Consider the following 71,676-nt stretch of genomic DNA (forward strand, 5'->3'; position numbering starts at 1 on the left):
TTGCCTAAAGTCACACAGCTGGCAATTGGCACAGTCGGGATTTGAACCCATGACCTCTGACTCCAAAGCCCGTGCTCTTTCCACTGAGCCACGCTGCTCTTCTCTTAAAACTGTGAGCCCCCCCCCGTGGGACAACCTGATGACCTTGTATGCCCCCCAAGCGCTTAGAACAGTGCTTTGCACATAGTAAGTGCTTAACAAGGTAGGTATTTATAGAGCATTTATTGAAAGCTCACCTCCTCCGGGAGGCCTTCCCAGACTGAGCCCCCTCCTTCCTCTCCCCCTCCTCCCCATCCCTCCCGCCTTACCTCCTTCCCCTCCCCACAGCACCTGGATATATGTTTGTCCGTATTCATTATTCTATTTATTTATTTATTTTACTTGTACATATTTATTCTGTGTATTTTATTTTGTTAATATGTTTTGTTTTGTTGTCTGTCTCCCCCTTCTAGACCGTGACCCCCTTTGCTGGGCAGGGACCGTCTCTATATGTTGCCAACTTGGACTTCCCAAGCGCTTAGTCCAGTGCCCTGCACACAGTAAGCGCTCAATAAATACGATTGAATGAATGAATGAATGAATGAATACTATTCTATTTATTTTATTTTGTTAATATGTTTTGTTTTGTTGTCTGTCTCCCCCTTCTAGACTGTGAGCCCGCTGTTGGGTAGGGACCGTCTCTGTATGTTGCCAACTTGTACTTCCCAAGCGCTTAGTCCAGTGCCCTGCGCACAGTAACCGCTCAATAAATACGAATGAATGAATACTATTCTATTTATTTTATTTTGTTAATATGTTTTGTTTCGTTGTCTGCCTCCCCCTTCTAGACTGTGAGCCCGCTACTGGGTAGGGACCGTCTCTATATGTGGCCAACTTGGACTTCCCAAGCGCTTAGTCCAGTGCCCTGCACACAGTAAGCGCTCAATAAGTACGATTGAATGAATGAATACTATTCCATTTATTTTATTTTGTTAATATGTTTTGTTTTGTTATCTGTCTCCCCCTTCTAGACCGTGAGCTCGCTGTTGGGTAGGAACCGTCTCTAGATGTTGCCAACTTGTCCTTCCCAAGCGCTTAGTACAGTGCCCTGCACACAGTAAGCTTTCAATAAGTACGATTGAATGAATGAATGAATACTATTCTATTTATTTTATTTCGTTAATATGTTTCGTTTTGTTGTCTGCCTCCCCCTTCTAGATTGTGAGCCTGCTGTTGGGTAGGGACCGTGTCTATATGTGGCCAACTTGCCCTTCCCAAGCGCTTAGTACAGTGCCCTGCACACAGTAATCGCTCAATAAATACGATTGAATGAATTATTATTATTATTATTGTTATTATAGGAAGGCCAGCGCGCGCTCCCGCGGGCTGCGGCAGTTGCAGGGGGCGTGGCCGCACGGAGCGCGCTGATTGGCTCCCGTCTCCCCCCAGCCTCGGTTTGAACCGCCAAGCCCCGCGCTGCGATTGGCTGGGCCGCCCCCCCTCGGGCTTGATTCAACCAATGAGGGGCGGGATCGCGCGGGCTGCCGGGAGGAGCGGGACGCTATATAAGCGGGCCGCAGGGGGCGGCCTCCGCGCGGAGGGCTGCTGGCCGGCGGAGTGGTACGCGGTGCTGCCGGGGAGCCGCAATGGCGGAGGGAGACAACCGCAGCACCAACCAGCTGGTGAGTGGCCTCGGCCGGAAGGGGGCGCCACCGGGGGCGGCTCTCCCGGCCCCGCGGCCGCCCTGGGTGCGCATGCGCGCGCGGGGCGGCTCGCCCTCCCCCGCGGCTGCCCTGCGTGCGCATGCGCGCGCCGTCCGAACGCCGCGACCGTTGTGGGGGGGGGGGGGCGGCTGCGACGCACCTGTCGCGCGCATGCGCGGCCCAGGGGTGTGGTCAATGGGGGGGGGCAGTGACTCTGCTCAATAATAATAAAATAAAATCAATAATGGCATTTATTAAGCGCTTACTACCGTTGTTGGTAGTGTAATATAGTCATGGTATAATAATATACCGTTATTTATTTTATTTGAACACATTTATTCTATTTATTGTCTTTTGTTAACGTCTTGTCTGTCTCCCCCTTCTAGACTGTGGGCCTGTTGTTGGTAGTGTAATATAATCATGGTATAATAGGATACCGTTATTTATTTTATTTGGGCACATTTATTCTATTTATTGTCTTTTGTTAACGTGTTTTGTCTGTCTCCGCCTTCTAGACTGTGGTATTTTATTTGTACACATTTATTCTATTTATTGTCTTTTGTTAACATGTTTTGTCCTGTCTGTCTCCCCCTTCTAGACTGTGAGCCCGTTGTTGGTAGTGTAATATAATCATGGTATAATAAGATACCGTTATTTATTTTATTTGGACACATTTATTCTATTGATTGTCTTTTGTTAACATGTTTTGTCTGTCTCCCTCTTCTAGACTGTGGGCCTGTTGTTGGTAGTGTAATATAATCATGGTATAATAAGATGCCGTTATTTATTTTATTTGGACACATTTATTCTATTGATTGTATTTTGTTAACATGTCTTGTCTGTCTCCCCCTTCTAGACTGTGAACCCGTTGTTGGTAGTGTAATATAATCATGGTTTAATAAGATACCGTTATTTATTTTATTTGTACACATTTGTTCTATTTATTTTCTTTTGTTAACATGTTTTGTCTCGTCTGTCTCCCCCTTCTAGACTGTGAACCCGTTGTTGGTAGTGTAATATTATCATGGTATAATAAGATACCGTTATTTATTTTATTTGGACACATTTATTCTATTTATTGTCTTTGTTAACATGGTTTGTCATGTCTGTCTCCCCCTTCTAGACTGTGAGCCCATTGTTGGTAGTGTAATATAATCATGGTATAATAAGATACCGTTATTTATTTTATTTGTACACATTTATTCTATTTATTTTCTTTTGTTAACATGTTTTGTCTCGTCTGTCTCCCCCTTCTAGACTTTGAGCCTGTTGTTGGTAGTGTAATATTATCATGGTATAATAAGATACCGTTATTTATTTTATTTGGACACATTTATTCTATTTATTGTCTTTTGTTAACATGTCTTGTCTGTCTCCCCCTTCTAGACTGTGAGCCCGTTGTTGGTAGTGTAATATAATCATGGTATAATAAGATACCGTTATTTATTTTATGTAGACGCATTTATTCTATTTTTTGTCTTTTGTTAACATGTCTTGTCTGTCTCCCCCTTCTAGACTGTGAGCCCGTTGTTGGTAGTGTAATATAATCATGGTATAATAAGGTACCGTTATTTATTTTATTTGGACACATTTATCCTATTTATTGTCTTTTGTTAACGTGTTTTGTCTTGTCTGTCTCCCCCTTCTAGACTGTGGGCCCGTTGTTGGTAGTGTAATATAATCATGGTATAGTAATATACCGTTATTTGATTTGGACACATTTATTCTATTTATTGTCTTTTGTTAACGTGTTTTGTCTTGTCTGTCTCCGCCTTCTAGACTGTGGGCCTGTTGTTGGTAGTGTAATATAATCATGGTATAATAAGATACCGTTATTTATTTTATTTGGACACATTTATTCTATTGATTGTCTTTTGTTAACATGTTTTGTCCTGTCTGTCTCCCCCTTCTAGACTGTGAGCCTGTTGTTGGGTAGGGACCATCTCTAGATGTTGCTAATTTGGACTTCCCAAGCGCTTAGTACAGTGCTCTGCACACAGGAAGCGCTCAATAAATACGATTGCATGAAGGAATGAACGAATGATCATTCATTCAATTGTATTTATTGAGCACTTCCCGTGTGCAGAGCACTGTACTCAATGAATGCCATGCCCTGTGCATTCATTCCTTCATTCAGTGCCATTTATTGAGCGCTTCCTTTTCCTTCCTTCCTTCCTTCAATCCTATTTATTGAGCGCTTCCTGTGTGCAGAGCACTGTACAAATGAATGCCACGCACTGTGCATTCATTCCTTCATTCAATCCTATTTATTGAGTGCTTCCTTTTCATTCATTCATTCCTTGTCAATCCTATTTACTGAGCGCTTCCTGTGTGTAGAGCACTGTACTCAATGAATGCCACACACTGTGCATTCATTCCTTCATGATCATTCCTTCATTCAATCCTGTTTATTGAGTGCTTTCTTTGTGCAGAGCACTGTACTAAATGAATGCCACACACCCTTCATTCAATCCTATTTATTGAGTGCTTCCTTTTCATTCACTCTAGTTATTTTATTTGTACAGATTTATTCTATTTATTGTATTCTGTTAACATGCTTTGTCTTGTCTGTCTCCCCCTTTTAGACTGTGAGCCTGTTGTTGGGTAGGGACCGTTTCTAGGTGTTGCCAATTTGGACTTCCCAAGCGCTTAGTACAGTGCTCTGCACACGGGAAGCGCTCAATAAATAGGATTGAATGAATGAATGAATCACAATCATTCGTTCTTATTGAACACTTACTGTGTGCAGAGCACTGTACTAAGAGCTTGGGTGAGTACACCACAAAAAAAGTGGGAAACGTTTCCTTCCCTTAACGAGTTTGTACCCGGGTTTGATCAATTAGTTGTATTTACTGAACACTGTGTGTAGAGTGCTTTACCCAGTGCTTAGAACAGTGCTGGGCACATCAATAAATCAATCGTATTTATTGAGCGCTTACTGGGTGCAGAGCACTGTACTGAGCGCCTGGGAAGTCCAAGTTGGCAACATATAGAGACGGTCCCTACCCAACAGTGGGCTCACAGTCTAGAAGGGGGAGACAGAACAAAACAAAACATACTAACAAAATAAAATGAACAGAATAGATATGTACAAGTAAAATAAATAAATAAATAGAGTAATAAATATGTACAAACATATATAATAGATATGTGCAAGTAAAATAAGTAAATAGAGTAATAAATCCATACAAACATATATACAGGTGCTGTGGGGAAGGGAAGGAGGTAAGGCGGGGGGGATGGAGAAGGGGAGAGGAAGAAGGGGGCTCAGTCTGGGAAGGGGGCACATAGGAAGTGCTTAACAAATACCATTATTATTATTATTAATCAATCAATCGTATTGAGCGCTTACTGTGTGCAGAGCACTGTACTAAGCGCTTGGGAAGTACAAGTCGGCAACACCTAGAGACAGTCCCTACCCGACAGCGGGCTCACAGTCTAGAGGGGGAAGACAGACAACAAAACCAAACATACTAACAAAATAAAATAAATAGAATAGATATGTACAAGTAAGATAAGTAAATAGAGTAATAAATATGTGTAGTAGTAGTATTATTATTATTACTAAAGCGCTTGGGCAAGTACAGTGAAGTGGACACGTTTCCAGCCCGTAACCTGGGTTTGATCCATCAGCCTGTCGTACTTATTGAACACTTACTGTGTACTTATTGAACACTTTCTTCTAGACTGTGAGCCCACTGTTGGGTAGGGACTGTCTCTATTTGTTGCCAACTTGTACTTCCCAAGCGCTTAGTCCAGTGCTCTGCACACAGTAAGCGCTCAATAAATACGATTGATTGCAGAGCACTGTACTGAGAGTTTGGGAGGGTACAATATAAGAGTTGGTAGGAAAAGAACTTGTCTGGAGTCCGATGAGCCCGTGAAATATAGGCCCCCGGGGACGATAAGGTGCTGATCATCTGACCTCTGGTTCCATGAAAGACTTCCAGGGTGTTTCCCAGATTCCGCATTTCCAGGAATGTCTTGTGTCCGGGGGTCGTCCGTAGTTTTCCTTGTTTAACTGTAGCACATGGAGGCACTTGCCGGAACATCAACCACCTTCTGCCCAGTGTCCAGACCGACTTTCGGGGGAGAAGTCAAAATAATTCGGCAGAACCCAGGGCGAGCGTGAGAAGTCAAAATAATTCGGCAGAACCCAGTGCGAGCGTGAGAAGTCAAAATAATTCGGCAGAACCCAGTGCGAGCGTGAGAAGTCAAAATAATTCGTGAGCAGCACCCAGTGCCGAGCGTGATGTCGTTAGGTAATAGCATGAGAATAAAACGACCCACCAGGCCATGTTCGTTTGTTGACGCTCCGAGCACTGTGCTGAGAAACCATGTAGGTTTAAGTGGTGAAAGCTAAATGGCTTCAAGTCGCAAATAGCTAGTCTGCAAACTCATCCGCTGGGTGAGAAGGGTAGGGTTATTTGGGGAGGAAGTGGCTTAGGTCTTCCGTTCCTTTTGGGCTTTTAAAAAAAAAAAATCAGCTGTCTTCCCCAAGTGAATATCAATCAATCGTATTTATTGAGCGCTTACTGTGTGCAGAGCGCTGTACTCAGCGCTTGGGAAGTCCAAGTTGGCAACATATAGAGACGGTCCCCACCCAACATCATCATCATCAATCGTATTTATTGAGCGCTTACTGTGTGCAGAGCGCTGTACTAAGCGCTTGGGATGTACAAGTTGGCAACATATAGAGACGGTCCCCACCCAACAGTGGGCTCACAGTCTAGAATATGAAAAGAGCTGAAGCTCTCCGATCGTCGTCGTCAATGGTATTTGAGCCCCGACTGAATGGCAGAGCTGTCTGTTAAGTACCTGGGTGCCGACTTGTACTTCCCAAGCGCTTAGTACAGTGCTCTGCACACAGTAAGCGCTCAATAAATACGATTGATTGATTGATGGGTGAGTGCGGGTGAGTGTGAGAAACGAACTCCGAGAAGCAGCGCGGTGGAGCGAGAAGCGATGTGGCCTCGTCGTGGAAAGAGCTCAGAGGATTTGGGGGTCTAGTCCCGGCTCTGCCACTCGTCTGCCGGGTGACCTTGGTCACCGGTCTTCTCTGTGCCTCAGTTACCTCGCCTGTCAAACGGAGACGGACTGAACCCCAGTGTGGGACATGGACTGTGACTAACCTGATCGTCTTGTACCTACCCCAGTGCGTGGCACATAGTAAACATTTTACAGACACCGTAAACAAAGAAACAAAATAACCCCTCTGCCCTCAAATTTGCAGTCTGATGAGAATCTCATAAACTGGAGTAATGCGCAAAGAGCATGTTTTTCCTAAATAATAATAATAATAATGATAGCATTTATTAAGCGCTTACTATGTGCAAAGCACTGTTCTAAGCGCTGGGAAGGTTCCAAGGTGATCAGGTTGTCCCTCGTGGGGCTCACAGTCTTCATCCCCATTTTACAGATGAGGTAACTGAGGCCCAGAGAAGTTAAGTGACTTGCCCAAAGTCACCCAGCTGACAATTGGCGGAGCCAGGATTTGAACCCAGGACCTCTGACTCCAAAGCCCATGCTCTTTCCTGCTGAGCCACACTGCTTCTAAATCAGACGTGCTTTAGAAACCACTTTGAACTGACACAGCAACTAGTGATTTCATTCATTCAGTGATATTTATTGAGCGCTTACTGTGTGCAGAGCACTGTACGAAGCGCTTGGAAAGTACAGTACAATAATAAAGACATTCCCTGCCCGCAGCGGGTTTACAGTCTTGGGGGTGGCGGGGTGGGGGGAGACACATCAGATCAAGGAAACGGGTATCAATATAAATAGAATTATAGATATGCACATAAGTGCTGTGGGGAGGGGAAAGAGCAAAACGAGTGAAGCAAGGTGAAGCAGATTTGTAGATGACACCATCTGAAGGAAAATTTTAACATCTGAGCCAAGAATTCGTATTTCACAGTACAGGGCAAGCACACCCAAGGTGATAGCCACCCCTAGATGCCTAGAGTGCCCAGTCATTGGTAACATCCCTAAATTCCTAAAGCCCCCAGCCATCGGTAACATCCGTGAAATTTATAACCTAAGGGTTCAGCCTTTATCGTTTTCACTTGAACATCGGATACACCGTTGCAGGATGTTAAAAGCCGATGAAAAAGTTATGGTCTCTACACCGTCAGCTAAAATTTGGGGATTAAGAAGTCTTATCTCATTTTTTTTTTTAAAAGACGGTAGATAAATTAGTAAAAATGATGTGGGCAGGAAGCATCTGCCAACTCTATTGTACTTTCCCAAGCTCTGCTTAGAGGACTCTGGACTTAATAAATACCATTGATTGATGGAAAGAAAAGTCAGTGATGGAGTGAAAAATGATGTGGGCAGGGAGCATCTGGCAAACGCTATTGTACTTTCCCAAGTGCTGCTTCGAGGACTCTGGACTTAATAAATACCATTGATTGATGGAAAGAAAAGTCAGTGATGGAGCGAGGCATTCATAGGTTTTGGAGGTGTTGAGGAAGAATTGGTCCACTACAAGGAGCATTACGAAGGCAACAAGAAGGCTGTTGTTCAATCTAAATAGGACAAATGCTTCCTTAAAGGTGAAAGCCAATACCGCAGTCAATAGAACAAGTTTTTCCCTTTGCAGCTTCCTGCAAAGATTCAATTCCGCCTTAAGTGCGACATTATGCTTTGAACTACTTGAACGATAGGTTAGTGACACTGACTGTAACAACACAGCACAGAAAGGAATTGCGTTATTTTTCCTGAGGCTTTGAAACAGATCCCAACTGATGTTATAAGTCCATCATCATCATCATCATCAATCGTATTTGTTGAGCGCTTACTGTGTGCAGAGCACTGGACTAAGCGCTTGGGAAGTACAAGTTGGCAACATATAGAGACAGTCCCTACCCAACAGTGGGCTCACAGTCTAAAAGGGGGAGACAGAGAACAAAACCAAACATACTAACAAAATAAAATAAATAGAATAGATATGTACAAGTAAAATAGAGTAACAAATATGTACAAACATATATACATATATACAGGTGCTGTGGGGAAGGGAAGGAGGTAAGATGGGGGGGAAGGAGAGGGGGACGAGGGGGAGAGGAAGGAAGGGGCTCAGTCTGGGAAGGCCTCCTGGAGGAGGTGAGCTCTCAGTAGGGCCTTGAAAGTCCATGAAAACGTACCCCGCGATCCAGCCTTATTTTCGGACCGTCCTCCCACTGCACCGTGAGATACGCCTTTGCCGGACCTAGGAGAGCCAGAAGCAGAAGAGCCCCTGGAAACAAGGGACAAGAAGAGATGAGGGGAGAGGGGTGGCCGGAGCAGATTTAAAGACTTATGGGAAACAGCACCTAATAAAATACATGTTAGTCTTTGGGAAAGCGTACCCCACAATACATCCCCACGCTTTTTCTTGTTATTAAGCGCTTACTGTCTGCCATTACTGGGGTAGATACAAGGCAGTCGGATTGGACACAGTCCATGTCCTACAGGGGATTCACAGTCTTAATCCCCATTTAACAGACGAGGGAACTGAGGCCCGGAGAAGTGAAGGGACTTCTTCAAGGTCACGCAGCAGGCAGGCGCCGGAGCCGGGATGAGAACCCAGGTCTTTCTCACTCCCAGGCCTCTCTCCACTAGCCACGCTGCTTTGGAGGGGCATAGCCTGGCTGGGTTGCCGGGTGTTCCCGTACCGTGTTTGGAATTCCCCGCGTGGTTTCAGGATGCTGATGAGCCACGAACGGGTTCCTTAAATAAAAAGTGTGCCTTGTCAGGTCTTGGCTTTCCATTAACCTCACTTCCCCTGGAGAGCGGTACGGCTGTTAATTGAGACTGTCCGTGTGATGTAGGCCGCCGAGACTGCCAGCCTGGAGGAACATTTGCAAGGATGGGGAGAAGTGATGCTGGTGGCCGATAAGATCCTTCGGTGGGAAAGAGCCTGGTTTCCACCCGCCCTCATGGGTGTGGTTTCTCTGGTGTTCCTGTAAGTGAACCGCAAAGTCGTTTTGATTTGTTAATAATAAAAATAAAACGGCATTTGGTTAAGCGCTTACTATGTGCAAAGCGCTGTCCTAAGCGCTGGGGAGGTTACAAGGTGATCAGGTTGTCCCGCGGGGGGCTCACAGTCTTCATCCCCATTTTCCAGATGAGGCCCAGAGACTTGCCCAAAGTCACACAGCTGACAAGTGGCGGAGCCGGGATTTGAACCCATGACCTCTGCCTCCCAAGCCCGGGCTCTTTCCACTGAGCCACGCTGATTTGTTAGTGTCAAAGGCGCAAGCAGTACCCCCAACCTCTTTGTTTTCTAAAATGCTTTTAAATCCCGTATATTTATGTAAGATCTAGAGAAGGCGCCTCCTTGAAGCAACTTCTTTTCTGCTGTTAGCATTCCGAATATTTGTGTGAATTTGATCACCTAATCTAAGCATGATTAAAATCCTCCATTGGAGATTATACGTTGAAACCGGTTCTTTCTTTTTCCGTACAGGTTGGTCTACTACCTGGATCCGTCAGTTCTTTCTGGTGTTTCTTGCTTTGTTATGTTTCTGTGCTTGGCCGATTACCTGGTTCCCATTCTTGCGCCGAGGATTTTTGGCTCCAACAAATGGTATGTGAATTGAGAACTAGACAAGCAGCTTTTTGGTCATTAACTTAGTACGTATGTGGAAAGAGAATTAGATTCGTCCCGTTGGCTTTCAAATGCATCAGATGAAGGTGTCGCAGATGGCAGCATGCAGCGCAGGTGAAAAGATTATTGTGGATTCATTGTCATTCATTCATTCAATCAATCGTATTGAGTGCTTACTGTGTGCAGAGCACTGTAATAAGCGCTTGGGAAGGGCAAGTTGGCAACATATAGAGACGGTCCCTACCCAACAATGGGCTCACAGTCTAGAAGGGGGAGTAGATTTCACTGTATCATAACATTTGGTTCAGAGAACAACCAGTTACAAAAAAATAGAACTCATCTAGTAATACTGTACTTTCCCAAGCACTAATCAATCATCATCATCATCAATTGTATTTATTGAGCGCTTACTGTGTGCAGAGCACTGTACTAAGCGCTTGGGAAGTACAAGTTGGCAACATATAGAGACAGTCCCTACCCAATAGTGGGCTCACAGTCTAAAAGGGGGAGACAGAGCACAAAACCAAACATACTAACAAAATAAAATAGAATAGATATGTACAAGTAAAATAAATAAATAAATAGAGTAATTAATATGTACAAACATATATACATATATACAGGTGCTGTGGGGAAGGGAAGGAGGTAAGATGAGGGGGATGGACAGGGGGACGAGGGGGAGAGGAAGGAAGGGGCTCAGTCTGGGAATCAATCAGTCAATCGTATTTATTGAGCACTTACTGTGTGCAGAGCACTGTACTAAGCGCTTGGGAAGTACAAGTTGGCAACATATACAGTCCCTACCCAACAGTGGGCTCACAGTACTCTTTACACAAATCATGTTAAGCGCTTACTGTGTATAGTGCACTATACTAAGCGCTTGAGAAAGTACAGTAGAACAGTAAACAGTGACATTCCCTGCCCACAACGAGCTCACCGTCCAGATCGGGGAGACGGGCATCAGTACGAATAAATAAAATACAGATATATACATAAGTGCTGTGGGGAAGCAGGTATGAGATTTGTCATTGCCTTTGAAAGATGATAGACAGCATGTTAAGGATTTTAAGAAATTGCTCCTCTGTGGAAGCCGGAAAAAGCTTCCTCTTCTGAAAAGTGACTATTTTATAAATATTCCAATTTGATTACTTTGTGTGCAGATTTCGCACAGTCAGTTCCGGTGTAATGCAACAGTTATATTCTTGATTATGAGAAAAGCTTACAACTTTCACATCTTGACATATTCTACACACACACACCAACTCCCCAAAAACATCACCACCATTTCCCTGATATTGCATTCTGTTCAGATAGACCCAAGATGTTGAACATTTCCTAAAAGCAGTTCTCTCCAAAACATATAAGCATGCGCTGGGGAACAACTTAGAGGGTTGTGTGTTAATCTGTGAGTAGTATGATCCTTCTGCCCTTTCAGTGAGCCGGAGGTAAAGCTTCCCGGCTTTTGATTTTTGGAAAAGGGGCCAACAACCTACTAGAAAGTAGTACAAGTAGAAACTACAATTTGATAATAGTGATAATAATTATGGTATTTTTTTTTAAGTGCTTATTATGTGCCAGGCATTGTTCTTCACGGGGGTGGATACAAGCAAGCAGATCGGGTTGGACACAGTCCCTGTCCCACATAGGGCTCACAGTCATAATCCTCATTTTACAGATGAGGGAACTGAGGCACAGAGAAGTTAAGCAACCTTAGTACAGTGCTGTGCACACAGTAAGTACTCAATAAATACCATTGTTTGGCAGGCAGCTCCCTCCCCCTTTTCTAAGAAATGGGATTAGTACTGTTAGTGGATGGCCGGCAGAGCTGAAAATGCCTTGTTTTTTGCCATTCTCAGCAGTTGTATAAATATGTCAAAGGGATCGTTGATTTAGCACATGCCGGGTTTGCTGAGAATAATTTTTCCCCCCCCTTAAGTTAGAATAGTATAATTTATTTTCGCTACCTTGAAATGCTTATCTCTTCCATTTATGCCAAGCGCCTGCTGGGCGTTGCCATTTTCTCTAGCTGTTGATACGGCTTTTAGTGAGTCCATTTTTCTCCAGTTGGAGTAATTAATCTCTTAAAAACTGCCCTGGCAGGCTTTTTCCGGGAGGGGAAAAAAAAAGAAAAGAAATCCTTGGATCATTCTTCTCTAAAACCTTAGTCTGATAAGGCTTGGCAACGGATTATCTGAGAAGAAAATAATCTACCTAAGTTTTAGCATATTCCTTCGTACTAAAACATAGTTAAAACTTGCTCAGAGAGTGTTCTCTTTCATGCTTGGGTAGGTCAAGGCAACACACTACCAGGCTCTCCTGCTTCAGAGGCATTTAAAGCCCTAAATGAAATTTTGCTCTGATCCTGCTGTACGACACTAAGGAAAATTGCACTTGGCATAAACAAATTAAAGGCAAGCCACAGCTTTTCGGTTGATTCTCAGAGCCCGTATAAATTGAAGTGGGGGTTTACTTCAAATGACGCCCACCACCACAATAAATTGAGTGATGCCATTTTCGCGTATTGAATGTAAAGTCTAGGGAAAACCATTTGCAGCTGTGTGGGTGTAAGAGGACGTCAGCTGACTCGGAGTCTAAAAGCTTGAGGTCAAAGAGTGAAGCAGCTGCACTAAAATATCCCTTGTGGTGAATGCTAATGGATACCAGGATAGACTTTTATATTATGCTATCGCTAGAATTTACGGTGTAGGCTAGTAAACATTAGTACACATTTAGTCCTCAGAAATCTCCAGTGGCTGCCTGTCAACCACGACGCATCAGGCAAAAACTCCTCCCTCTCGGCTTCAAAGCTCTCCATCACTTCACCCCTTCCTACCTCACCTCCCTTCTCTCCTTCTCCAGCCCAGCCCGCCCCCTCCGCTCCTCCGCCGCTAATCTCCTCACCGTACCTCGTTCTCGCCTTTCCCGCCGTCGACCCCCGGCCCACATCCTCCCCCTGGCCTGGAATGCCCTCCCTCCACCCGTAATAATAATGATGATGGCATTTATTAAGCACTTACTCTGTGCAAAGCACTGTTCTAAGCGCTGGGGAGGTTACAAGGTGATCAGGTTGTCCCACGGGGGGCTCACAGTCTTCAACCCGATTTTACAGGTGAGGTAACTGAGGCACAGAGAAGTGAAGTGACTTGCCCAAAGTCACACAGCTGACAATTGGCGGAGCCAGGATTTGAACCCATGACCTCTGACTCCAAAGGCCATGCTCTTTTCCACTGATCAGCCGAGCTAGCTCTCTTCCTCCCTTCAAAGCCCTACTGAGAGCTCACCTCCTCCAAGAGGCCTTCCTAGACTGAGCCCCCTTTTTCCTCTCCTCCTTCCCCTCCCCACAGCACCTGTATATACATTTGTACAGCTCTATTACTCTATTTACTTGTACATATTTACTATTCAATTTATTTTATTTTATTTATTCTATTTACTATTCTTTTTATTTTGTTAATCAATCGTGTTTATTGAGCGCTTACTGTGTTCAGAGCACTGTACTAAGCGCTTGGGAAGTACAAGTTGGCAACATATAGAGATGGTCCCTACCCAACAGTGGGCTCATCATCATCAATCGTATCATCAATCGTATTTATTGAGCGCTTACTATGTGCAGAGCACTGTACTAAGCGCTTGGGAAGTACAAATTGGCAACATATGGAGACAGTCCCTACCCAACAGTGGGCTCACAGTCTAAAAGGGGGAGACAGAGAACAAAACCAAACAGACTAACAAAATAAAATAAATAGAATAGATATGTACAAGTAAAATAAATAGAGTAATAAATATGTACAAACATATATACATATATACAGGTGCTGTGGGGAAGGGAAGGAGGTAAGATGGGGGGGTTGGAGGAGGGGACGAGGGGGAGAGGAAGGAAGGGGCTCAGTCCGGGAAGGCCTCCTGGAGGAGGAACAAAACAAAACACAGAACAAAGCAAAACATATTAACAAAATAAAATAAATAGAATAGATATGTACAAAAATAAATAGAGTAATAAATATGTACAGGCATATATACATTTATACAGGTTAATGATGTGCATTTAGCTTTAATTCTATTTGTTCTGATGACTCGGCACCTGCCCACATGTTTTGTTGCCCGCCTCCCCCTTCTTGACTGCGAACCCGTTGTGGGGTAGGGACCGTCTCTAGATGTTGCCAACTTGTCCTTCCCAAGCGCTCAGTACAGTGCTCTGCACACAGTAGGCGCTCAATAAATACGATTGAAGGAATGAATTTAGAATTGAAAGCCGTGAGTATTCCAAATAAGTTCCTTTTAAAATGAGTAGTGTTTATTTACTGAGGAGCCACTTGGTCCAGAGGACTGTACTAAACAGAAAGCTGAGCTAGTAACATGGGGGTGATCAAAGGAACCTCGCCACAGAACTTCTTCACGGCATCACTCCAATCCACCCTTTCCTCTCCATCCAGACTGCTACTCGCACCCGGATTACCGCATCAGCCTCCCAGCCTGCTGTCTCCCCTTAATCCATACATCACTCTGCCGCCCGGCTCATTTTTCTACAAAAACGTTCAGGACGTGTCACTCCCCACCTCAAAAAAGAAACTACAGTGGTCGCCCATCCACCTCCATATCCGTCTCCCCCTTCTAGACTGTGAGCCAGCTGTTGGGTAGGGACCGTCGCTGTATGTTGCCAACTTGGACTTCCCAAGCGCTTAGTACAGTGCTCTGCACACCGTAAGCGCTCAATAAATACGATTGAATGAATGAATATCAACAAAATCTCCTCACCATTGGCTTTAAAGCACTCCACCACTTTGCTCTTCAAGGGTTAACCTTTTCACTGTACCTCATTCTCACTCGTCTCACCTTCCAGTCCACGTCCAGGTGAACGCCTAGTCCACATTCATTCAGTCATATTGATTGAGCGCTTACTGTGCGTGCAGAGCACTGTACTAAGCGCTTGGGAAGTCCAAGTTGGCAACATCTAGAGACGGTCCCTACCCAACAGCGGGCTCACAGTCTAGAAGGGGGAGACAGACAACAAAACAAAACATATTAACAAAAATAAAATACATAGAATAGTAAATGTGTACAAGTAAAATAGAGTAATAAATCTATACAAACATATACAGGTGCTGTGGGGATGCTGGTTTTCAATGAGTATTTCTTTATAAATGAGCAGGTGTAATTAAAAAAAATTGAACTCCAGCAGCACAGTTATTTATAGTAGTAACGGCCCACTGAGGGCCATGCACTGTACTAATTATATACCTGTACAAATAATTTGTGCTTCTGAAAGGTCATTTACAAATTGAAGTCGTTGGGGAGATCTGCAGGGCATGGCTTTTTAAAAAAAAAAAAATTTTTGTTTTGTTTCAAACCTTAACAGAAGAGCAAGGATGGACGATAGTTGTTATCCACTCCCCTTGGTGTTCTACCATCCCTGCTCTTTTGTCGTTAAGAGAAGGGGAAAAAAAGCAGCCCTGGAGATCTCCTCAATGACTTCAATTCATAAATGATGATTTAGGCACAAACGTGCTTTGTAACAGATCTTTCCCGAAAAGGCGTTAATTTACCATCCTCCGAATACTGGTGCTGTCGGCTCTGTTTCTAGTTGACTCTGGTACAAATTTTGTCTTTATAAGGACCACTGAACAACAGCAAAGGTTTCATGAAATTTGCAGTAACCTAGTAAAAAACCGACGGCGAATCGTTGGCTGGTGGAAGCGGCTCTTCACGCTGAAGGAGGAAAAGCCTAAAATGGTACTTTTCACTTGGACACCCTTCACTAGTGGGAAAAGGTTGCCTCAAATAGGGCTTTAAAATAGTTTGATGATTGACAGCCCCAAGACACAAAATTTAAAAAAAGCCTTTGTTCTCCCTAAAATAGTGTGCTGCTACTTAAATCAATCGTATTGAGCGCTTACTGTGTGCAGAGCACTGTACTAAGCGCTTAAAACTAGCAGCCTGTTAAAGTGGATGCTTGTTATCACCACGGTCCAGTGATTTTGATATCACTTATAAATGATCCCATTGGTTCCTTCCTCTGAATGCTTACAAACCTTTTTTTTTCCCTCTATCAGCTAGGAATTGAAGTTGTTGTTTGGTCTCTAATTAGGCAATTGTTTTCTCTCCCTGTGTTTCCTTTTTGGTTTCCAAAAATAACAACAGACCACCCCAAAGTTGGTGGTGTTCCCTACTTTGAATCTTCTCTATCTTTGCATAACGTAATTTTGCAAAGTCTGCTACATAACTGGGGTAAGCCCTGGGTAATCAGAAAAGCATTTTTATATTCTCTGGTAACAGGAGTTCTGAGAGTTTAATGTGCCGATGTACTGAATATGGAGAAACTTCAAGCCCCTCTGTTTAGGGTAAAATTGCCTAATACGAATTAGCTATGTTATATTAATAGATATATTAGATAGAGAAGCAGCGTGGCTCAGTGGAAGGAGCACGGGCTTTGGAGTCCGAGGTCGTGGGTTCGAATCCCGGCTCCGCCACGTGCCTGCTGTGTGACCTTCGGCAAGTCACTTCACTTCTCTGAGCCTCAGTTCCCTCATCTGTAAAATGGAGATTAAGACTGTGAGCCCTGCGTGGGACAACCTGATCACCTTGCATCCCCCCAGCGCTTAGAACAGTGCTTTGCACATAGTAAGCGCTTAACAAATGCCATCATCATTATTATTATTATTATATGTAAAAATAGAATTCTTTCAGCCTCATGATCCTAAATTGTCACAAGAAATATGGCCAGGAGTAAATAGTTCTAAGTGGATGTGATGTGTTTTGCGTGCGTGAAAGAAGAACCTTCCCATTTTAATAATAATAATAATAGTAATGATGGTATTTGTTAAGCGCTTACTACGTGCAAAGCACTGTTCTAAGCGCTGGGGAGGTTACAAGGTGATCAGGTTGTCCCACAGGGGGCTCACAGTCTTAATCCCCATTTTACAGATGAGGGAACTGAGGCTCAGAGAAGTAAAGTGACTTGCCGAAGGTCACACAGCAGGTGATCAGGTCACACACAAGGTGATCAGGTTGTCCCACAGCGGGCTCACAGTCTTAATCCCCATTTTACAGATGAGGTAACTGGGGCACAGAGAAGTTAAGTGACTTTCCCAAAGTCACACAGCTGACAGTTGGTGGAGCCAGGATTTGAACCCATGACCTCTGACTCCAAAGCCCAGGCTCTTTCCACTGAGCCACGCTGCTTCTCACATTTTGAAGTAACAGTCTATTTCTGTAACTAACCCGACCCCCTTCTGTGTGATTCTTATTTTTTTTTTTTTTAGTACTTCATGACCATGATCCTTTCTCTGGCTGCCGTTGCCTGGGTAGGGCAGCAAGTTCACAATCTCTTCCTCACCTACCTTATCGGTAAGTCTTTGGAGGTGGCAGACGGAAGCGGGGCGGGAGAGGGGGGTCTATTAAGCAAATTCCCTCGCCCCAGCTGGATTCGTGTCAAAATTATAGATAGCATCGGTTCCTTCAGGGGGGCCGGGAGCGGAAGGGCAGCGGTCTAGCTGGGCCGTGCTCCTTGCCCATTCAGGGCGGCGATGACGGCCCTGGAAGATGTCTCGGGGACACTTTAGTAATAATAATAATAATGATGATGGCATTTATTAAGCGCTTACTCTGTGCAAAGCACTGTTGTAAGCGCTGGGGAGGTTACAAGGTGATCAGGTTGTCCCTCGGGGGGGCTCACGTTCTTAATCCTTATTTTACAGACCAGGTAACTGAGGCCCAGAGAAGTGAAGTGACTTGGCCAAAGTCACCCAGCTGACACGTGGCGGCGCGGGATTCGAACCCACGACCTCTGACTCCGAAGCCCGGGCTCTTGCCACTGAGCCACGCTGAAGTCGTTGGGGGGACCCGCGTCCCCAGACTCCTCTAGTCCGCAGGCTCCTTACGGGCAGGGCTCCTGTCGGCCTACTCCACTGTACTGGGCTCTCCCAAGCTCCGCACACACGCCCTAAGCGCTCAAAAAATACCGTTGATGGAATGACAGCGTGATCGCTTACTTTATACAGAGCAGCGTACTAAACGCTCACTTTGTGTAAAGCACAATACTAAATGTGTTTGGGAGAGGGCAACAATAGTCGTAGCAGTAGTAATTGAAGCAGTGTGGCTTAGTGGCAACATCACGGGCTTGGGCGTCAGAGGTCGTGGGTTCTAATCCCGTCTGCGCCAGGGGCAATCTGATCACTTTGTAACCTCCCCAGCGCTTAGAACAGTGCTTTGCACATAGTAAGCGCTTAATAAATGCCAACATTATTACTATTATTATTGTCTGCTGTGTGATTTAGAGCAAGTCACTTAACTTCTCTGTGCCTCAGTTACCTCATCTGGAAAATGGGGATTAAAACCGTGAGCCCCACGTGGGACAACCTGATTACCTTGTATCGCCCGCAGCGGTTAGAACAGTGCTTGGCACATGGTGAGCGCTTGACAAATACCGTCGTTATTGCTAGAGAAGCAGCGTGGCTCAGTGGAAAGAGCACGGGTTTTGGAGTCAGAGGTCATGGGTTCAAATCCCGGCTCCGCCAACTGTCAGCTGTGCGACTTCGGGCAAGTCCTCCCCCTTCTAGACTGTGAGCCCACTGTTGGGTAGGGACCGTCTCTATATGCTGCCAACTTGTACTTCCCAAGCGCTTAGTACAGTGCTCTGCACACAGTAAATGCTCAATAAATACGATTGATTGAATGAATGAATGAAGTCACTTAACTTCTCTGTGCCTCAGTTACCTCATCTGTAAAATGGGGGTGAAGACTGTGAGCCCCCGGTGGGACAACCTGATCACCTTGTAACCTCCCCAGCGCTCAGAACAGTGCTTTGCACATAGTAAGCGCTTAACAAATATCATTATTATTATTATATTAAGCGCTTGCGGTGTGCCGAGAAGCAGTGGGGCCTAGTGGAAAGAGCCTGGGCTTGGGAGTCAAAGGACCCGGGTTCTAATCCCGGCCCTGCCACTTGTCTGCTGTATGGCCATGGCCACCCCTTTTAGACTGTGAGCCCACTGTTGGGTAGGGACCGTCTCTATATGTTGCCAACTTGTACTTCCCAAGCGCTTAGTACAGTGCTCTGCACACAGTAAGCGCTCAATAAACACGATTGATTGATTGATTGATTGATTGACGGGCCAGCAGGAGTTGAAGGAAGCTGTGTCCCCAGACTCCTAGACTTCTTGTGGGCAGGGCTCCTGTCAGCCTGTTCTACTGTATTAGACTTCTCGAAAGTTCTGCACACAATGGAAGTGCCCAGTACTGTTGATTGATTTTGCTAAAGTGTACGGTGTAACCTTCAAAAAAAAATCCACACACACAAAAAAAACTGAACCAAAATGGCCGGGAAGCCCGGAATAGCGCATTACGCTGATAAAAGTAGCCCGGGGTTTGACCCCAGGGATTTCAAGTGGCTGCCGTCTCAGCGAGTCGAATTCTAGATGTGATGTTCATTTCTGAAAAAATTGCCTACTCTCAAGTGGAGCAGCACTTAGAGAATGGATTGCCAGCTGTTTAATTGGATTTGTTTTCCATTTTCAGTGACATTCGTACTGCTGCTTCCGGGACTAAATCAGCACGGCGTCATTTCCAAGTACATCGGGATGGCCAAAAGGGAGATCAACAAACTCCTGAAGCAGAAAGAAAAGAAAAATGAATGATGGGTTCGCCTCGCTCAGTCTGACTTACTGTGGCCTATAGTGACCCTGGGAACAGTTCCTGCTCTGTGTGTGGGTGTGTGTTGTGTGTGTGGGTGTGTGTACTAAAATGTTACAGAAGCAGCTTCTATTACACTCTTGTTTTAACTTAAAAATGGGTCTTTAGTTAAAAATTCTTGATTATCAAAAGATTATCAGCTCTTGTTCTGCCTGTCAAGTGAGCTTCGTGTCCTCGCTCATTTTTGACTTTCTGGGAAAGAAACCCCTCTGAGGATAGATTTTGATTTCCTCTTTCTAGGAAATTCATTTAGCGCGGTAAGGAACGTGAGCCCTGTAGTGCAGTGAGAGTGGTGTCGGTGATTAACCCTCGTCTCAGAAGATATTCTGAATCAGCTAGACCTCTTCAGGGAATCTGTGTCTGTAGAAAGCTGGATTGTTTGTGTGCTTTCAAGAATGTGAAGACCAATGTTACCATTTCTAATGGAAAGAGACCAATTAGCATTAGCAGTTCTCCATTCCTGTTTTTCTGTGGGAAGATACCAACAAAGTCTACTGAAATGGGTTCCGTCGCCTACCTGTTATTACTGTTTTTTTCTTACTGAAAATCTTAGCCATTTGTAGACCCTCTGGGCCTCCTCTGCCAGTTGGGGGTCTGGAACATTTTAAAGTGTTATCACCAGTGTCCCCCTCAGTGATCCAGTAAATTGTTGGAGATTTCCTCGAAGGATTCCTCTTAGACACGTGCTACCATTTTGAGGCTGCTAAACTATTCTAACTCTCTCTGACTTACCTGGCAGATTTAATGGTCAGAACAATCGTAACAGCTCAGGCAGCCAACTTGTAAGTCGCAGTCCTTGGCAGAGAACCTAAACGTGAGGCCGATGAGGCTCAACGTGTCCATCTGATGTATTAGGGATCTCGTCAGTGGTAGAGGAACCATTTTTAAGGGATCAGCTGAATGTTGTCCTTCCTCAAGCACCAAACTTACTGGGATGTCGAGCTATGACCCAGCCCAGGTCGTTTCTAAGAGAGAAACCAACAGTCCTGCCAGTAACGCGGGGTGGAAGTTGGGGAAGGACTGCCTTCTGTGACCTGTCTTTAGAAAGTCCGATTTGGTCCTGCAAGCAATCGCCGATCTAACCGGGCCACGTGATGAAGAAAGATATACTCACGCTTCAGAAGGCAAGTCTGACCCTATCCTAAAATTTCTCTGAGCTCACTCCCTCTCTGAGGGTCAGACTTGTCCCTCCACCTTGCACCTGCAGCCTAAAAGCTAGAGGAGCCGAGATTAGGGAGAACCAATTAACCCAGTCCCCAGAGATTCAAGGTAGCGTGAAATACATTTGGGAACAATCTTTAAAATCTCATTCAACTAGCAGTGATGTAGTTTCGTAAACCTTCTTGCACTGAGGCTATAGCAACTCGATTGTGTTGTCCCTAACGGTAAATTCCTGTGTTCGAAATACTACTGTACTCATGGAGCCGGGTAGCATGTCATCGGTTTTATGAATGTCGTCCTGTATGCAAGCCAACTCGGTTACGTGTGATTCCTCTTGTAAATAAGCCTGTCTTCGTATCTGGATTATTTGCGTCCTGATGGCTTCTGCGGTTCTGTACCTTCGGTCCTTTCACTGTTATGTGTAGAGAGGGAAACATTAAAACGTTGAACTCTTGACTCGGAGCCAGTATTCTTGAATGCCGCAGCGTTTTTAAAAGGTAAGCCGTGAGGTTTGGTAATTTAAATCAGTTCGACCGCTGACTCAGCCAGCCAGCTTTCCCTGGCTGAGGGTGCGAGGGGGTTTTCCCCTGAAAAAAGACATGAAAAGCACACTGGTAACTCTTCTGGACGACACATGCAGAAAAAGCCAGAACTTGCACCTGGGATGGCCAAAAAAGCAGTTCTTTCTCACTGCCCAATTCCTATTGCAGTGTTTAATCTCACCGCGGGAGAGAATGTGTCTCGAAACTCTGCTGTACTGTACTCTCCCAAGTGCTTAATTCCATGCTCTGCACACAGTATTTAGACCAGTGATGATCTTAAGCACTTTGATACTCACCCCAGCCACACAGTACTTAGGCAAATATTCCTATACACTTTCTCCCCAATCTATTTTAATGTCTGTCTCCCCTTTAGACTGTAAACTCCTTGTGGCAATGGATCACATCTGCCAACTCTGTATTTTCCCAAGTGCTTAGTACAGTGGTCTGCACTGTAGTAAGGAACAACCGACGAGGCAAAGCACAGCCAGGGACTTCAAACATTAAACATAACCCATTTTGTGTGCCTAATGGGGCCAGACCTGGATCTCTCTGTGCCCCTTAAAGACTGTGCTTAAAACCAACCAGCAAACAATGAAATCCCGAAATGAGGTCAAGACTCCTAGCACTGAAGCTATGCTCACCTCTACACAACTTCACTAGGCAGGACATTTTGAGGAGAAGGGTTACCAGCAGGCTGCCCAACGGCTAGTCTGGTGAGCCGAAGTGGGGAACGCCGAAAGCAAGGGCGTCAGAGGAAACTCTTTAAGAACCCAATACAGCGTGGCTTCTTGCTGAAAGCTAGGTGACTACGTGACGGTCAGACCAGATCGATGGAGTACAATCCAACAGGCTTCAAGAGACAAAAATGGAAACAGCACTAGACGTCACAACGGAGCAAACTCGCCAGCAGGTAGGACAATCGAGTGTGTTACCTATTGTTTTTGGGACTTTCCATACCACATTGGCTTTTCCAGCCACACTCATGCCCCTACATAAACTGCCCTGTCTTAAAATACAAAGGACCGCTAGATAATATTAACCTGGTCATTGTTTACTTGGATACCTCTTTGTGTTTCCTAGCTCTCCGAGTATTTATAACTCCTTGACCGACAAGGCAACCCCACTGCCCTCTCTATCCTGAACCGCCAATATCCTTCTAGTTCACACTCCAGTCGTGAGTGCTGTCTCCCCACTTCTTAGTTATTCCAATTCCACCACGACTACAGCTGGATGGTAGACCTCCAGTTCTCCCTATTTATCTCTCTTGGGCCTCTGCATTTAGATTCAGTGCAAACTTTCTAAGTAACCTTTCTGTTTCCTTCTGCATCCTCTCACTTCTCTAGAGTTCAAGGTTCCCTTATCAGTAAGGATTTTATTTATCTCTGGATTTTGTAAACTCAATCCCACCAGTGAGTTAACGGGATTGGGGGTCGGGTGGGGATGAGAGTTAGGATAAGAGGGGAGGTGAGATAGAAAAGGGACATTGCAGCATTCACGCCATGATTCAAAGGTCAGAGATAGTAGCTATGAGCAAAATGCAGTTAGTAAAAGCGTGAATTGTACTGAGAGAGAAGAAATTTTAGTGTGAGACAGCTGACAATTCCTAGTTAGGCACTGTCAGAATTTAGGATTTTGGAAAATTGGAACAAGGTCCGGAGAAGAGGTCCTCGTGGATCCTGCAAGGGAGAAATTGGAATGATTTGGCCCATTAAGGAGAAGGATCAGGGGTGACAGTAGCTCTTAAAGACGTGAAACAGTTTGAGGAAGTTGATGTTGTCCATGTCCACAGGGGGATCAACCAAGGGGAACTAGGTTTAAACTAAAGCAGACGAGATTATGATTGTGCAGAAGGAAAAAAAAAAATGTCCTGTCTGCCAAAGTAGTAGCATACTGGAATAGGCACAGCACTAGGAATAAGAATAGATGAGGAGAGCTGTCAGTCCTAAAGATAAGAAAGAATGGGCAACCATCTGTCTTGATTATTCTTGTCTTGAGAAACAGCGTGGCTCAGTGGAAAGAGCCCGGGCTTTGGAGTCAGAGGTCATGGGTTCAAATCCCAGCTCCGCCAACTGTCAGCTGTGTGACTTTGGGCAAGTCACTTCACTTTTCTGTGCCTCAGTGACCTCATCTGTAAAATGGGGATTAAGACTATGAGACAACCTGATCACCTTGTAACCTCCCCAGTGCTTAGAACAGTGCTTTGCACATAGTAAGTGCTTAATAAATGCCATTATTATTATTATTATTATTCTCCTACATGTAATGGTTCCTTCCCATACCCATAATTAATTTTTGTGTCTGTCCCTCCCGCTAAACTCCTTAAGTGTGGGGATCGTTTCCACTAACTCTACTGATCACTCAAGGGCATTTATTAATAATAATAAATAAAAATAGCATTTGTTAAGTGCTTACTATGTACCAGGCACTGTACTAATGGGCACTTCCCGTGTGCAGAGAATTGTATTAACTGCTTGGGAGAGTACAGAACAGGGGAGTCGGGAGATGTGTTCCCTGCCCACAAGGAGCTTTTAGTCTACCGGGGGAGACAGATGTTTATCTAAATAAATAAATTATGGATGTGTACATAAGTGCTGTGGGGTAAATAGGTGAAAAATTGAGAGATTAAACAGCACTCACTATTTTTGCTATATCTTCCGTTCAACAGTTTCCTTATTCATGTTGATTCTTTTAGACTGTGAACCCACTGTTGGGTAGTGACTGCCTCTATATGTTGCCAACTTGTACTTCCCAAGCGCTCAGTACAGTGCTCTGCACACAGTAAGCGCTCAATAAATATGATTAATTGATTGATTCTGATCTAGATTTGCATTTTTCGGGTCGCGTGGTTCATTTCCTGGCTAATGGGAAGTCAGGGATAATGAAGAGTGGCCCAAGAGTTTGGCGTTTGCCAGCTTCGGGCTGGGGCACTGCCATTTAGCCTGCCAACCGAGCCCTGGGTGCCGACTCATCAATACATCTTGCCAGAACCCAGATTTGCCAAATCAAAATCAATCAATCCATCAATCAATCGTATTTATTGAGCGCTTACTGTGTGCCGAGCAAATCAGCAGTGATCCTAACTCACCTCCAGTCCATAGTGGATCTGCAAATGCCAATGCCAGTGCCCGGAGCTTCTGTTATGAAATGAGCAATTGGAAAATTAAAGAAAGCTCAAAGCTTTGCCCTGTGTTCCTCCACTCTTTCCGCCATCTGTTTATATCTGTGTTTTATTTATTCATCTACCTACTTATTTATCTGTCCGTATTAATGTCTGTCTCCCCCTGTAGACTGAGAGCTCGTTGTGGGCGGGAATGCTCTGCACACAGTAAGCGCTCAATAAATACGATTGATTGATTGTTGTTGTATTGTATTCTCCCAAGTGAACAGTGCTTTGCCCACAGTAAGTGCTCAATAAATATGATTGAAGAAGATGGAACATCTTCAGGGAAGCAGCGTGGCTCAGTGGAAAGCGCCCGAGGTCATGGGTTCAAATCCCACCTCCGCCAATTGTCAGCTGTGTGACTCTGGGCAAGTCACTTCACTTCTCTGGGCCTCAGTTCCCTCATCTGTAAAATGGGGATGAAGACTGTGAGCCCCCCGTGGGACAACCTGATCACCTTGTAACCTCCCCAGTGCTTAGAACAGTGCTTTGCACATAGTAAGCGCTTAGTAAATGCCATCATTATTATTATTATTATTCTCTGGGCCTCAGTTCCCTCATCTGTAAAATGGGGATGAAGACTGTGAGCCCCCCGTGGGACAACCTGATCACCTTGTAACCTCCCCAGCGCTTAGAACAGTGCTTTGCACATAGTAAGCACTTAATAAATGCCATCATCATTATTATTATTATTATTCTCTGGGCCTCAGTTCCCTCATCTGTAAAATGGGGATTAAGACTGTGAGCCCCCCGTGGGACAACCTGATCACCTTGTAACCTCCCCAGCGCTTAGAACAGTGCTTTGCACATAGTAAGCACTTAATAAATGCCATTATTATTATTATTATTATTATTATTATTCTCTGGGCCTCAGTTCCCTCATCTGTATAATGGGGATTAAGACTGTGAGCCCCCCGTGGGACAACCTGATCACCTTGTAACCTCCCCAGCGCTTAGAACAGTGCTTTGCACATAGTAAGCACTTAATAAATGCCATCATCATTATTATTATTCTCTGGGCCTCAGTTCCCTCATCTGTAAAATGAGGATGAAGACTGTGAGCCCCCCGTGGGACAACCTGATCACCTTGTAACCTCCCCAGCGCTTAGAACAGTGCTTTGCACATAGTAAGCACTTAATAAATGCCATCATCATTATTATTATTATTATTCTCTGGGCCTCAGTTCCCTCATCTGTAAAATGGGGATGAAGACAGTGAGCCCCCCGTGGGACAACCTGATCACCTTGTAACCTCCCCAGCGCTTAGAACAGTGCTTTGCACATAGTAAGCACTTAATAAATGCCATCATCATCATTATTATTATTATTATTCTCTGGGCCTCAGTTCCCTCATCTGTAAAATGAGGATGAAGACTGTGATCCCCCTGTGGGACAACCTGATCACCTTGTATCTACCCCAGCACTTAGAACAGTGCTTGGCAAATAGTAAACGCTTAACAAATACCATCATTATTATTATTATTACCTCAGCGCTTAGAACAGTGCTTGGCACATAGTAAGCGCTTAACAAATACCATTATTATTATTATTATTATTACCCCAGCGCTTAGAACAGTGCTTGGCACATAGTAAGCGCTTAACAAATACCATCATTATTATTATTATTATTACCTCAGCGCTTAGAACAGTGCTTGGCACATAGTAAGCGCTTAACAAATACCATCATTATTATTATTATTACCCCAGCGCTTAGAACAGTGCTTGGCACATAGTAAGCGCTTAACAAATACCATCATTATTATTATTATTATTACCCCAGCACTTAGAACAGTGCTTGGCACATAGTAAGCGCTTAACAAATACCATCATTATTATTATTATTATTACCCCAGCACTTAGAACAGTGCCTGGCACATAGTAAGCACTTAAATACCATCATCATCATTATTATTAACATGGATCTGACAGAAGCGGTTGCACAGACATTCTCCCCCTTCTAGACTGTGAGCCCACTGTTGGGTAGGGACTGTCTCTATATGTTGCCAACTTGGACATCCCAAGCGCTTAGTACAGTGCTCTGCACACAGTAAGGGCTCAATAAATACGATTGATTGATTGATTGACCACACTTTCTGCATTTTCCCCGGTGCTAAACTCAAGGAGCATCTTCCTGATTCAATGGACCATTCCTAAAATCAAGAATTCTCAAAAAGAAAAGCAACAAGCATCAAGGCCGGATCGGCCCAGCCCGTTTACCGGATTCATAAATGAAATCTCGATTGCCGCAGCAATTAATAATTTATCAAGGCTAATGGAATTTCCCCTGATTTACGGCGGAACACGATGCAGAGCGCCAGAAGGGTCTGGGATCCAGAAACCGGGAATCAGGGTGGAAGGCTTCCGGATAACCAGCGCTTTGGGGAGTTCATTCATTCATTCAATTGTATTTATTGAGCGCTTACTGTGTGCAGAGCACTGTACTAAGCGCTTGGGAAGTACAAGTTGGCAACATATAGAGGCGGTCCCTACCCAACAGTGGGCTCACAGTCGAGAAACAAACATATTCTCTGCCCATAATGAGCATACAGTCTAGAGGGGGGAGACAGACGTTAATATAATAATAATAATAATAATAATAATAATAATAATGGTTTTTGTTAAGCAAAAGGGAGTTGTAGAAGCGTGCCATAAAAAAATAAACACAACCATTACTGGGCTCAGAACAAGAGTGAATCCAGTCTAGTGCTTTGCGGGAGTTTCAGGAGGCGGACGTGGGAAAGGGGTCGGCGGCGAGATCGGGGCACAGGGAGTATATATGTTTGTACATATTTATTACTCTATTTTACTTGTTCATATCTATTCTATTTATTTTATTTTGTTAGCGTGTTTGGTTTTGTTCTCTGTCTCCCCCTTTTAGACTGTGAGCCCACTGTTGAGTAGGGACTGGTATTTATTACTCTGTTTTACTAGTTCATATCTATTCTATTTATTTTATTTTGTTAGCGTGTTTGGTTTTGTTCTCTGTCTCCCCCTTTTAGACTGTGAGCCCACTGTTGAGTAGGGACTGGTATTTATTACTCTGTTTTACTAGTTCATATCTATTCTATTTATTTTATTTTGTTAGCGTGTTTGGTTTTGTTCTCTGTCTCCCCCTTTTAGACTGTGAGCCCACTGTTGAGTAGGGACTGGTATTTATTACTCTGTTTTACTAGTTCATATCTATTCTATTTATTTTATTTTGTTAGTATGTTTGGTTTTGTTCTCTGTCTCCCCCTTTTAGACTGTGAGCCCACTGTTGAGTAGGGACTGGTATTTATTACTCTGTTTTACTAGTTCATATCTATTCTATTTATTTTATTTTGTTAGCGTGTTTGGTTTTGTTCTCTGTCTCCCCCTTTTAGACTGTGAGCCCACTGTTGGGTAGGGACTGGTATTTATTACTCTGTTTTACTAGTTCATATCTATTCTATTTATTTTATTTTGTTAGCATGTTTGGTTTTGTTCTCTGTCTCCCCCTTTTAGACTGTGAGCCCACTGTTGGGTAGGGACTGGTATTTATTACTCTGTTTTACTAGTTCATATCTATTCTATTTATTTTATTTTGTTAGCGTGTTTGGTTTTGTTCTCTGTCTCCCCCTTTTAGACTGTGAGCCCACTGTTGGGTAGGGACAGTCTCTCTATGTTGCCGACTTGGACTTCCCAAGCGCTTAGTCCAGTGCTCTGCACACAATAAGCGCTCAATAAATACGATTGATTGATTGGGAGAGTACAATACAATAGAGTTGGTAGGCACACTCCCTGGCCACAACGAGCTTGCAGTCTAGAGTTGGAGACAGACATTAATATATATAAATTATGGATCTGTGTATATGTATATATGTGCATGTATATATGTTTGTACGTATTTATTACTCTATTTTACTTGTACATATCTATTCGATTTATTTTATTTTGTTAGTATGTTTGGTTTTGTTCTCTGTCTCCCCCTTTTAGACTGAGCCCACTGTTGAGTAGGGACTGTCTCTATATGTTGCCGACTTGCACTTCCCAAGCACTTAGTCCAGTGTTCTGCACACAGTAAGTGCTCAATTAATATGATTGATTGATTGATTAGTCCAGTGCTCTGCACACAGTAAGCGCTCAATAAATACGATTGATTGATTGATTGGGAGAGTACAATACAATAGAGTTGGTAGGCACATTCCCTGGCCAGGAGGAGCTTGCAGTCTAGAGTTGGAGAGACAGACATTAATATATATAAATTATGGATGTATGTATATGTATATATATGTATGTATATATGTTTGCACGTATTTATTACTCTATTTTACTTGTACATATCTATTCGATTTATTTTATTTTGTTAATATGTTTGGTTTTGTTATCCGTCTTCCCCTTTTAGACTGGGAGCCCGCTGTTGGGTAGGGACTGTCTCTATATGTTGCCAACTTGGACTTCTCAAGCGCTTAGTACAGTGCTCTGCACACAGTAAGTGCTCAATTAATATGATTGATTGATTGATTAGTCCAGTGCTCTGCACACAGTAAGCGCTCAATAAATACGATTGATTGATTGATTGGGAGAGTACAATACAATAGAGTTGGTAGGCACATTCCCTGGCCAGGAGGAGCTTGCAGTCTAGAGTTGGAGAGACAGACATTAATATATATAAATTATGGATGTATGTATATGTATATATATGTATGTATATATGTTTGCACGTATTTATTACTCTATTTTACTTGTACATATCTATTCGATTTATTTTATTTTGTTAATATGTTTGGTTTTGTTATCCGTCTTCCCCTTTTAGACTGTGAGCCCACTGTTGGGTAGGGACTGTCTCTATATGTTGCCAACTTGGACTTCTCAAGCGCTTAGTACAGTGCTCTGCACACAGGAAGCGCTCAATAAATATGATTGATTGATTGATTGATTAGTCCAGTGCTCTGAACACAGGAAGAGCTCAATAAATATGATTGATTGATTGATTAGTCCAGTGCTCTGCACACAGGAAGAGCTCAATAAATATGATTGATTGATTAGTCCAGTGCTCTGCACACAGGAAGAGCTCAATAAATACGATTGATTGGTCCAGTGCTCTGCACACAGGAAGCGCTCAATAAATACGATTGATCGATTGATTGATTAGTCCAGTGCTCTGCACACAGGAAGCGCTCAATAAATATGATTGATTGATTAGTCCAGTGCTCTGCACACAGGAAGAGCTCAATAAATACGATTTATTGATTGATTAGTCCAGTGCTCTGCACACAGGAAGCGCTCAATAAATACGATTGATTGCTTGATTAGTACAGTGCTCTGCACACAGTAAGTGCTCAATAAATACGATTGATTGATTAGTCTAGTGCTCTGCACACAGTAAGCGCTCAATAAATACGATTGATTGATTAGTCCAGTGCTCTGCACACAGTAATTGCTCAATAAATACAATTGATTGATTAGTACAGTGCTCTGCACACAGGAAGCGCTCAATAAATACGATTGATTGATTGACTAGTCCAGTGCTCTGCACACAGGAAGCGCTCAATAAATACGATTGAATGAATGAATGAATGAATGAATGAATGAATGAATGAATGACACCCTTCGAGGCCCTCAGAGGCACGTGACCGGGTCGCTCGGGGCAACCGCCGCCCCCAACGGAGCACGTGACCGGGCCGCTCGGGCCGCGCCCCCTTCGAAGCACGTGGCCCGGTCGCTCGGGGCAACCGCCGCTCCAATAGAGCACGTGACCCGGTCTCTCGGGGCCACGCCCCCTACCAATCACGTGACCGACCCCCTTCTGCCGTTGGCGGGTCTCGTCCCCTTCCTTCGAAGTCTCGCGAGAGTGCTCCCGTTTTTCCCATATCCCCCCGCGGCGGGGAGAAGGCGGCCCTCTTTCCGCCATCTTGCGATCCCGGTGAGTACGGGCCTGAGGGCGCTCCCTCTCCATCCGCCGGCCATCGGCGCCATCCCGGGCCCCCGAGGCTCGGTTTGGGGCCCGGACGGAGCCCCGGGGCCCGACACGTCCGCACGGACCGCTATGGGCGACCTCCGCCCCGCCGCTCCGCGGGGATCACCCGTCCATCAATCAGTCAACCCGTCCTCCTCAGGGCGCCGGCCGCCCCATAGCAACGGCAGTTGGAACGCGCGTGACAGCGTTTCAGGGGCGCTCACTATGTGCGGAGCACTGTACTGAGCGCTGCGGAGGGGAACAAGGGGGTGAGGTGACCCCGCGGGGGGCTCACAGCCTTCATCACCATTTTCATTCATTCATTCAGACGTATTGATTGAGCGCCTACTGTGTGCAGAGCACTGGACTAAGCGCTTGGGAAATCCAAGTCATTCATTCATTCAGTCGTATTGATTGAGCGCTTACTGTGTGCGGAGCACTGGACTAAGCGCTTGGGAAGGACAAGTTGGCAACAGAGACGGTTCATTCAGTCGTATTTATTGAGCGCTTACTGTGTGCGGAGCACTGGACTAAGCGCTTGGGAAGTCCAAGTCATTCATTCATTCGCATTTATTGAGCGCCTACTATGTGCAGAGCACTGGACTAAGCGCTTGGGAAGGACAAGTTGGCAAAAGAGAGACGGTTCATTCATTCATTCAGTCGTATTGATTGAGCGCTTACTGTGTGCAGAGCACTGGACTAAGCGCTTGGGAAGGACCAAGTTGGCAACGTAGAGAGACGGTTCATTCACTCATTCAGTCGTCTTTATTGAGCGCGTACTGTGTGCAGAGCACTGGACTAAGCGCTTGGGAAGGACAAGTTGGCAACAGAGAGACGGTTCATTCATTCATTCAGTCGTCTTTATTGAGCGCGTACTGTGTGCAGAGCACTGGACTAAGCGCTTGGGAAGTCCGAGTCATTCATTCATTCAGTCGTATTGATTGAGCGCTTACTGTGTGCGGAGCACTGGACTAAGCGCTTGGGAAGTCCAAGTCATTCATTCAATCGCATTTATTGAGCGCCTGATGTGTGCAGAGCACTGGACTAAGCGCTTGGGAAGGACAAGTTGGCAACAGAGACGGTTCATTCATTCATTCAGTCGTATTTACTGAGCGCCTGCTGTGTGCGGAGCAGTGGACTAAGTGCTTGGGAAGTCCAAGTCATTCATTCATTCAGTCGTATTTATTGAGCGCCTACTATGTGCGGAGCACTGGACTAAGCGCTTGGGAAGGACCAAGTTGGCAACAGAGAGACGGTTCATTCATTCATTCAGTCGTATTGATTGAGCGCTTACTGTGCGGAGCACTGGACTAAGCGCTTGGGAAGGACAAGTCATTCATTCAATCGCATTTATTGAGCGCCTACTATGTGCGGAGCACTGGAGTAAGCGCTTGGGAAGGACAAGTTGGCAACAGAGAGACGGTTCATTCATTCATTCAGTCGTATTTATTGAGCGCGTACTGTGTGCGGAGCACTGGACTAAGTCCTTGGGAAGTCCGAGTCATTCATTCACTCATTCGCATTTATTGAGCGCCTACTATGTGCAGAGCACTGGACTAAGCGCTTGGGAAGGACAAGTTGGCAAAAGAGAGACGGTTCATTCATTCATTCAGTCGTATTTATTGAGCGCTTACTGTGTGCAGAGCACTGGACTAAGCGCTTGGGAAGGACCAAGTTGGCAACGTAGAGAGACGGTTCATTCACTCATTCAGTCGTCTTTATTGAGCGCTTACTGTGTGCGGAGCACTGGACTAAACGCTTGGGAAGTCCAAGTCATTCATTCATTCAGTCGTATTGATTGAGCGCTTACTGTGTGCGGAGCACTGGGCTAAGCGCTTGGGAAGGACAAGTTGGCAACAGAGAGAAGGTTCATTCATTCGTTCAGTCGTATTGAGCGATTACTGTGTGCAGAGCACTGGACTAAGCGCTTGGGAAGGACAAGTTGGCAACAGAGAGACGGTTCATTCATTCATTCAGTCGTATTGATTGAGCGCTTACTGTGTGCGGAGCACTGGACTAAGCGCTTGGGATGTCCAAGTCATTCATTCAGTCAGTCGTATTGATTGAGCACTTACTGTGTGCAGAGCACTGGACTAGGCGCTTGGGAAGGACAAGTTGGCAACATAGACGGTTCATTCATTCATTCAGTCGTATTGATTGAGCGCTTACTGTGCGGAACACTGGACTAAGCGCTTGGGAAGTCCAAGTCATTCATTCATTCAGGCGTATTGAGCGCTTACTGTGTGCAGAGCACTGGACTAAGCGCTTGGGAAGGACAAGTTGGCAACAGAGTGACGGTTCATTCATGCATTCAGTCGTATTTATTGAGCGCCTACTGTGTGCGGAGCACTGGAGTAAGCGCTTGGGAAGGACCAAGTTGGCAACAGATAGAGACGGATCATTCATTCATTCAGTCGTATTTATTGAGCGCTTACTGTGTGCGGAGCACTGGACTAAGCGCTTGGGAAGGACAAGTTGGCAACAGAGAGACGGTTCATTCATTCATTCAGTCGTCTTTATTGAGCGCGTACTGTGTGCAGAGCACTGGACTAAGCGCTTGGGAAGTCCGAGTCATTCATTCATTCAGTCGTATTGATTGAGCGCTTACTGTGTGCGGAGCACTGGACTAAGCGCTTGGGAAGTCCAAGTCATTCATTCAATCGCATTTATTGAGCGCCTGATGTGTGCAGAGCACTGGGCTAAGCGCTTGGGAAGGACAAGTTGGCAACAGAGACGGTTCATTCATTCATTCAGTCGTATTTGTTGAGCGCTTACTGTGTGCGGAGCAGTGGACTAAGTGCTTGGGAAGTCCAAGTCATTCATTCATTCAGTCGTATTTATTGAGCGCTTACTGTGTGCGGAGCACTGGACTAAGCGCTTGGGAAGGACAAGTTGGCAACAGAAACGGTTCATTCATGCATTCAGTCGTATTGAGCGCTTACTGTGTGCAGAGCACTGGACTAAGCGCTTGGGAAGGACAAGTTGGCAACAGAGAGACGGTTCATTCATGCATTCAGTCGTATTTATTGAGCGCTTACTGTGTGCGGAGCACTGGACTAAGCGCTTGGGAAGGACAAGTTGGCAACATAGACGGTTCATTCATTCATTCAGTCGTATTGAGCGCTTACTGTGTGCAGAACACTTTATTAAGCGCTTGGGAAGGACAAGTTGGCAACATAGACGATTCATTCAGTCAGTCGTATTTATTGAGCGCTTACTGTGTGCAGAGCACTGTACTAAGCGCTTGGGAAGGACAAGTTGGCAACATAGAGAGACGGTTCATTCATTCAATCGTATTGAGCGCTTACTGTGTGCGGAGTACTGTACTAAGCACTTGGGAAGGACAAGTTGGCAACAGAGAGACGGTTCATTCATTCAGTCGTATTTATTGAGCCCTTACTGTGTGCAGAGCACTGGACTAAGCGCTTGGGAAGGACAAGTTGGCAACATAGAGACGGTTCATTGATCCATTCATTCAGCGAGCGCTTACTGTGTGCAGAGCACTGTACTAAGCACTTGGGAAGGACAAGTTGGCAACATAGACGGTTCATTTATTCAGTTGTATTAATTGAGTGCTTACTGTGTGCAGAGCACTGTACTAAGCCCTTGGGAAGGACAAGTTGGCAACATATAGAGACGGTCCCTACCCAACAGCGGGCTCACAGTCTAGAAGGGGGTGACAGACAACAAAACAAAACATATTAACAAAATAAAATAGAGTAAATATGTACAAATAAAATAAGGTAACTGAGGCCTAGAGAAGTGAAGTGACTTGCCCAAAGTCACACAGCTAACAATTGGCGGAGCCAGGATTTGAACCCATGACCTCTGACTCCAAAGCCTGGGTTCTTTCCACTGAGCCACACTGGGGAACAGGAGGAAAAAATAATGATGGCATCCGTTAAGGGCTTACTATTCATTCATTCAATCGTATTTATTGAGCACTTACCGAGCCCTTCAAAGCCCTACTGAGAGCTCACCTCCTCCAGAAGGCCTTCCCAGACTGAGCCCCCTCCTTCCTCTCCCCCTCCTCCCCCCCATCCCCCCGCCTTACCTCCTTCCCCTCCCCACACCACCTGTATATATGTACGTATTCAGTGCTGTACTTATTTTATTTGTACATATTCTGTGTATTTTATTTGGTTAATATGTCTTGTTTTGTTCTCTGTCTCCCCCTTATAGACTGTGAGCCCGCTGTTGGGTAGGGACTATCTCTATGGGTTGCCAACGTGTCCTTCCTTAGCATTTAGTACAGTGCTCTGCACACACAGTAAGTGCTCAATAAATACGATTGAATGAATGAGTGCAGAGCACTGTACTACTAATTACAATAATGATGGCATTTGTTAAGCGCTTACTGTGTGCAAAGCACTGTTCTAAGTGCTGGGGAGGTTACAGGGTGATGAGTTTGTCCCACGGGGGGCTCACAGTTTTAATCCCCACTTTACAGATGAGGTAACTGAGGCCCAGTGAAGTGACTTGCCCAAAGTCACACAGCTGACAGTTGGCGGAGCCGGGATTTGAACCCATGACCTCTTTCCACTGAGCCATGCTGCTTCTCGCTTGGGAAGCGAAGCGCTTGGGAAGTCCAAGTTGGCAACATCTAGAGACGGTCCCTACCCAACAGTGGGCTCACAGTCTAGAAGGGGGAGACAGACAACATTCATTCATTCAATCGTATTTATTGAGCGCTTACTGTGTGCAGAGCACTGGACTAAGCGCTTGGCAAGGACAAGCTGGTAACATAGAGAGACGGTCCCTACCCAACAGCGGGCTCACAGTCTAGAAGTAATGATGGCATTTGTTAAGCTCTTACTATGTGCAAAGCACTATTTACTGAGCGCCAACTATGTGCGGAGCACTGTACTAAGCGCTTGGGAAGTAAAAGTTGGCAACAGAGACGGTCCCTACCCAACAGCGGGCTCACAGTCTAGAAAGGTCGTGGGTTCCCCTCGGCGTGGCTCAGTGGAAAGAGCCTGGGCTTGGGTTATTTTATTTTGTTAAGATTCATTCATTCACTCAATCGTATTTATTGAGCACTTACTGTGTGCAGAGCACTGTACTAAGCGCTTGGGTGGCAACAGATAGAGACGGTCCATCCCCAACAGCGGGCTCACAGTCTAGAAGGGTCGTGGGTTCCCCTCGGCATGGCTCAGTGGAAAGAGCCTGGGCTTGGGTTTATTTTGTTAAGATTCATTCATTCACTCAATCGTATTTATTGAGCACTTACTGTGTGCAGAGCACTGTACTAAGCGCTTGGGAAGTACATGTTGTTTTGTTCCCCGTCTCCCCCTTCTAGACCGTAAGCCTGCTGTTGGGTAGGGACAGTCTCTATACGTTGCCAACTTGTACTTCCCAAGTGCTTAGTCCAGTGCTCTGCACACAGTAAGGGCTCAATAAATACGATTGAATGAATGAATGAGTCAGAGGTCATGGGTTCAAATCCCGGCTTCACCACTTGTCAGCTGTGTGACTTTGGGCAAGTCACTTTTTCTCTGGGCCTCAGTTATCTCATTTGTAAAATGGGGATTAAGACTGAGTCCCCCATGGGACAACCTGATCACCTTGTAACCTCCCCAGCGCTTAGAACAGTGCTTTGCACATAGTAAGCACTTAAGAAATGCCATTATTATTATTATTATTATCCCTGTGTGGGGCAGCGACTTCGTTCAGTCTAATTACCCTGAACATCCCCTAGCACTAACACTGTGCTTGGCACGTAAGTGCTTAACGAATGCTATTATTACTACTGCTGCTACTTGAATTCCTCCCCCCCGTATATTCATGCTGAATAATATGAAGGCCATAGAAATCCTCCAAGTGACTGTGAATGAATGACTCCGCCACTTGTCAGCTGGGTGACTCTGGGCAAGTCACTTCACTTCTCTGGGTCTCAGGTCCCTCATCTGTAAAATGGGGTTAAGACTGTGAGCCCACTGTCGGGTAGGGACCGTCTCTATATGTTGCCAAATTGTACTTCCCAAGCGCTTAGTACAGTGCTCTGCACACTGTAAGCGCTCAATAAATATGATTGATGATGATGATGGTGATGACTGTGAGCCCTACGTGGAGCTGAGGTAACTGAGGCACAGAGATGTTAAGTGACTTGCCCAAAGTCACACAGCCAGGATTAGAATCCATGACCTCTGACTCTCAAGCCCGGGCTCTTCCCACTGAGACACACTGCTTCCCTCCCCTCGTCTTGGAAGACCCTCGGTGTAACTTGTACACGTCTGGTGCGAACAGGTTAGAAATTCTTGTTTCTAACAGTGGTCCACCCCTTCTCCCTTCATCCATTCATTCAGTCGTATTTATTGAGCACCTACTGTGGAGAGCACTGTACTAAGCACTTGGAAAATGCAGTTTGGCAACAGGTAGTGATAATCTCTATCCAACAACGGGCTCACACAGCTGGAAACTCTTTGGATTGTCCAGAGGTGCTGACTGTTTTGATTTAAGCAGTGTCTGTACATATTTAGTACTCTGTTTTATTTTGTTAATATGTTTTGTTGTCTGTCTCCCCCTTCTAGACTGTGAGCCCGCTGTTGGGTAGGGACCGTCTCTATATTTGGCCAACTAGTACTTCCCAAGCGCTTAGTACAGTGCCCTGCACACAGTAAGCGCTCAGTTGAATGAATGAAGTTTACCGTTGAAAGGTGGCTCGGGCTCGCTGCGTTTTGGAGTGGGCTGGAGCTTGGCAGTCTTGGTAACGTTTGGAACTTTTCTCCCCCACCATCTCTCTGTACAGCCACCATGGTGCGCATGAACGTCCTGGCGGATGCTCTTAAAAGCATCAACAACGCAGAGAAACGAGGAAAACGCCAGGTTCTCATCAGGCCGTGCTCCAAAGTCATCGTCAGGTTCTTAACTGTGATGATGAAGCATGGTGAGTGGTCCTGCCTTGTTTTGGTTGTACTCGGAGTCAGGAAATTTATGGGCACAAGTGAAAGTAGCTTTGGGGGTTCAGTGAAGTAAGCGATGCGCTGGGGAAATTGCACATTATAGGCCTCCAGATTTTCTGGGAGATTAACTTTGTCAGTCCTCCCCCTTTTAGACTGTGAACCCACTGTTGGGTAGGGACTGTCTCTCTATGTTGTCAATTTGTACTTCCCAAGCGCTTAGTACAGTGCTCTGCACATAGTAAAAGCTCAGTAAATATGATTGATGATGATGATCCCTTTGTGCCTTTTTTCCCCCCCCCACTTTGGACTCCAAAAGTTACGTGTAGCTTGAGGCCACTCAGTTATAACATGAGTCAAATTTGTGCAGTAATTGAGGCGGGGCCTTGGGACCACTGTTATCTTGGTGTCCTAAAGCTTCTAAACTGCGGTGATCTGGTGACGTGACATTATTTGAAGGAATGGGGAAGATGGAGTGGAATAATAATAATAATGATTGCATTTGTTAAGCGCTTACTATGCAAAGCACTGTTCTAAGCGCTGGGGGGGATACAAGGTGATCAAGTTGTCCCACAGGGGGCTCACAGTCTTAATCCCCATTTTACAGATGAGGTAGCTAAGGCTCAGAGAAGTTAAATGACTTGCCCAAGGTCACACAGCAGACATGTGGCAGAGCCGGGATTCGAACCCATGACCTCTGACTCCAAAGCCCGGGCTCTTTCCATGGAGTCACGCTGCTTCTCTTCCGAATTCCGCTCTTCCGAAGTGAAATGTCCTTTTCAATCTGTTTAGGTTACATTGGCGAGTTTGAAATCATTGACGATCACAGAGCTGGGAAAATTGTTGTCAACCTCACAGGCAGATTGAACAAGGTAGGAATTAATTTGCTTAAAGCTTGTAAAGTGATTTGTGAACTTCATTTACTGGTAGCTTGTTTGGAATGATTTGCCCTTTCCCAGTTTTATTCTCCAGCCCACCTGTAAAATGCGTCCTCCAATTTTAAGGCATGGTTGTGTCACCTTCTACCCAGTTACATCTCTTCTTAGCTTTATTTCATCCGTGCTACCTGCTGTTCTCCCAGCAACTGACCTCTGTTTTTGTAAAACTATTTTAGTTAAGTTTTTGGAAGCTGACCACAAGGCTCATATATTTCCTGCTTTGTCCTAGGCTCACAATATCACCCATTTCAAGGTGCCTTTAATTTCTTCCTGTCTGTAAAATGAGAATATATGCCTTGTACGCCCTGTGCAAAGGTCAGTTGTGCTGGATTTTTCTAAGAACGTACCTTAAACACATGGTTTCCTGTTAAGTGTTTATCTGGCCCCCTAGATTGTAGGCTCCTTGAAGGCAGGGACAATTCCTCCTACTTGTATTGTATTTGTGTATTGAATCCATACTGTAAGGGCTCAATTGCTAATATGATTGAAGAGGGATATAAAATTGACATGAGCGAAACACGTTGAAGCGGTTAAGGACTTAACTCTTGGAGTGTAGGAGACTGGGGAGCCGCGTCTTAGAACATGCTCTTCAGTAGTTTTTTTTTTTTTATCAGTGCAACTGACCAAGTTAAATTTTAATGTAAGTTTGGGATAGTTTGCATTTGAAGGGGTGGTGGATGTACGTGATACTGTTGGGAATTGAACAGCTAGTGTATTAAATGCTTGGACTGGTTTACTTTGACTTGTTTTTGCTTGATTCGGTTGTAGAAAAATTTGCCCAGGTGTGGCTTCTAATTTAGCCTGTGAATAAATCCTGCGGTGGGTTCTCTGGGTCCAGTTCTGGCATCCTGTGGCTGAATGTGCTTGGGGTGAACAGCATCAGGTTGCCTGGATTGAGGCAGCTTCGCCTTTCCTCGCCTTCTCAAGGAGAAATTCAGGCTGCCACTACAAAAGAATTCCACACTTGTACCCTATATCCATGGAAACCAACAGGAGGGTGCCCTCGACCAGGCAGTGGGATATTGCTACTGGGTGCCTGGGTTTCGACAGGCTTAACTTGGTGTTGGTCGCTTTCGGTTAGTTGTTAAATAGTATTTGGAAATGCTGTTTTACAGTGTGGAGTGATCAGTCCCAGATTTGATGTTCAGCTGAAAGATCTGGAAAAATGGCAGAACAATTTGCTGCCGTCACGCCAGTTTGGGTGAGTAGAAATTAAAAGCTGAAGTTCAGATCAGGTGTCAACCAAGTTCTGGCAGGTAACTGCTTCGGTTAATGCAGGCGTTTATTACTGTTTGTAACTTGAATTGGTCAGATTTGTGAAGAATGGTTAAACGTCATAGATAAATGGATAAATTCCTAGAAATTGACTGTATTGGAAGGGGAAAGTTTATTATAGTATTTCTATCAATCACCCCTCCTAACCCCCTGCCTCCAGGTCTGATCCGTACCTCAGTCTTTATTATGGGTGTTGGAAAGGAGGTATGAAACAGCCAGAAAGTAGTGCCTGTTGGGGCCATGCCATTAGTTATAAGGTGGTGACAGGAAGATGAACCACATAGGGGGTTCTACAAGGTGGAGAAGCCCAGCAGGTGTGCTGAAAAAATGAGCGTTGAATCTGGGCAGCAAGACCTTTATTCCGACAGCTACCTTTCTTTTCCGATGCCGTGGCATGGCACGGCACCGGCACTAAGCCCCAGTCACTGATCTTGAATGAGTTTTGTACGTAATTCTGGTGGGTGCTTTGCAGTTATCAGTGGGACAAGAGCATGAATGATGATCAAACCGTTAGCAGTGTAATAGATTCCTTGGCACATTTCAGGCTCAATTGCCATTCTCAATAGGACGTTCCATCCCCATCCGCTGTAGAGACAAGAGGTTGGGCTAGCCGGAGCATAGGTCTGATTAGCCATAGCATCGCTTGTGTTTAGTGTTGGGTTGTGGCTCTTTAAAAACCGATATTAAGGGAAACTGCTACAGTTTATCACTTGAAATGTATATTGCATTTTAATTTGACTATTCATAGTACATTTTAGCGGACTACAGGGTTAACCTGAAGCCCTGCATTTTCTAGTTGAGTCTGTGAAATTCTGCTGGATTTAACCATTAGCATCTCATTTGAATTCAAAAATTTACTTGTTTCTTAAAGTAGTATGGTCAGCTTCTATTCTGAGCAGAGGATTCAGAATTAAGGTTCACCTGCATCTATTAGACAATGGAAGCTTTAGGCAAATTTTCTTTTATCAGATGTCTATTTTATTCAAATTCAGAAACCGAGGACATCTGGAGTTAAAAGCTGCTGGTATATTTTCATCTTAAATCCTGCAACGATCTGGTTTTTTTCTTCTTCCCCCATTATCTGGCCATAGTACTTCATACAACCTGTCAGCCATGTAGAGAGGAGCAGGTTAAACTGGGAGACCCCGTAACCAGTGGAAAAAGCAAGGGCCTGGGGGCCAATGGGCCTGGGTTCTGATCCCAGCTCCGCCACTTAAACTTTTGTGTGACGTTGGGCAAGTCACTTCACTTCTTATTAACCACCCACCTGAACATGGTGGGTAATTCCAAGACCGCTGTACATGGAAACAAATTTCTAACTGTCTCCTTTTCTCCCAACAGGTTTATTGTGCTTACAACCTCAGCTGGCATCATGGACCATGAGGAAGCAAGGCGAAAACACACAGGAGGCAAAATCCTGGGGTTCTTTTTCTAAGGCTGTAAAAGATGCAGTGCCAATAAAACGCTCAAATGGACTCTGGCCTTGAAAATTTAAATCACTTTAAGGAGCATTTGTGGCAGGATTGGAAATGATATTAAAAATTAAGAAATATGGTCCACTCTAACACTTACTCTTCTGGACATCACAGCCAATCTTTGGGTTCAGTGTCTGGATTGTTTCTTTTAAAATGACCGCACTTTGGAAAACTGGGTTACGGGACCTTTATTTCTCTCCCCCATTTGTCATTCTGGGCATAGTGAAGAGAAAAAGACTTGCCCATTCACCCACTCAGTTAATTCTCCATGTATGTGCCTTGAAGTTTTCTCTCTGGAGGACTTTTTGAAGTAGTTGCCAGATCAGCTCTGTCTTGGCCTGATCCATGAACTACTTTTCCAGTGGTGAACAACGGGCATCCAGCGTGTAGCAGGGCGTATTGGAAAGAGCTTGGGCTTAGGAGTCAGAGGACCTGGATTCTAACTGAAGCTCCACAACTGCTCTTAATGGGGATTAAATACTTCCTCCTGCTTAGATTGTGAACCCCCAATGGTTTGTATTTATCCCAGTGCTTAGAACAGCGCTTGACACAGGGTAGGGGCATACCAAATACCATAATGTCCTAAATACCAAAGGTGAGCCTTGATACCTTTCTCCTCTGAACCCCTTAAATTGGGGCATGTAAGGGCATCCAAGTGATACTTAACCTGCCGCCCCTCATGAATCGGTTAGGATCAAGCTGGTAACTGGAATTTAAATTCTTAATGGACCAAGTGTTGGGGGTAGAAAATGGTGTCGAGGGCAGGGGGTAGTGATGGCAGCAAGCAGCTATCAAAACTCCATTTTGCAGATGAAGTAACAAGACCACAGAAGTCATGTGACTTGCCCTAAGGTCACGGCAGGTAAGTGGCAAAGGCAGAATTTGAACCCAGGTCTTGTAACAGGCCTAGGGGTTTTCCATTAGGCAACACTGCTAATTCCTCGAGGAATTCCTTGCACTACTGAGTAGATCAATCTTCCCTTTTTATCTTAGTTCTGTAGTGCAGCATTAGGTTTGAAATTTATCCGTCATTGGCTGTGGGTTTTTTTTTTTCCTTTAGTTAGTAGTCTTGTGCCAAAACTACTAAGAGGCTAGTGTTAAGTACCCAAGCCCCACAATGCAGGTAAATATCCTATTTCCCCTATCTGTAATGTTCTGGAGAAAATATATCCATAGAGTTGCTATGATGTGGAAAGGCCTCAACAGCACTTGATGCTGATGATGATCTAACTTTAATTGTGAAGCGCTTAGTACAGTGCTCTGCACACAGTAAGCGCTCAATAAATACGATTGATTGCCCCCTGTAGACTAAGCGCCTTGTGGCTAGAGATCATGTTTACCATCATTGTATTGTACCTTTCCATGCACTCAGTACAGTGCTGTGCACATTCAGTAAATACCATTGATTTGAACCTCCCAGTAAGAGTGGCGAAGCATAGGTCTGCAGGATTTCCTGAAGTGGAGACAAATAAAATTCACACCAGAAATAAGATTGAAGGGATGGCAGCATGGGTTAGCTAATATTTTTTTTAGTGGAGTGGAATGATTAGCAATCCGAAGATTGTGTGATGTTGCCTCTGCTACAGTACAACAGAAGAGGGGACTGTTAGAAGTTTCCAAGTTGCAAGAATCAGTGAGTGAAACCAAAGTTGCCTATTTGAGTTTCAATGCTTTTGTCTGTGCTTGATAAATGTTTATTTTAGAATGACTTGGCTGCAGATAGCTGTAGCGTCGAACTAACTGCTTCTGCCTTGGCAAAATGTGTTCACTGTTCTAAGTGCTGGGGTAGGTACAAGTTGAACAGTCCCAGTCCCACATATTTAATCCCTACTTTAGAGGTGACGTGGTGGGGCTGGGATTAGAACCCAGGTCCTTTGACTCTCAGGTTTATGCTTTTTCCACTAATAATAATAATGATGGTATTTAAGTGCTTACTATGTGCCAAGCACTGTTCCAAAAGCTGGGGTAGTTAGGTTGTCCTAAGTGGGGCTCACAGTCTTAATCCCCATTTTACAAATGAGGTAACTGAGGCACAGAGAAGTAATTTGCCCAAAGTCGGCTAAGGAGCGGAGCAGATTTAGAACCCATGACCTCTGACTCTCAAACCTGTGGTCTTTCTACTAAGTCACCATCCTTGTATACTTAGTTGCCTGGCCACTGTCAACTTAGGTCCAGCTTTTCTTGTTTGCCAATAGAAATCTCTTCTGCTGAGGTTAAATGGTACCTGCCTTTTCCGAACAGAGAGTTTTCCAAAAGTTTTTTTTTATGGCATTAAGTGCGTACTATGTGCAAAGCGCTGTTCTAAGTGCTGGGGCGGTTACAAGCTGATCAAGTTGTCCCTTGGGGGGCTCACAGTCTTAGTCCCCGTTTTAGAGACGAGGTAACAGGCACAGAGAAGTTAAGTGACTTGCCCAAAGTCACACAGCTGACATCGGTGGAGCTGGGATTTGAACCCATGGCCTCCGACTCCAAAACCCGTGCTCTTTCCACTGAGCCACGCTGCGTCTCTAGTTTGGGCAGTAGACATATCATAGATACCCATTACGTGGCAAAGCCTCCCCATTCTCTCCACTATATTTCATTCATTCATTCAATCGTATTGAGCGCTTACTGTGTGCAGAGCACTGTACTAAGCGCTTGGGAAGTACAATTTGGTAACATATAGAGACGGTCCCTACCCAACAGTGGGCTCACAGTCTAGAAATGTTTGGTACCTTTGAAACAACATTGCATGTAATGTCAGCAGTGGATACTTGTAATAATAATGGTGGCATTTATTAAGTGCTTACTATGTGCAAAGCACTGTTCTAAGCGCTGGGGAGGTTACAAGGGGATCAGGTTGTCCCACGGGGGGCTCACAGCCTTAATCCCCATTTTACAGATGAGGTCACTGAGGCTCAGAGAAGTGACTTATCCAAAGTCACACAGCTGACAATTGGTGGAGCTGGATTTGAACCCATGACCTCTGACTCCAAAGCCCGGGCTTTTTTTCACTGAGCCATGCTGCCAGCTGTTATTCTTCTTGCGTGACCTTGGGCAAGTCACTTAACTTCTCTGTGCCTCAGTGACCTCATCTGTAAAATGGGGATGAAGACTGAGCCCCACGTGGGACAACCTGATTACCTAGTATCTGCCCCAGCGCTTAGAACAGTGCCCGGCACATAGTAAGCACTGAACAAATACCAACATTATTATTATCATTATTCACTAAAGCAGGTCGTACTGGTGCAGTGGAAATCAAATCTATTCCAGCTGAAGTCTCAACATTCCTTGTAGCCTTTAGGAAAAACTTTATTGGGAGAGGAAGCAGACTATACTATACTATAATATACTATACTATAAAACTTCAAGAGCTTAGTACAGTGCTCTACACACAGTAAGTGCTCAATAAATACGATTGAATGAATAAAGTGATTAAAGCTGAATAGGAGTATTGATTATCATTTTAAAACATACTCAGAGGAGTATTCTTTTTTAAAAGGTCATTTGAAAACATTTAATCAGAGCCGTATTCGTTTTTTAAAGGTCAAAGTTACATATTATGCCAGTTTTTAGAGCAATTCTGCTACTAGATGGGAGTGTAGTGGAAGTGGATTTTGAAAGGCATTTTTAGGTTTCCTAAACTGTTCATTTAAACTGTGCTGAGCCCACAGTAAGATCATCATCATCATCAATCGTATTTATTGAGCGCTAACTATGTGCAGAGCACTGTACTAAGCGCTTGGGAAGTACAGATTGGCAACATATAGAGACAGTCCCTACCCGACAGTGGGCTCACAGTCTAAAAGGGGGAGACAGAGAACAAAACCAAACATACTAATAAAATAAATAGAATAGATATGTACAAGTAAAATAAATAAATAGAGTAATAAATATGTACAAACTTATATACGATGACTTACTAGTGACGGTTTGTAGTTTCACAAGGGGGGCACTTTGGGGCTTTACCCGTGACAGGTGATTGCAGGCCTGTGGGGGTGGAGCATGGAGGGAGGCGAGGCCTTCTCTCCTTGTTCTACCCGGTAATCAATGAATGGCTGCACATACAGACACAGGTGTGAAGCCTAAAGCAGATTAAAGGCGGTGACTGTGACTCGCCAAGGCACGAGGAGTGGAAGCCAAGCAGAAAGAAGCACGTGGAGAGAGGCAGGCAATCGGGAAGGAAGCACGTGGGAGAAATAAGAATAAAAAACCATGCAGAGCAGGAGAAGAAGCAGTGGAAGAGCAGCGTTTATGGGAGGCTTGCAGCGGTCAGTGTCGCCAGGATCAAGAACGGACTCCTTTGGCCAGCAGACTGGAAGTGGACCCTTGGTGGAGTGAGTGTGTTTACTTGTGGTTTAAGTAAAAAACAAAATAGTCACCCTGGTGGTGTGGGCTGACTCTCTTGTGTGCCACTGAGGCTGCCCAAGTCCAGGAAATCAATCAATCGTATTTATTGAGTGCTTACTATGTGCAGAGCACTGTACTAAGCGCTTGGGAAGTACAAATTGGCAACACATAGAGACAGTCCCTACCCAACAGTGGGCTCACAGTCTAAAAGGGGGAGACAGAGAACAGAACCAAACATACCAACAAAATAAAATAAATAGGATAGAAATGTACAAGTAAAATAAATAAATAAATAGAGTAATATGTACAACCATATATACATATATACAGGTGCTGTGGGGAAGGGAAGGAGGTAAGATGGGGGGATGGAGAGGGGGACGAGGGGGAGAGGAAGGAAGGGGCTCAGTCTGGGAAGGCCTCCTGGAGGAGGTGAGCTCTCAGCAGGGCCTTGAAGGGAGGAAGAGAGCTAGCTTGGCGGAGGGGCAGAGGGAGGGCATTCCAGGCCCGGGGGAGGACGTGGGCCGGGGGTCGACGGCGGGACAGGCGAGAACGAGGTACAGAAAAGACCTCGCTGGTATGACCTAATGCGTTATTCATTCATTCAATCAATCAATCAACTGTATTTATTGAGCACTTACTGTGTGCAGAGCACTGTACTAAGCGCTTGGGAAATACAAGTTGGCACCATATAGAGAAGGTCCCTACCCAACAGTGGGCTCACAGTCTAGAAGGGGGGAGACAGAGAACAAAACATATTAACAAAATAAAATAATTAGAATGACTATGTACAAGTAAAATAAATCAATAAATAGAGTAATAAATCCGTACAAACATATATACAGGTATATTCATTCATTCAATCGTATTTATTGAACATATATACAGGACCAACCAGTAGATGGTAAGGATAATAATGATGGTATTTGTTAAATACAGAGAAGCGCACCAGCTTGAGAGTTGGAGGTTGGTAAGAATAATAATGATGATATTTGTTAAACACGGAGAGTCAGAGGTCATGGGTTCAAATCGCGGCTCCGCCGATTGTCAGCTGTGTGACTTTGGGCAAGTCACAACTTCTCTGTGCCTCAGTTACCTCATCTAGAAAATGGGGATTAAGACTGTGAGCCCCACCTGGGACAACCTGATAACCTTGTTTTTTCCCTAGCGTTTAGAACAGTGCCTGGCACGTAATAATAATTATTTATTGAGCACTTATTATGTGCAGAGCACTGTACCAAGCGCTTGGAAAGTACAATTCGGCAACAGAGACAATCCCTACCCAACAACGGGCTCACAGTCTAGAATTTTTTTGTCAAATGGACAGTAGTCTGAAAGAGGAAAAACTCTGGTTTTAGGGATAACATTTGTACTTTAGCACTGTAAAGGATATAGCTATACCCAGGCCCTGAATGGGAATTCAATTTACTTTTTAAAAAAATGATGGGAATATAGACGCTTCCAAATAGGAAGCCACGGTGGTCCTATGCTATGGGAGGGAAAATAAACTGCAGAAAAATAATGATATTTATTGAATGCTTACTCTGCATAGAGCACTGTACTAAGTGATTGAGCTCAGCAGAGTTGCTAAGCACTTAGTATAGTCCTCTGCACCCTTGGTTGGTAAATATGATCTCTGCCCTCTAGAAATTGACCAAAAATAGACTAGAAGCACCGCACAAGGTTTTACGATTGATTTGTGAATTCAGCACCTAATACAGTGCTTAATGAATGTCACTAATTGATAAATGTCTCTAAGATAGGTGGTCCTCTGTTTGAAAGAGTGGATGCCAGTCAATCACTTCTCATTTTGTTAGCCAAAGTTAAATATTTCCCACCTTTTCCATGTCAGACCTGGGTCTTTGGTCACATGTGATCAATTCTCCAGGAATTTGAAGTTGTTGGAGGCTGTTTATTTCGGGAAGCTTCATAAACGGAAATCAGAAAATCCTCTTCTTGTAGAAGCCGCTTTCTGTTTTTGTCAATGATTCTCAGGCACTTACTGACTTGAACTTTTTTTTTTTTTTGGTAGAAATGATTCCCCTACCTCCTCATTCTCCTTCCTTTCCCCATGTTATTTTCTACAGTGAGACAAATATCCCGCAGAGTGATTTCTATCGTGTTTTAGAAGCTCCGCTTCCAAATCAGCATTATTATCTATTCCCTAGCTGGGAAGAAACATTTGGTACTGACAACATTTTCATATTCTTCTGGTAGTAATAGCATTTATTAAGCGCTTGCTGTGTGCAGACTACTGGGAGAGCTGCCAGAATATGTAGCCCCTCTTAATATGACATCCTCTAAAAGAAGGGGAAAGGGAACGTGTAACTGGCGTAAATAATCACTTCAACTGGTTTCCAAGACACGTGTGAACTAGGTGGGTTAATAATAATAATAATGGCATTTGTTAAGCACTTACTATGTGCAAAGCACTGTTCTAAGTGCGGGTTCCAGCTTCCTGAGGGGTGAGGAAAGGCCACTCCCATGGATTTGGCTAAATTGTTATCCCACAGATTCTTGGGCAGGGAGGGCACCCAGAAAGAGCTAATTTATCCACCCTTTGGAGCTAGAAAAGAGGTTTCATTTGTTCCCTCCCAGCAGACCAAGGTCCCCAAGTCTCGGTCTTGTTCATTCATTCATTCAATCATATTTATTGAGCGCTTACTGTGTGCAGTGCACTGTACTAAGCACTTGGGAAGTACAAGCTGGCAACTTATAGAGACGGTCCCTTCCCAACAGCGGGCTCACAGTCTAGAAGGGGGAGACAGAAAACAAAACATATTAACAAAATTAACAGTGAGTTCCAGTCCAGGGCTTGTTCCCTGTGCCCACTAGGGACACATTCATTCATTCAATCGTATTTATTGAGCGCTTACTGTGTGCAGAGCACTGTACTAAGCGCTTGGGAAGTACAAGCTGGCAACTTATAGAGACGGTCCCTACCCAACAACGGGCTCACAGTCTAGAAGGGGGAGACAGAAAACAAAACATGTTGACAGGCGTCAAAACCATCAGAATAAACAGAACTAAAGCTATATATGTGCATCATTAATAGAATAGCAAATATGTACAAGTAAAATAGAGTAATATGGATGAATATATACAAGTGCCGAGCTCTCCTCCTCCCTTCAAGGCCCTACTGAGAGCTCACCTCCTCCAGGAGGCCTTCCCAGACCGAGCCCCCTCCTTCCTCTCCTCATCCCCGCCGCCTTACCTCCTTCCCCTCCCCACAGTACCTATATATGTGTATATACGTTTGTACGTATTTATTACTCTATTTTATTTGTACATATTTATTCTATTCATTTTATTTTGTTACTATGTTCTGTTTTGTGGTCTGTCTCCCCCTTCTAGCCTGTGAGCCTGCTGTCGGGTAGGGACCGTCTCTAGATGTTGCCAACTTGTACTTCCCAAGCGCTTAGTACAGTGCTCTGCACACAGTAAGCGCTCAATAAATGCGATTGAATGAATGAATGAGGGAAGGGGAAGGAGGTAGGGCAGAGGTGCGAGAGGTAAAAGGGGACTCAGTCTGGGAAGGCCTCCTGGAAAACTTTGACCTGACTTCGACGGGATTTGAACACAGAACCCCCTGATCTGGAGTGAGATGTGCTACCGTTGCGTGCATTAGGGCTGCTTCAATATTGGCCCCCCGAGACTAGCCCAGGGGAGATGCTCAGGGAACAACCACCACCCCGCTTTCCCAAGCCATGAATAGCCCAGAATGGCAGTGGCTACAGTAACTTGGGGCCAGGTGTTCCCCACTGTGGAAGCAGGGGATAATAATAATAATAATAACATTTATTAAGCACTTACTATATGCAAAACACCATTCTAAGCGCTGGTCATGGGTTCTAATCCTACTTCTGCCACTTGTCAGTTGTGTGATTTTGGGCAAGTCACTTCTCGGTGCCTCAGTTACCTTATCTGTAAAATGGGGATTAAGACCGTGAGCCCTGATTACTGCAGTCATACAGTCATTCTCCCCCTTTTAGACTGTGAGCCCACTGTTGGGTAGGAACTGTCTCTATGTGTTGCCAATTTGTACTTCCCAAGCGCTTAGTACAGTGCTCTGCACATAGTAAGCGCTCAATAAATACGATTGATTGATTCTGTAATCTTATTGTAATTCTGATTACAACCTGATTACTCTGTATCTACTCCAGCGTTTAGAGCAGTGCTTGACATGTAGTAAGTGCTTAACAAATACCAGCATTATTATTATTATTAGGGACTGTCTCTATATGTTGCTGATTTGTACTTCCCAAGCGCTTAGTACAGTGCTCTGCACACAGTAAGCGCTCAATAAATACGACTGAATGAATGAATGAAGGTTACAAGGTGATCAGGTTGTCCCACGGGGGGCTCGCAGTCTTAATCCCCACTTTACAGATGAGGGAACTGAGGCACAGAGAAGTTAAGTAACTTGCCCAAAGTCACACAGCTGACAATTGGCGGAGCTGGGATTGGAACCCATGACCTCCGACTCCAAAGCCGTGCTCTTGAGTCACGCTATGAGCGTGCTCCTTTTATTTTTAACTTTTTTTTTTTTAATTAGGCCACACTGCTTTTTAGTTGTCTGGTTGCTGTCAGGTATTTGTTAAGGGCTTAGTGCGTGTCAAACGCCTTTCTAAGCTCTGGGGCAAGTACAAGTTAATTAGGTCAGACGCAGTCCCTGTACTGTGTGGGGCTCACGATCGAAGTAGGAAGGAGAGTAGTTATTTAATTCCCATTTTACAGTTGAGGAAACAGGCACGGGGAACTTAAGTGCCCAAGTTTAGAAGCAGCGTGGCTCAGTGGAAAAGAGCCCGGGCTTTGGAGTCAGAGGTCAGGGGTTCAAATCCCGGCTCTGCCAATTGTCAGCTGTGTGACTTTGGCTAAGTCACTTCACTTCTCTGGACCTGTTACCTCATCTGTAAAATGGGGATTAAGACTGTGAGCCCTCCGAGGGACAACCTGATCACCTTGTAACCTCCCCAGCGCTTAGAACAGTGCTTTGCACATAGTAAACACTTAATAAATGCCATTATTGTTATTATTATTATTAAGTTTATGCAGTTAGCAGTTGGCAGAGTTGGAATTAAAACTCAGGTCCTCCAACTCCCTGGTCTGTGTTCTTTCCACTAGGCCACACTGCTTCTCTTTCTAGGGGAAAGAGCAGGGCCTAGTGGATAGAGATCGGGCCTGGGAATCAGAGGATCTGGTTTCTAATCCCAGCTCCACCACTTCCTTGGCTGCTGTGTGACCTTGGACAGGTCACTCCTCTTTCCCTCATCCATAAAATGGGAGTTAAGACTGTGAGCCCCGTGTGGGACAGAGACTGTGTCCAATTTGTTTAACTTGCATCTACCCCAGCGTTTAGAACAGTGTTTGGCACATAGTAAGCATTTAACAAATATTATTATTATTATTCTCCTTTTACCCCTCCTTCCCCGCCACTGTTTGCTCTGCCCCACCATTCCAAATGACAAATTTAGCTGCTCTGGAACTGGGCAATGACAATTCACATGGAAATTTATCGTTGTGACTAGGCATCAGAAATTTATCTTATTTCAGAAAGTAAGGATAAACAAGTCTGGGACAGTAGGGTCTCACAGAGACATGGCAAATGAGTTGATGTATTCCCTGGAAAAAAATCCAGGTAGTAGCCATCACTGGTTATTTAGCATCATCCCAATTGGTCTCCTCCACCCTTGGTGAAAAACTGTAGTCCCTGGAGAGCAGTGACCTCCTTCCCCTCCCCACAGCACCTGTATATATGTATATATGTTTGTGCATATTTATTACTCTATTTTATTTGTACATGTTTATTCTAGTTATTTTATTTTGTTAATATGTTTTGTTTTGTTGCCTATCTCCCCCTTCTAGACTGTGAGCCCACTGTTGGGTAGGGACCGTCTCTATATGTTGCCAACTTGTACTTCCCAAGCGCTTAGTACAGTGCTCTGCACACAGTAAGTGCTCAATAAATACGATTGAATGAATGAAAAGTGGCAGAGCTGGGATTTGACTCCAAAGCCCATGCTCTTTCCACTGAGCCACGCTGCTTCTCAATTTGTTATTTAAAAGGCCAGGAGGTCAAGCGATTTTTGCCTCTGTGGACTTGGGAGGCGATTCTGATAAAAATCCAGCTGCCAGGCTCTCACATGGGCTCTTTCTCTCCCTAAGATTGGCCAAAGGCCCATCTCAGCGTGGCTCAGTGGAAAGAGCACGGGCTTTGGAGTCAGAGGTCATGGGTTCGAATCCCGCTCTGCCACATGTCTGCTGTGTGACCTTGGGCAAGTCATTTAACTTCTCTGAGCCTCGGTTACCTCATATGTAAAATGGGGATTGACTGTGAGCCCCATGTGGGACAACCTGATCACCTTGTATCCCACCAGCGCTTAGAACAGTGCTTTGCACATAGTAAGCGATTAACAAATGCTATTATTATTATTATTATTATATTATTATCTCTAACCTTTTTTTATGGTATTTAAGTGTTTACTATGTGCCAGGCACTGTGCTAGGTGCTGGGATAGATAAAAGCTGATCAGGTTGGACACAGTCTATGTCCCACATGAGGCTCACAGTCTTTATCCCCTTTTTACAGAGGAGCAGCTTGGCTCAGTGGAAAGAGCCCGGGCTTTGGAGTCAGAGGTCATGGGTTCAAATCCTGGCTCCGCCACTTGTCATCTGGGTGATTGGGCAAGTCACTTCACTTCTCTGTGCCTCAGTTCCCTCATCTGTAAAATGGGGATTAAGACTGAGCCCCCCGTGGGACAACCTGATCGCCTTGTAACCTCCCCAGGGCTTAGAACAGTGCTTTGCACATAGTAAGCGCTTAATAAATGCCATTATTATTATTATAACTGAGCCCTAGGTAAGTGACTTGCCTGAGATCACACAGCAGACATGTGGCGGGAGTCAGGATTGGAACCCAGGGCCTTCGGACTCCCAAGCCTGTGGTCTATCCTCCAGGTGACCGCATTTCTCGTGTGAAAGTGCCTGGCAAATAGTAGGTGGTTAACGAATACCACCATCATCATCGCTGTCACTTGTCCCTGTGCCCACCAGGCCTGGCAGCAAATCTGTGCTCCGACACATCTCAAGTACTGTCAGTATGTTCCTCTTTAGGAAAATCCTCTGTCCCGTCCGCCCTTGACACATTCCTTCATTCAATCGTATTTATTGAGCGCTTCCTGTGTGCAGAGCACTGTACTAAGCGCTTGGGAAGTCCAACATATAGAGACGGTCCCTACCCAACAGCGGGCTCAGTCTAGAAGGACGTATCTGGGTCCCTTAGCAGGAAATGGTAATTTTTCCACAGCAGACTGTTTCCTTGCCAAGGATGTGTTTTATTAGGAAGCACTGTTGAGAGTGGGTGAAGATTTCCCAAGCCCAGACTGGTTCTTCTCACTATATAGTATATATATATATAGTATAAAGTATAGTATACATATATATATATATAGAGAGAGAGAGAGAGAGAGAGAGTATAAAGTATAGTGTGTATATATATATATATATATACTATATATACTATAGTATATACTATATACTATATATACTATATATATATATATAGTATAATCACTAAGCTTTAAACCCCAGGGTAAATAGAGACAAAAGAAGACTCTGGGGGAAAAACAAATGCCGCAGGAGATATTACAGGAGAAGCCTAACTGGGGAAGGCTAGCACCGTGAGATGGAGCTGGGGATTCCTACAAGAAAATGGGTGGCGGTCCCAAGAGAGACATCCCTTTGGCAGCGTCTTTCCGCTGCTGGACTTTTTCCCCAGAGAAAGGAAAGTTTTGGCCGCAAGATGAAGGAAATAGCCTGTTCCGCACCACAGCATCCACCGGCCGCTGAAACTTCCAGAAACCAAGCCGAACAAAAATATGCTTTAATTGCCAACTCTCTTCCTACCGTCTCCTCACTTCGCCAAAAATAAAGGTCCTGTCTTTAGTTCAGCGGAGATGGGCTGAATCGGCGTGACATTCAGACAGACGTGTTTGGAATAAATATTCAAATGAATGATGCTTATTAACTATAGCGTGGCATATTTATCTCTCATTAGCATAACAGCGGGGGTTGACAAGGGAAGGGTTTTTTGCTTCTGTATCTTATTAAAGGACAATAGATCATTAGAAAAAAAGTGCAGATGCGTGCAGTGTATTTTCCAGACTAGGTGTAATTAGAGCCTGCATTATTATGATATTGTTTTGTTTATCGTTCCGCTGATTGAGATGCACGTGGGAGCCCAGCTGGGCTCTGCAGAGAGGTTCTGGTGAGGATGTCAAAGAGTTACCCTCTCTTCCCTCTCCGGTGGCAGAGAGAAGAACACGTAGGGGGAAGTGTGGTAGACTTGACCTTCTCCACGAGAGACCCCAGCTGCTTCAGAAAGAGAGGTGAGGTCTTATTGGATACCCTCCATGTTCAGTCATTAGCAGAGTGGATGGCTCTTCTTCGTACTGGTGTCTTTTTGGTGATGTCATTCTGTCCTTAATCACTGGGCTGTCTGGGACTATTAGTATTATTATTGTATTTCAGTACCTACTATGTACAAAACACCGTTCAAAGTGCTGGAAGGAGAACAGGCACTGAATCCCCATTTTACAGATGAGGAAACTGAGACACAGAGCTGTTAAATGACTTGCCCAAGGCTACACTGCAGGCAAGAGGCCTTTCCAGACTGAGCCCCCTCCTTCCTCTCCCTCTCCATCCCCCCGCCTTACCTCCTTCCCCTCCCCACAGCACCTGTATATATGTATATATGTTTGTATGTATTACTCTATTTTATTTGTACATATTTATTCTATTTATTTTATTTTGTTAATGTGTTTTTACGCTATCTGTACATATTTATTCTATTTATTTTCTTTTGTTAATATGTTTTGTTTTGTTGTCTGTCTCCCCCTTCTAGACTGTGAGCCCACTGTTGGGTAGGGACCGTCTCTAAATGTTGCCAACTTGTACTTCCCAAGCGCTTAGTACAGTGCTCTGCACACAGTAAGCGCTCAATAAATATGATTGAATGAATGAATGAGGCAGAGCCAGGATTAGAATTCAGGTCTCTGGCCTCCCAGGCTCTCCTACTAGGCCCCGCTGCTCCTCAGCACGGTGGCCGATGGTTATGGGACAGGGCTTGGGGCCAGCTGGCTGTGGGACTTGCCTGGACCACCTATGACTGGATGCTGATCTCTGGGGCCTTTTCAATCAATCAATCAATCAATCGTATTTATTGAGCGCTTACTGTGTGCAGAGCACTGTACTAAGCGCTTGGGAAGTACAAGTTGGCAACACATAGAGACAGTCCGGCACCCAAATGTCGGAAAAGAAGACATGGGGCACTTCCTCTCTCTTACGGGCTCTATAACTTTGAAGACCAATGTGTGTGCAAGACCTAACTTTTCCCTCCCAAAGCTCTCTAGTCTGTTAGGGAATCTGAACTATGTTCAGGACGGTCAGCAGCCATAAGCATGGGATCTTTTATTTGCTTAAAAACATATCAATAAAATTCAAAGAACCCCTTAAATGCCTCCTCACCTGTCTTCACTTGTGTGGATTAGGGCTAAATATAGGAGGACTCATCTAGGGGAGGAAAGTTCCAGGTTGAATTTAGGGCCCTCACTTATGGTGAAAGAGGATGTGCCCCTTTCATTCATTCAGTCGTATTTATTGAGCACTTACTGTGTGCAGAGCACTGTACTAAGCACTTGGGAAGTACAAGTTGGCAACTTATAGAGACGGTCCCTACCCAACAGCGGGCTCATCTGTACCTTTCTCTCCAGGTGGGCAGAAAAGCAGGTGCCTAGGATTGACTATTAGTGGAAGGCTGAATGCAGTTTTCTGTAATTTGTTTCTCCTCTCAGGGCAGTGGAAACTGTTTTTACTGATAACCCCTAGATTTTTTTCTCTCCTTTATTGTCACTTGCTTTCTGGTGCAGTCAACAGGCTGTGTTCAAGGATCAGATTCTGGATTTCTTTAGCTTTTGGTTTTTGTTTGTTGGAAAACTATACATTTGGGAGGAAGGATTGAGGAAGACCACCCCATGCCTCCTCTTAAACCACACTTTGTGGCTACACTCATTTGATTTTTTTTGCAGGGGGGTCATTAGAATACTTTTGCCAGGGAAAGAGCTGGCTTTTGTGTGGCTCAACCCAACTGCCTTGGGGTCTTCACCAGGCAAGCTAGATACAGAAGGAACAAACACACGGAAATTCAGGTAGGGCGATTCCATCCAAGTTCAGTCTTATTCAAGAGCTAAGCCAATATTCGGAAATAGCAGGGAGGACTATGCACCAGTGAATGCTAATCATATGCCATTGGTGCCCCTGTTGATTTTTCTAGGATTGCTGAATTGATTGGGCAATTGGCAAAAGTTCCTGTAATGTATTAGCCCTTAGCCTGCCTGCAGTTTACCACAAACCATTACCTTGTCACTTCAGTCTGATAAGATGCAGCTGCCAAGCTGGCTAAATGAGAGTAAACCTGGGAAAGTGGCACCATTTGAAGGGAGATGAATGACACTTTCGTTAGAGGTAGGTTTCCACTGTGCGGAAAAAGGCTGGGACCCAGGCTCCAGCGTAGTCATCTCCAAGCTCAGAGCTGCTCCGTGGTATTTATCCTGGGGGAGTGGAAGGCCCAGCTGAGCCCTTCCTGTAGCTATTTCCATGGATGAAAATCGATTTTGAGGGCTGGAGAAACAGCTGCTAATAAAATGAGCAGCCCTTTGTTTTTAATGAGCTGCAATATTGTGGAATTGCAAGGTGATGTTGTTATAAACCGGATCAGAAGCCGAACTTTTGGGCTGCCATCTCTTTTTCCCCCCCCCACCCTCCACCTTTTGGAGATTTGCTGGTATTTTAGATTCTCTTTTACTGCTTCTTATTGCAGCTTTCTATTTCTGTAACTGGGGGAAAAGGGGAGAGAAGGGGGAGTGTGGGGAGAGGCTTATACTTTAGGAGGTTAGTGCTTTCTCCGGAGAAGCTCTGAGAGAGCTTCTGTGAGTCCCTCTAGACTGTGAGCTCATTGTGGGCAGGGAATGTCACTGCTTATTGTTGTATTTTCCTAAGCATTTAGCACAGTACTCTGCACACAGTAAGTGCTTAAAAAATATGAATGAATGCCTTACCAGTGATTCTGCCAAGAATTTCCAGGAAGCCTTGTAGAGTTGGGTAGGAGAAGGCGGACCAAGTCAGAGAAGCAGCGTGGCTCAGTGGAAAGAGCGTGGATTTGGGAGTCAGAGGTCATGGGTTTGAATCCCGGCTCCGCCACATGTTGGCTGTGTGACCTTGGGCTAGCCACTTAACTTCTCTGTGCCTGTTCCCTCATCTGGAAAATGGGGATTAAGACTGTGAGCCCCACGTGGGACAACCTGATCACCTTGTATCCCCCCAGTGCTTAGAACAGTGCTTTGCACATAGTAAGTGCTTAACAAATACCATCATCATCAGCATCAAGATCTTGATTATCGTCATCATCAATCGTATTTATTGAGCGCTTACTGTGTGCAGAGCACTGTACTAAGCGCTTGGGAAGTACAAGTTGGCAACATATAGAGACAGTCCCTACCCAACAGTGGGCTCACAGTCTAAAAGATTACTTTTCAGCCATTGCCTTTACACACCAGTCCATCTCCTGCTTTCCAAAGCAAATCTTTCTGTGCTTTTTTTTTTTTAAACCCCGGGGCAATTAGATATTTCCCAGATGTCTGAGTTGCCTAGAAAAACTTGTGTGCCAAATTAGCTCTCTTCCTCCCTTCAAAGCCCTACTGAGAGCTCACCTCCTCCAGGAGGCCTTCCCTGACTGAGTCCCCCCTTTTTTCTCTCCCTCTCCTCCTCCTCCTCCCTTTCCATTGCCTCCCCCCGCCCTACCTCCTTCCCCTCCCCACAGCACTTGTATATATTTGTACATATTACTCTATTTTATTTGTACATATTTACTCTATTTTATTAATGATCTGTATATAGCTATAGTTCTATTTATTCTGATGGTATTGACATCTGTCTAGTTGTTTTGTTGTCTATCTCTCCCTTCTAGACTGCGAGCCCGTTTTTGGGTAGGGACCGTCTCTATCTGTTGCCGATTTGTACTTCCCAAGCACTTAGTACAGTGCTCTGCACACAGTAAGCGCTCAATAAATGCGATTTTATGAATGAATTGGTCTGGGCCAGGCAGGCCCTTGGTCCGATTAACTCCAAAGAGTCTCTTCAGCCAGGACAGCCAGCTCACAATGACACACAGCCTCTTAATGTAGGCCTTGGATGATCAAGATGAGCAGGAATAGCCATATCATTCCTGATTTATCTTTCAACCAACTAGAAATGGCCTAGTGGATAGAGCATAGGCCTGGGTGTCAGAAGGACCTGAGTTCTAATCACAGCTCTGCCATTTTGCTGTGTGACCTTGGGCAAGTCACTTCACTGAGCTTCTGTTACCTCCTCTGTAAAATGGGGATTGAGAATGGGAGCCCCATGTGGGACGGGGACTGTGCCCAACCTGATTACTTTGTATCTACCTCAGTGCTTCGAATCAATCAATCGTATTTATTGAGCGCTTACAGTGTGCAGAGCACTGTACTAAGCGCTTGGGAAGTACAAGTTGGCAACATATAGAGACAGTGCCTACCCAACAGTGGGCTCACGGTCTAAAAGGGGGAGACAGAGAACAAAACCAAACATACTAACAAAGTAAAATAAATAGAATAGATATGTACAAGTAAAATAGAGTAATAAATATGTACAACATAGAACAGTCTTGGTACATAGTAAGACTTAACAAATACTGTAATTATTATTATTCTCAGAGCTCTTTCCTCCTCAAGATGCTTTCCTTTTCCATGGTCACACTTGGAACCTTTGCCTTCACCCTGACCTCACTCTCCTAGGTTGAGGGAAGGAGGGAGTGCCCGATCCTAGCGTGGCTTAGTGGCAGGAGCCTGGGCTTGGGGGTAAGAGGTTGTGGGTTCTAATCCTGCCTCTGCCACCTGTCAGCTGTGTGACTTTGGGCAAGTCACTTCACTTCCCTGTGCCTCAGTTCCCTGGTCTGTAAAATGGAGATTGACTGTGAGCCCCACGTGGGACTGATAGTTTTGTATCTAACCCAGTGCTTAGAACAGTGCTCAGCACATAGTAAACACTTAAAACCCATTATTATTATTATTATTGTTATTATTATGAATGTTGTCCCCCTTCTGGCATAAACTTGGACTTCCCAAGTGCTTAGTACAGTGCTCTGCTCAGTCAGAGTTCAATAAATACGATTGAATGAATGAACATGTTGCCAATTTGCATTTCCCAAGCGCTTAGTCCAGTGCTCTGCACACAGTAAGCACTCAATAGATACGATTGAATGAATAAATTGGGGGTGCTGTCTGGGTTTTGATTTATCATGTTCATCAGAAAGTATTTGTTTCTTGGTTTTTCCCCCCTAAATCATTTTACACATTTTTGTAACATACTGACCTAGAGGTTGGGGATTCCTCGATGTGGCAAATGTGGTGATCAACTGTCAGAGGAGCCCGTTACCTAAAAGATTTAGCACTATTTTTTGAACACTCACCCCCACTCAAACTGGGGAACAGAGCTGTGTGTGTGTCACAGGTAATAATGATAATTGTGGTATTTAAGTGCTTACTGTGTGCCAGACACTGTACTAATCACTGGGGTAGCGACAAGGTAATCAAATTGGACACAATCTCTGTCCCACATAGGGCTCATAGTCTTAATCCCCATTTTACAGATGAGGTAATTGAGGCACGGAGAGACTAAGTGGTTTACCCCAGGTCACCCAGCAGAAAAGTAGCAGAGCCGGAATTAGAACCCAGGTCCTTCTGACTCCCAGTCTACGCTCTATCCATCAGGCCATACTGCTTTGAGACCTTGCTCTCCCTTGAGAACACCATAGTGGCTCCTGGAAGCCAGCTGCCTCTTCAGCAAAGAGGGCTGGGGGGAAAGGGACACTGCTCATCAAAGGAGAAAGGCAAGTTTAGTTTCAGCTGAAACCTATAATAGATTCCATAAGACCAGCTGTGATCGAAGGGAAGTGAGCAGCATGAAGAGCAGAGGGAAGCTTGATGGGTAGAAGAAAGACTGGTTATTCATTCCAGAGCTGGAGGAAAGGGGAAAATTGAAGGCACAGCTTGTCCCTCAAGACCGTAAGCTTGTTGTGGGCAGGGGAAGTATCTGGTATTTTGTACTCTCCCAAGTGCTTATTACGGTGTTCTGCACATAGTGCTCAAATACCACTGATAGCAGCAGTTGAGATTATGAGGTTGTAGCCTCTTCTTAGAGGAAGGGAAAAGGAATGAAGAAATCTGGAGTTTGTCCTGCCCCAGACATCTCAAGTCTCCAAAGGCCTACAGGACAACAGATCAGCCCCAAGGACCCATATAATGACTAAAATGATCATTATTGGGAATAAGATTGAGAATAAAGATGATGGTGTTCCATGTGGGTTATTTATTATCACACAGGGATAAGACCAATCCTAGATAGACTGAGTCTCTGGTAAGTTCAGGTAAATATTACCTTAAGGAAAGGATGGAGTACTCTGCCGTTTCACTGATCTGCAATTTCTTTTAATATGTTGCCCTCTCTAGTCTTCTGTTCCCTGTGGGCAGGGATCATCTCTATCAACTCTACTGGACTTTCCCAACTGGCTTGTACAGTGCTCAGCACACAGCTCATTAAATACCAAGGTTTTCTAGTCCCTCCTCTTTCTCTCCTTTAACAAAGGGAGGAATAAAAATGCTGGAATCCTTGGGCTGTATTGCCCCTCTGTTTTCTCTGTTCTCCTCAAAAGCATCTCCCTTGATTTATCTGGGAGTTCAGCGTTTGCCTCGGAAGCCTAGCATCAGACATTCTAGTCCTTTTGTTTGTCCCAAGAAAACTAGTATCTTAGAATTTAACAAGTTTGGTGGCCGAGGTCGTGTGGAGGATTTAGTGGAAAAGATGATGGGGTTGAGAATCGGAAGACCTGAGCTCTAGTGTCAGAGCTGACATTGCCCTGCTGTGTGACCTGCTCAAATCACTCAACCTCTCTGTGTCTCCATTTCCTCATTTGTAAAATGGGGATGAGATACTTGCTCTTTCTCCTTCCTGGCTTGTGACCTCCATGTGGAACTGAGTCCGATCTGATTGTTACTTTTACCTCATCATTTAGCATAGCATTTTGCCCATAGCAAACACTTATCAAATCTTCTGGCGATGATGATTATTGAGAACAAAGTGAGCCATGTTTGGGCTGAAAACCAAATGAAATTGAGTAGCAGTTTGGTCATTGTCTCTGAACTGTGGAGGGATGGAATTGAATACATTGCCCTAGGCAACTGGGTCACAATTAAGCGGGCTTGCAAAATGCTCTAAGGGGCTACCTGGTCTTTGATCAAATATTCTTCACGTTTTGTTGTCTGTCTCATTCATTCTATCACATTTATTGAGCACTTGCTGTGTGCAGAGCACTGTACTAAGCGGTTGGGAAGTACAGTTGGCAACATATAGAGACGGTCCCTACCCAACAGCGGGCGCACAGTCTAGAAGGGGGAAAACAAAACATATTAACAAAATAAAATAAATAGAATAGTAAATATGTACAAGTGAAATAGAGTAATAAATCTGTACAAACATATATGCAGGTGCTATGGGGAGGGGAAGGAGGCAGGGTGGGGGGAATGGGAAGGGGGAGAGGAAGGAGGGGGTTCAGTCTGGGAAGGCCTCCTGGAGGCCTGTCTTCCCCTTCTAGACTGTGAGCCCGTTGTTGGGTAGGGACCGTCTCTATATGTTGCTGACTTTCCAAGCACTTAGTACAGTGCTCTGCACACAGTAAGCACTCAATAAATAGGATTGAATAAGTGAATATTCTTCAAACTTTGATCTCAAAAGGATGTCTTTGGGTGCTTGGACTGTAAAGGATTCTCATAAAGCTCTGCACATAGTAAGCGCTCAATAAATACGATTGATGATAAAGGATTTTAAAGGCATGGAAAAATACCCCCACACATAGTTCTGAATGTTGTCTAGGTGTTTGATCTTTTCCTCCTTTACTTGTTATGGTACTTGTTAAGCACTTACTATGAGCCTATTGTTGGGTAGGGATTGTCTCTGTTGCTGAACTGTATTTTCCAAGTGCTTAGTACAGTGCTCTTCTAGACTGTGAGCCCGCTGTTGGGTAGGGACCGTCTCTCTGTTGCCAACTTGTACTTCCCAAGCACTTAGTACAGTGCTCTGCACACAGTAAGCGCTCAATAAATACAATTGAATGAATGCTCTGCACACAGTAAGTACTCAATAAATACAATTGAATGAATACTATGTGCCAAGCTCTTAACTGAACTCTGGGGTAGAAACAAGATAATCCAGTTGGACACAGCCCCTGTTCCATATAATAATAATGATAATAATAATAATAATGGTATTTGTTAAGTGTTTACTATGTGTAAAGCACTGTTCTAAGCACTAGGGAGGTTCTAAGGTGATCACGTTGTCCCACGGTTTAATCCCCATTTTACAGATGAGGTAATTGAGGCACAGAGAAGTGAAGTGACTTGCCCAAAGTCACACAGCTGACAGTTGACGGAGCCGGGATTTGAACCCATGACGTCTGACTCCAAAGCCCGGGCTCTTTCCACCAAGCCACGCTGCTTCTCTATGGGGTTTGCAGTCTAGGAGGGAAAATGATTTTAATCCCCATTTTACAGATGAGAGGACTGAAGCACAGAGAAGTGAGGTGACTTGCCCAAGGTCACACAGCAGACAAGTGGCAGAGCTGGGATTAGGATCCAGGTCCTCCGACTCCCAGGCCTGGGCTCTTTCCGTGAGGCCACACTTTACCCCACTATTCTTCGTAACATTTAGCTTTCCTTTGGAACTTGGCTTAGGAATGCTGATGATTAAGGTTCTTTGGCCAGAGCTGATATTATTTTTTCCAGATATGAAAGACTGGTGTTTGTGGTCGATCGGTTCATGAGTCTTCTGAACATTTTATTGAGCCAGACTTGAATGCTTCCTAGTGAAGAATTTAGTCTCTTCCCAGTTATTGGCAGCAGGATTTAATAACAACTGTAGTATTTAAGCGCTTACTGTGTGCCAGGCACTGTATTAGACGCTGGGAAGGATGCAAGCAAATCGGGTTGGACACAGTCCCTACCCCACAGGGGGCTCACAGTCTCATTCCCTATTTTACAGATGAGGTAACGGGTGGATTTAAAATCTTCCCAGATGTTGCTGACAAGCACATGCTGGGATACGGGGTCTTTTGTTTGTTCTTTCTCTCTTTTTTTTTTTTCCATTGCTTGGGTCTGACTGTCCTTACTCTTCCCAACTAATGACTAATTTGATTTCTGGATTTTGGTGGTGGTGGTGGGGGTTTGCTCCCTATTCATTCATTCAATCTTATTTATTGAGCACTTACTGTGTGCAGAGCACCGTACTGAGTACTTGGAAAGTACAGTTCAGCTACAAAGAGAGACAATCCCTGCCCACAACGGGCTCACAATCTAGAAGGTGAGAGACAGACATCAAATCAAGTAAAGAGGCATTTAATAGCATCTATATGAATAGAATTATAGGTATATACACATCAAAACAAGGAAACAGGCATTACTTCCAGGCTTGCTCTCAGCCTCGGGAGCTTTCCCATTCCCACATTAGGGACCCCTCTGCTCTATTCCCCAGCTGCTGGGAAGGGGGCTCTTTTATGCTCAAGGGGACTGAGCCCATTGCAAAAATTGCGGTGACTTTGGTGTGAACCTGACAGCTGACACACCCCAGCTGCAGTGGGAGAGAGGTCCCCAGTTTTCCATTTTAGCATTGATAGAGAAGAGCCCACTTGATAGCCTCTCTCTGATTCTGAGCTTCTGTATCTTTACTTTCTGACATAGCTCTTTAATCATATTTATTGAGCGCTAATTGTGAGTAAGGCATCATACTAAATGCTTGGGAGAGTACAATATAACAGAGTTGGTAGGCATGTTCCTTGCCCACAAGGAACTTAGTCTAGAGGGGGGGGAAGGGCAATATAAATACATTACAGATATGCATTCAGATGCTGTGGAGATGATGATGGGGTGAATAAAGGATCCAAAGAAAAGTGCAAAGGATAATAATAATGGCATTTATTAAGCGTTTACTATGTGCAATACACTGTTCTAAGCACTGGGGAGGTTGCAAGGTGATCAGGTTGTCCCACGGGGGGCTCACAGTCTTAATCCCCATTTTACAGTTGAGGTAACTGAGGCACAGAGAAGTGAAGTGACTGGCCCAAAGTCACACAGCTGACAAGTGGCGGAGCCGGGATTTGAACCATGATCTCGGACAAGTGACTTTCTCAGTGGCAGAACGACAACTTGACCTCAGACGCCCATCTCCCAACTTAGTGTTCCACCACCAGGCCATCTTGCCACCTTGAAAAAGGATTTAGGATGGGTGACGAGTAGCCTGCCATCTTGGGTTTTGGGGCCTCCAGGCCCTTGGGCCCCTGAAATCAGTCCCTGGTTTGAAATCCCCACCACATTAGTGGCACAGCATGCTGCTACCTACATTAGCCATCAAGGAGGCTTGGCCATTCCCATGGTGAGGAAAAGAGAGTGGTGTCTTGCCAGAATCTCGACTATTTTATTGGGCATTCCTTTCCTGAGACAGCTGGAAACTGTAATTTTACTTTGATGAACAGCTAGTGAAGGAGCTTGCTTTCCTTCTGGGAGGACTATGATTCTTTAGAAGCTGCTTATGACAGGTAATTTCCCTCTGTTTCTTGCTTCTCAACTGGCTCTTATTACCTGTTCTTTTCAGACTGGCTATTTATTGCTCCGTTCCCCTACCTGCCTGTATTTCCGAATAATCAGAGAACTAGAATCTGAAGGGAGGGGACTTGCTTCGAGGAAGTCTAATTCCATCTCCTCTCCGGGCAGAACTTTATGTAATCCAGCCCAGTCGGCGGGGCCTAGCCCTGATTTGAAGATTTACAGGGAAGGTAATTCCACAGGCTCTGAGGTTGGCTCACGGTTAACTAACCTTCCATTCTGGGAGTGCTCATGTCTAACCTACATCCCTCTGGCTGCATCTTGTCTTATTCCATTTTAAGTTTTTTTTTGTTTGGTATTAAGCGCTTACTGCATGCCAAGCACTGCTTTAAGCGCTGGGGGTAGATACAGGGTAATCAGGTTGTCCCATGTGGGGCTCGTACTTTTAATCCCCATTTACAGGTGAGGTAACTGGGGCACAGAGAAGTTAAGTGACTTGCCCAAGGTCACACAGCAGACAAGTAGCGGAGGCAGGATTAGAACCTACATCCTCTGACTCCCAAACCCGTGCTCTTTCCACAAAGCCACGCTGCTTCCTATAAGTGCCGTTGGACTCATAGACTATTTTCTTCTGACAATAAACCTTGGAGTTTGGGAGTTTGCGGGCCCAAATGCTGTCTCAGTCCTCTAAAATACAGTGGCAAAAACTCATGACAAAATGAGCATTTCTTTCATTCCTTCAATCATTCATTCACTCAGTCGTATGTGAGCACTTAACTGTGTGCAGAGCATTAATTCATTCATTCAATCGTATTTATTGAGCACTTACTGTGTGCAGAGCACTGTACTAAGCCCTTGGGAAGTACAAGTTGGCAGCATATAGAGACGGTCCCTACCCAACAGCGGGTTCACAGCACTATATTAAGCTCTTGGAAAGTAAAATTCATCCGCAGAGAGAGACAATCTCTGCCCACACTGGGCTTATAGTCTAGAATGGGGGAGATGGACATCAAAACAAGTAAATAGGCATCAATATAAATAAATAGAATTCTAGATACATGCATAGCAAAACAAGTAAACAGGTATTAATATAAACAAATAGAATTATAGATATGACTACACACAAGTGATGTGGGTCGGAGAAGGAGGTAGAGCAAAGGGAGGGAGTTGGGGCAATGCGGAGGGGATGGGGGGCTGAGGAAAAGGGGGGCTTAGTCCAGGAATTTTCCTTTTGTACAAAAAAAAAGTCTGGGAGCCTTCAATTACTGGGGGATTTGGGAGGGAGGGTGATAAAGAAGGGGATATTTCATCCTGATATATTTGAAGCAGCGTGGCTCAGTGAGAAGCAGCGTGGCTCAGTGGAAAAGAGCACGGGCTTTGGAGTCAGAGGTCATGGGTTCAAATCCCATCTGTGTGACTTTGGGCAAGTCACTTAACTTCTCTGTGCTTCAGTTCCCTCATCTGTAAAATGGGGATTAAGACTGTGAGCCCCCTGTGGGACAACCTGATCACCTTGTAACCTCCCCAGCACTTAGAACAGTGCTTTGCACATAGTAAGCGATTAATAAATGCCATTATTATTATTATTATTATTTTATTTCTGGAACCCCATTATTGCACCTGCTCCTGACCCCATCATTGTAAACAATCTTTGTTCTTCCTATTATGAACTCCTTATTTTTAGCCTTTGTAATATCACACCTCCTCCGAGAGGCCTTCCCTGACTAAGCCCTCCTTTCCTTCCCTCCCCTCTGCATCACCTACGTACTTGGAGTTGTACCCCTTTGGCATTCAATATCCACCCCAACCACAGCACCTGTGTACCCAGCTTTGCCCTCTGTATTTGTAAATTAATTTTATTTTAATGTATGTCTCCCCCTTCTAGAACATCAGTTCCTTGCTGGTAGGGATTGTGTTTACTAACTCTGTGGTACTGTGCCTCCCCAAGTGCTTAGTACAGTGTTCTGCACATAGTAAGTGCTCCATAAATGCCATTGATTGAAGTGGGCTATATTTACTTGCTGCTTTGATGCTCACTTCACTAGCATTCTTCACAATTCCCTACAGCCTGGATTTTCATGGCTCAGTGGAAAGAGCACGGGCTTTGGAGTCAGAGGTCATGGGTTCAAATCCCGGCCGTGTGACTTTGGGCAAGTCACTTAACTTCTCTGTGCCTCAGTTCCCTCATCTGTAAAATGGGGATTAAGACTGTGAGCCCCCCGTGGGACAAACTGATCATCTTGTAACCTCCCCAGAGCTTAGAACAGTGCTTTGCACATAGTAAGCGCTTAATAAATAATAAATCATTATTATTATTTCCCCTTGTCACTCTAAGCTAACACTCATCAAGTTCTCCAATAAATTCCTGGCAAAGCCCTAATGGGGCCTGTCTTTTTTTTTTTTTTTATTAAGCACTTACTATGTATCAAGCACTGTACTAAGCTCTGGGGCAGATACAAGGTACTCAGCTTGGACAAATCCCTGTCCCACTTGGGGCTCACAGCCTTGGAGGGAGTAGGATTCAATCCCTGTTTTCCAGATGAGGAAACTGAGGCACAGAGAAGTTAAGTGCCTTGCCCAAGATCACACAGCAGATAAGGGGCAAGTTCGGATTAGAACCCAGGTCTTCTGATTCCCAGACCCAGGGTCTTTCCATCGGGCCATGCTGTTTGCCCCTGACCTCTTCCTCCTTGACTTCTCAGCTGATTTTGAAACCGGCTAATAGCCTTCTTTAAGAAACTCTCTGGCTGTGGGTTTACTGACACAGTATTCTCATGATTCCCATTTTCTCTTTCCAACTGACTTAGTTTCTTCTGCTGGCTTTTCTCTGGCTCTTCATCCTTTTAATTGTGAATGTTTGACAGGGTCCCGTTCTGGGTCTCCAACGTTTCTCAGTTGACCCGTGTTCTCATCAGTTAATGATACTCTTCCTGTTGATGACTCCCAAATCTGCATCTCCAGGATCTCCAGTTTTGACTTCTCACTTGCTCCGCATTCTCGTATCTCCTGTTCTTTTGGGATATTTTCATCTGGGACTCCCCTGGCACCTAAAACTCGGCATGTTCAAAATCTCAGCTTGCGCAGAGACTTAAGCTTTTTCATTCACTTGTATTTATTGAGCACTTTGTGCAGAACACTGTACTAAGTGCTTGGGTATTTGGTTTTGTTCTCTCTCTCCCCCTTCTAGACTGTGAGCCCACTGTTGGGTAGGGAATGTCTCTATATGTTGCCAACTTGTACTTCCCAAGTGCTTAGTACAGTGCTCTGCACACAGTAAGCGCTCAATAAATATGATTGATGATATAACAGAGTTGGTAGACATGTTCCCTGCCCACAATGGGCTTACGGTCTAGAGGGGTGTACATACATAACTAGGGAGCTTTATAACTATGGCTTTTAATTTTTAATAATAACTGTGGTATTTGAATGCTTGTTATGTGTGAAGTATTGGAGTAGACTCAATACGATTAGCTCATTCCCACACCCTGCATCTTTTTGGGGCTCACTTGACCAAAAAATGTCACTCCTCTTTTCCACAGCCCTTCTGAAATTTAACTTTCTCCTGGAGGCATTATTTGTGTTTCATCGTGTACATCAATTATGTCTTTTATCAGTTGTATATTCAGCAGTTTGTGCCTGTTCATCCTCCCTCATTATGGGAGGGATCTTGTCTCGTCCATCTTTTGGATATTCTCCAGCCACCTATTACAGCGCTCTGCAGACATAAGCACTCGATAAATATTGATGCCGATGATGACCTTGGCTTCCTCCTCTATGTGACTTGGAGGAAATTATGTACTGTCTATAGTTTCTACCACTCCATTTTTCCAGTTGTACAATGGAGATGACAATACCTGCTCCTCCCTATTTCCCAAGGATGTTGCTAGGTTCCAGAAAGTGGGGAAAGGTCCAGAAAATCACCTTCTTGAACAGAGAACCATTGGGAACTTCACCCTTTGGAACCCTGACTCTACAGGGATGTGGGGGGGTACAGAGGGCAGGGGGATTGGGATTACTTTTAATGCTGTCCTGAGAGTGGTTTCAAATGCAAGGTGGGGAAGGGGGCTCAGGGAGTATTCAAAGAACCAACCCTTTGATAGGAGGTTAAATTAAGGTGGGTGGGTGAGGGGAGGGAGGAGTACGATCATCATCTTTCTTACCTCTGTTGTAGTCTCCCAAAATCTTAGTTCGTTGCTCTGCTCTGAGTAGGTGCTCAGTAAATATTACTGATTACAAAATATTACTAGGCCAATCAGTATGGCCTAGTGGATACAGCGCAGGCCTGGGAGTGAGAAGAACTTGGTTTCTAATCCTGGCTCTGCCACGTGTCTGCTGTGTGACCTTGGGAGAGTCATTTCACTTCTCTGGTTGTTACCTCATCTGTAAAATGGGACCTAAGATTGGAAGCCCCCTGTAGGGACAGGGACTGTATCCAATTTGATGATCTTGTATCTACCCCAGCGCTTAGTACAGTGATGGACACATTCATTCATTCAATCATATTTATTGCGTGCTTACTGTGTGCAGAGCACTTGGGAAGTACAAGTTGGCAACATATAGAGACAGTCCCTGCCCAACAACGGGCTCGCAGTCTAGAAAGGGGAGACAGACAACAAAACAAAACACATGGTCTATAATTCTATTTATAATGATGCTATTGATGCCTGTCTGTTTCGTTTTGTTGTTGTCTGTCTCCCCCACTTCTAGACTGTGAGCCGCTTGTTGGGTGGGGATTGTCTCTGTTACCCAAGCGCTTAGTCCAGGGCTCTGCACACAGTAAGCGCTCGGTAAATACGATTGAATAAATAGTAAGTGCTTAACAAATGCCATTTAAAAAAGAAAAGAAGCAAAAAGTGAGAACAGCTCCCACCCTTTTCCTTCAGCTGGTCCTTGGGAGAAGTGGAGTGTGGCAGAATATCCATTAGGGGGCAGCGACCGACTATGAATTCCCCAACATCATTTTTCCAAAGCATTTTCCAAGGACAATCCACTTGGACCCAAACTGGAAGTGGAACATGGAGATCCTGAAATGGGATGAAGGCTTCCCTTGCTTCATTTAGATTTGACCCCGTCGTTTCCCATCCTCCCTCTCACAACTACCTGGACAGAGCTTCAGTCACATTAGAAGCAGCGTGGCTCAGGGGAAAGAGCCCCGGCTTTGGAGTCAGAGGTCATGGGTTCCAATCCCAGCTTCGCTAGTTGTCAGCTGGGTGACTCTGGGCAAGTCACTTAACTTCCCTGTGCCTCAGTTACCTCATCTGTAAAATGGAGATTAAGACCGTGAGCCCCCCGTGGGACAACCTTGTAACCTTCCCAGCACTTAGACCGGTGCTTTACACATAGGAAGCGTTTAATAAATGCCATCTTTATAATTATTATAATGATAATTATTATATTACAATGCTCTCAAAAGAAGGACTAAGCCCCAAAGCTAATAAAGACAAAAATCAGATCTGCCACAGTTTGGATCATCATGGTCATCATCTAATCATATTCACTCAGTGCCTTGGGGACATAGTATTCGGCTGGACATACAACAGGGAACTTAGCAAGTACTAGGAGCTGCCATTCTCTAAAGGATACAGGCACAAGTACATGAAGAACACAGACATTTACACTTCTGTAGAAACGTGGCCTATGGGATGGAGCCTAAAGGAGCATTAACTTTACTGAGCCTATTGAAAGGCTGGTATCACCTCTCTCTGTCTCTTTTTCTTTGTCTCAGCCGTGCAGGGGAGCTCATATATTTTGTGTGTGGGTTTCTCAGTTCTGTTGTATTTTGTCCAGAAAAAGCATCAACGTTTGATAGGCAAGATTTCAGGATTTCCAGCCACCCTCTCCCAGACAATCCCTTCTCCCTCCGAGAAAGAAAGTCCTTAAGAGGAGTCTTCTTGGGTGGCGGTCTTATTTCTCCTCTTTAGACTAGCAATAGTGCTTGCAGTTTGTCTGTATTTTGCAAGCTTTCTTTCCTATAGATCTAAGACCTTCATATATAGAATACAATCACACTGATTTTTCACAGTATGTCCATGAGGCAGGATGGGGCAATATTTTTCCCAATTTTAAGAGGAAGGAGCCCAGGTACAGAGATTCACTGAGTAAGCCGGGGAAGATCGGGATCTAAAATCCGAGTGTGGTGGCACCAAATTTAATATTTCTCTCCACTAGAACATAATTCCTGTTCTGGGAACATTTGACCCAGTAAAGAAGAATGCTAGTGTAGTTAGCGTGTGGGTGTATACACGTATTCTTTGAGTGAAGTTCAGAAAAGTCACCTTTCTTTTTTTCCCCCAAAGCCTGCATTTTGTTCATCTATGAATATGTATCTCTCTCTCTCTCTCTCTCTCTCTCTCTCTCTCTCTCTCTCTCTCTCTCATAAGGACTGTGTACGTGACCTGATTTTTCTCATATTTACCCCAGCACTTAGTGCTTGGCACAGAGTAAGCACTTAAATAACCGTAATTATTGTGTGTTTATGTGTGGTTATATGAATGGTTTAAGTTTCTTGGTGCCTCAGCCAAAAGAGATTCAGTTGCTGGGTTCCAGGGACTCCAAGAATCTTATAGCTCTGGGAATTCTGTTCCTTTCCTTGAACCAGAACCCAGATCCCTCACACTGTACCTTGTTGCAGAAAGTTGTTTGAATTCATTTCTGATTCATTGCTGTAGCACCTCCTCAATTAATCAAACTAAAATAGTTCAACCCCTGCAAAGAAACTGTGTAACGTGTATTCACCGGGAAAAAAATAAGAAAGGTGACTTTTCTGAGTTGGGTAGTAGAGTTGAATTACACCCTGAGTAATTGATTCAGGATGCTTTCTGTTAAACAAATTATATCCAATCAGTATCCGTCAATACAATTTTCAGCTAATTGTCACTGTTTATTCTGTGTAGCATGATGAGTTTGTGGGGGCTGGACACCACAGCATCCGAAACTCTGGAAGAGCAAAAAATTGTTACTGGTGCTTTCAATTTGAGCATGTGATATATATGTGTATGTATGTGTGTGTGTATATATATATTTATGGTATTTATTAAGCACTTGCTATTTGTCCTGATCTCTCTCCTTCTCCGCAGTCTCACATTTCCTCTTGCCTTCCAGACATTTCTACCTGGATGTCCTCCCATCATCTCAAGCTTAACATGTCCAAAACAGAACTCCTTATCATCCCACCCAAACCCTGTCCTCCCCATGACTTTCCCATCAGTGTAGACAGCACCACACATCCTTCCTGTCTCACAACCCCTTAACCTTGGTGTTATCCGTGACTCCTTTCTCTCATTCAACCCACATATTCAATCC

General features: G+C 44.6%; 2 protein-coding genes across 3 annotated transcripts; both read left to right on the forward strand.

Annotated features, from left to right (window-relative positions):
• Positions 1–1,625: 1,625 nt before the first annotated feature.
• On the forward strand, positions 1,626–21,576 carry ARL6IP1 (ADP ribosylation factor like GTPase 6 interacting protein 1). The gene is made up of 6 exons (XM_038763255.1): positions 1,626–1,661; positions 9,494–9,627; positions 10,132–10,251; positions 15,885–16,002; positions 17,532–17,616; positions 19,786–21,576. The coding sequence occupies exons 1-6, from the start codon at positions 1,626–1,628 to the stop codon at positions 19,902–19,904; spliced, it is 612 nt and encodes a 203-aa protein (XP_038619183.1). The 3' UTR covers positions 19,905–21,576.
• Positions 21,577–30,623: 9,047 nt separating this feature from the next.
• RPS15A (ribosomal protein S15a) lies at positions 30,624–41,326 on the forward strand. Of its 2 annotated transcripts, none has more exons than XM_038762899.1 (5): positions 30,624–30,706; positions 37,488–37,625; positions 38,431–38,510; positions 39,692–39,777; positions 41,193–41,326. In XM_038762899.1, the coding sequence occupies exons 2-5, from the start codon at positions 37,493–37,495 to the stop codon at positions 41,284–41,286; spliced, it is 393 nt and encodes a 130-aa protein (XP_038618827.1). In that variant the 5' UTR covers positions 30,624–30,706; positions 37,488–37,492; the 3' UTR covers positions 41,287–41,326. The 2 variants fall into 2 exon arrangements, with proteins under 2 accessions (XP_038618827.1, XP_038618828.1); XM_038762900.1 differs by lacking the exon at positions 30,624–30,706 and adding an exon at positions 36,966–36,985.
• Positions 41,327–71,676: the final 30,350 nt, after the last annotated feature.

This window comes from Tachyglossus aculeatus, chromosome 21 (genome assembly GCF_015852505.1).
Source record: "Tachyglossus aculeatus isolate mTacAcu1 chromosome 21, mTacAcu1.pri, whole genome shotgun sequence".
Classification (NCBI taxonomy): Eukaryota; Metazoa; Chordata; class Mammalia; order Monotremata; family Tachyglossidae; genus Tachyglossus; species Tachyglossus aculeatus.

What these genes read in the sequence shown, in the direction of transcription:
- ARL6IP1 (XM_038763255.1), top strand. Translation starts at nt 1,626, where the DNA reads ATGGCGGAGGGAGACAACCGCAGCACCAACCAGCTG. An exon ending in GTGGTTTCTCTGGTGTTCCT is followed by an intron (nt 9,628 to 10,131) that starts GTAAGTGAACCG and finishes TTTTCCGTACAG; the next exon opens with GTTGGTCTACTACCTGGATC. An exon ending in ATTTTTGGCTCCAACAAATG is followed by an intron (nt 10,252 to 15,884) that starts GTATGTGAATTG and finishes TGTCTTTATAAG; the next exon opens with GACCACTGAACAACAGCAAA.
- RPS15A (XM_038762899.1), top strand. Translation starts at nt 37,493, where the DNA reads ATGGTGCGCATGAACGTCCTGGCGGATGCTCTTAAAAGCATCAACAAC. An exon ending in AACTGTGATGATGAAGCATG is followed by an intron (nt 37,626 to 38,430) that starts GTGAGTGGTCCT and finishes CAATCTGTTTAG; the next exon opens with GTTACATTGGCGAGTTTGAA. An exon ending in TCACAGGCAGATTGAACAAG is followed by an intron (nt 38,511 to 39,691) that starts GTAGGAATTAAT and finishes GCTGTTTTACAG; the next exon opens with TGTGGAGTGATCAGTCCCAG.